The 60,948-nt window shown below is 56.4% G+C and overlaps 19 protein-coding genes across 19 annotated transcripts; 13 read left to right on the top strand and 6 right to left on the bottom strand.

The window, feature by feature from the left end:
- Window positions 1-9,934: 9,934 nt before the first annotated feature.
- IUM83_07334 (putative thioredoxin) lies at window positions 9,935-10,213 on the bottom strand (the record flags this gene model as incomplete). The annotated part of the gene is made up of 2 exons (XM_067931620.1): window positions 9,935-9,972; window positions 10,048-10,213. 2 exons carry the CDS (start codon window positions 10,211-10,213, stop codon window positions 9,935-9,937), a joined length of 204 nt encoding a protein of 67 aa, XP_067799214.1.
- A 1,029-nt stretch (window positions 10,214-11,242) lies between these two features.
- Window positions 11,243-11,857, bottom strand: IUM83_07333 (uncharacterized protein; the record flags this gene model as incomplete). Its single annotated transcript, XM_067931619.1, has 3 exons — window positions 11,243-11,275; window positions 11,355-11,501; window positions 11,579-11,857. The coding sequence occupies 3 exons, from the start codon at window positions 11,855-11,857 to the stop codon at window positions 11,243-11,245; spliced, it is 459 nt and encodes a 152-aa protein (XP_067799212.1).
- A 591-nt stretch (window positions 11,858-12,448) lies between these two features.
- IUM83_07332 (Tetratricopeptide repeat) lies at window positions 12,449-15,841 on the top strand (the record flags this gene model as incomplete). Its single annotated transcript, XM_067931618.1, has 7 exons — window positions 12,449-12,616; window positions 12,725-13,885; window positions 15,062-15,080; window positions 15,152-15,264; window positions 15,341-15,487; window positions 15,568-15,626; window positions 15,703-15,841. 7 exons carry the CDS (start codon window positions 12,449-12,451, stop codon window positions 15,839-15,841), a joined length of 1,806 nt encoding a protein of 601 aa, XP_067799128.1.
- Window positions 15,842-16,079: 238 nt separating this feature from the next.
- IUM83_07331 (RIB72 protein) lies at window positions 16,080-17,675 on the top strand (the record flags this gene model as incomplete). Its single annotated transcript, XM_067931617.1, has 1 exon — window positions 16,080-17,675. The coding sequence occupies one exon, from the start codon at window positions 16,080-16,082 to the stop codon at window positions 17,673-17,675; it is 1,596 nt and encodes a 531-aa protein (XP_067799140.1).
- A 275-nt stretch (window positions 17,676-17,950) lies between these two features.
- On the top strand, window positions 17,951-19,183 carry IUM83_07330 (inositol-tetrakisphosphate 1-kinase-like; the record flags this gene model as incomplete). Its single annotated transcript, XM_067931616.1, has 3 exons — window positions 17,951-18,515; window positions 18,613-18,692; window positions 18,764-19,183. The coding sequence occupies 3 exons, from the start codon at window positions 17,951-17,953 to the stop codon at window positions 19,181-19,183; spliced, it is 1,065 nt and encodes a 354-aa protein (XP_067799127.1).
- Window positions 19,184-19,321: 138 nt separating this feature from the next.
- On the bottom strand, window positions 19,322-20,317 carry IUM83_07329 (NADP-dependent oxidoreductase domain-containing protein 1; the record flags this gene model as incomplete). Its single annotated transcript, XM_067931615.1, has 1 exon — window positions 19,322-20,317. One exon carries the CDS (start codon window positions 20,315-20,317, stop codon window positions 19,322-19,324), a length of 996 nt encoding a protein of 331 aa, XP_067798986.1.
- A 5,869-nt stretch (window positions 20,318-26,186) lies between these two features.
- IUM83_07328 (uncharacterized protein) lies at window positions 26,187-29,126 on the bottom strand (the record flags this gene model as incomplete). Its single annotated transcript, XM_067931614.1, has 1 exon — window positions 26,187-29,126. One exon carries the CDS (start codon window positions 29,124-29,126, stop codon window positions 26,187-26,189), a length of 2,940 nt encoding a protein of 979 aa, XP_067798985.1.
- Window positions 29,127-31,017: 1,891 nt separating this feature from the next.
- IUM83_07327 (Retrovirus Polyprotein) lies at window positions 31,018-31,760 on the top strand (the record flags this gene model as incomplete). The annotated part of the gene is made up of 2 exons (XM_067931613.1): window positions 31,018-31,159; window positions 31,315-31,760. The coding sequence occupies 2 exons, from the start codon at window positions 31,018-31,020 to the stop codon at window positions 31,758-31,760; spliced, it is 588 nt and encodes a 195-aa protein (XP_067798950.1).
- A 1,584-nt stretch (window positions 31,761-33,344) lies between these two features.
- Window positions 33,345-35,732, top strand: IUM83_07326 (Eukaryotic/viral aspartic protease, active site; the record flags this gene model as incomplete). Its single annotated transcript, XM_067931612.1, has 1 exon — window positions 33,345-35,732. The coding sequence occupies one exon, from the start codon at window positions 33,345-33,347 to the stop codon at window positions 35,730-35,732; it is 2,388 nt and encodes a 795-aa protein (XP_067798949.1).
- A 676-nt stretch (window positions 35,733-36,408) lies between these two features.
- Window positions 36,409-38,824, top strand: IUM83_07325 (reverse transcriptase; the record flags this gene model as incomplete). Its single annotated transcript, XM_067931611.1, has 2 exons — window positions 36,409-38,650; window positions 38,712-38,824. The coding sequence occupies 2 exons, from the start codon at window positions 36,409-36,411 to the stop codon at window positions 38,822-38,824; spliced, it is 2,355 nt and encodes a 784-aa protein (XP_067798988.1).
- A 2,036-nt stretch (window positions 38,825-40,860) lies between these two features.
- IUM83_07324 (reverse transcriptase) lies at window positions 40,861-41,379 on the top strand (the record flags this gene model as incomplete). The annotated part of the gene is made up of 1 exon (XM_067931610.1): window positions 40,861-41,379. The coding sequence occupies one exon, from the start codon at window positions 40,861-40,863 to the stop codon at window positions 41,377-41,379; it is 519 nt and encodes a 172-aa protein (XP_067798987.1).
- A 197-nt stretch (window positions 41,380-41,576) lies between these two features.
- IUM83_07323 (reverse transcriptase) lies at window positions 41,577-42,293 on the top strand (the record flags this gene model as incomplete). The annotated part of the gene is made up of 1 exon (XM_067931609.1): window positions 41,577-42,293. The coding sequence occupies one exon, from the start codon at window positions 41,577-41,579 to the stop codon at window positions 42,291-42,293; it is 717 nt and encodes a 238-aa protein (XP_067799075.1).
- An 807-nt stretch (window positions 42,294-43,100) lies between these two features.
- On the bottom strand, window positions 43,101-43,394 carry IUM83_07322 (uncharacterized protein; the record flags this gene model as incomplete). Its single annotated transcript, XM_067931608.1, has 1 exon — window positions 43,101-43,394. The coding sequence occupies one exon, from the start codon at window positions 43,392-43,394 to the stop codon at window positions 43,101-43,103; it is 294 nt and encodes a 97-aa protein (XP_067799220.1).
- A 1,430-nt stretch (window positions 43,395-44,824) lies between these two features.
- Window positions 44,825-45,286, top strand: IUM83_07321 (uncharacterized protein; the record flags this gene model as incomplete). Its single annotated transcript, XM_067931607.1, has 1 exon — window positions 44,825-45,286. The coding sequence occupies one exon, from the start codon at window positions 44,825-44,827 to the stop codon at window positions 45,284-45,286; it is 462 nt and encodes a 153-aa protein (XP_067798972.1).
- Window positions 45,287-45,406: 120 nt separating this feature from the next.
- IUM83_07320 (uncharacterized protein) lies at window positions 45,407-45,847 on the top strand (the record flags this gene model as incomplete). Its single annotated transcript, XM_067931606.1, has 1 exon — window positions 45,407-45,847. One exon carries the CDS (start codon window positions 45,407-45,409, stop codon window positions 45,845-45,847), a length of 441 nt encoding a protein of 146 aa, XP_067799076.1.
- Window positions 45,848-50,060: 4,213 nt separating this feature from the next.
- On the top strand, window positions 50,061-50,729 carry IUM83_07319 (uncharacterized protein; the record flags this gene model as incomplete). Its single annotated transcript, XM_067931605.1, has 1 exon — window positions 50,061-50,729. One exon carries the CDS (start codon window positions 50,061-50,063, stop codon window positions 50,727-50,729), a length of 669 nt encoding a protein of 222 aa, XP_067799215.1.
- Window positions 50,730-51,458: 729 nt separating this feature from the next.
- On the top strand, window positions 51,459-52,493 carry IUM83_07318 (polyprotein; the record flags this gene model as incomplete). Its single annotated transcript, XM_067931604.1, has 1 exon — window positions 51,459-52,493. One exon carries the CDS (start codon window positions 51,459-51,461, stop codon window positions 52,491-52,493), a length of 1,035 nt encoding a protein of 344 aa, XP_067799116.1.
- Window positions 52,494-53,104: 611 nt separating this feature from the next.
- On the top strand, window positions 53,105-56,319 carry IUM83_07317 (reverse transcriptase; the record flags this gene model as incomplete). The annotated part of the gene is made up of 2 exons (XM_067931603.1): window positions 53,105-54,606; window positions 54,669-56,319. The coding sequence occupies 2 exons, from the start codon at window positions 53,105-53,107 to the stop codon at window positions 56,317-56,319; spliced, it is 3,153 nt and encodes a 1,050-aa protein (XP_067799201.1).
- A 333-nt stretch (window positions 56,320-56,652) lies between these two features.
- IUM83_07316 (uncharacterized protein) lies at window positions 56,653-57,081 on the bottom strand (the record flags this gene model as incomplete). The annotated part of the gene is made up of 1 exon (XM_067931602.1): window positions 56,653-57,081. The coding sequence occupies one exon, from the start codon at window positions 57,079-57,081 to the stop codon at window positions 56,653-56,655; it is 429 nt and encodes a 142-aa protein (XP_067799141.1).
- Between the last annotated feature and the right edge of the window lie 3,867 nt (window positions 57,082-60,948).

Below are 60,948 nucleotides of genomic sequence, written 5' to 3'. Positions count from 1 at the left end.
ATTCCTTTACGGGTTTCATCATTGCGAAAGCCATGGCGGATACGAGCGCACTCAAGGTGGCACAAGCATTCGAAGAATGCATATACCGACGATTCGGTGCGCCATCACTCATCCGCCATGACCGCGACCCACGGTTCATGAGCGAAGTGTTCCAAGCGTTTGCAGAAATGATGCAGTCAAGGTCCCGAGCAACGCTGAGTTACCGGCCGCAAGCCAACGGACAGCAAGAACGGTCAGTCAAAACTGTAATGCAATCCGTCAATGTATACGCCGAAGACCCGCTCCAACAAGACTGGGACGAGATCGTGGAGCGCTTAGTCTTCGCCATCAACAACTCACAAGACACGACTCGGAAAGAAACACCATTCTACTTGGTGCACGGGTGGGATGCCCAGTCAACACTGAAAGCCATGTCATCCTCGCTCCGACACGGCACGCCGAAGCAGTCAGACGCACTGGCGTGGCGCCGCGAAGTCAACAGACAACAGCAGATTGCTATGGAAATGGCCAGGGAATACCAAGCCACCGAGAAGACTCGCAGGGCACGGGAACACAACGCCAAACTAAGCATGAAAGAGCAGACGATACTGGCGAAGACTCGGGATTCCGAGTCGGCGGCGGCGGCACAAGACCAACCGTCTACGGGACAAGACACCCCCGTCCCAAGTGACCTGTCGCTCGAACCAAGTACGCATGAGCCACCGACGACTCGCGAGTCGTCGACGAGAGCCCCAAACCAACCGTTTGCGGGACAGAGGGCACATGTCTCTTGGGACAGGGTGGATCCACCGAAGACTGGCGGAATTGAGCCGATTGCAGCTCGGAAATCAATGCTGCCGGTCCCGTTTGATGTCGGCAGCAGGGTTTGGTTGTACGTGGAGAGAGTCAAGCCCGGCCTTACCAAGAAACTGGCACACCGGTGGCATGGACCCTTCCGGATCAAACAGAGGATCGAAGACTATGCCTTCGAACTCGAGTTACCGGACCGCAGTGGATACCGATTTTATCCAGTCGTCCATATCTCCCGACTGAAGCTTGTTGATGAGTTTGGAGATCGTTCGAAGACTCGCCTCGAGCCCGGAATTGTCGACGACACGCGGCTAGACTTTGACGAAGAGCTGCTCCCTGAAGATAGTTGGGAGCCGGATTACGTGGCAGGAGAATATGAAGTTGAAGCCATCCTCGACGACCGTGTGCCGTTGTCCACGGGAACTGAGAGAGCAGTGCGCGAGTTTAGTGTCAAATGGGTCGGCTACGGTGAACCAACGTGGGAGCCAGCCGCTAACCTTTCTTGCGACGGGCTCCTCTATGATTACCTGTGGCGAAAAAGAAGTGAACAGCGCCTGCAGATGGTTCAAGCCGCTGACGAAGACTAGGTGGCTATGAGTCACCGCAATGATGACCTGTACTTGGGGCAACGCAGCCCAAGACCACAGACGAAAACAGCTACTGCGGCATTATCTTTTGCATTTGAAAATTAAAACGCTATCAAGACGGACAGCTAAATCAGCGACAACTCAGAAGCGGAATTGGAAATGAAAGCCAAATGGATAGAAGACGCTGCCGACGACTCGCTTGAACCCGACTTCAACTCAATCAGGATCGGAGGCAACAGCTGCCCGAGCCAAGACACCAAGCAGACTCGAGTCGTCTGAGCCACCCGCAACATCCGAAGTTTGTCCTTCCGGAGCAGACGCAGCATCCAGCGAAGACTCGGACGTAGCGGGAACGCGAGCATCACCAAACTCGGCCACCAACTCTGGGCTCAGCTCACCTGGTTGCAGCGACGAACTTGGAACGACTCGACGACCAACGTCGGCGCGCGAAGAACCAGCCGGGACAAAGAGCGGAGCCGACGGGTTGCACGGGACGAACGTGGTGTTGTAAGGGTGCTGTCGGCACATCAACCCAGCCGTTCCGCCAAGGCTCCGCAGCGTCCAGGGCCGCGATCTCGCTCAACCAGTCGACAGTCTTGGGCTCCCAAGGCAAGTACTCCAGAGAATACCCGGGCATGGTCGGCTCGAGCATGAACTCGGGTTTCACCTCCGAGAAGCCAGGATCCTGGCTGCTGCCCCACTTCCAGATGTACGGGACCACCTTGGCGCGGAGACGGTCGCTGCGTTTGTTGCGCTCGACCACGTACCTCGACCAGGCAGCCTTCAAAGTATCCAAGTCCTTCCTCGTCCGAGTCTTCCGCGCGGCAGTCCAATCCATCATATCCAAGTCAGCAGCAACTGCGGAGAACGTAGTCTCCACGACCTTCTGAAGGATCCAGTGATCGCGCTCCCAAAGCGAGAAACCAAGGTCGGCGTTGTCCGAGTCGCCGCTCCCACGGAAATTGCTCCAGTGCCCCATCACTCGATTCATCGGCGAAGCCCGCTGGGACACCTTGGCGTCGGGATCGAACTCTGAAGTGTCAAAAAGACACGCTTGAGACGGGAGTCGCCGGCGAAGCTTCTGCCACGGATGATCGGGGTTCTTGTAATCCGCGAATGCCGCGATGCCTTCAGGACTGGCAATGATTCGGAGATCCCGGGGCACCGGTGCAGGCAACCGAGCAGTCAGCATCTGGGTCCAGCGCTTGAGAGCCCCAGAACGCGTAAAAGGCGGCTCGATGTAAGGCACAGCCCACTGGACCACTTGCTTGGAAAATCGGACGAGGGGTAACTGGCCCCGCGCCGGCGACGGCACCACAGGACGACGCTGGGATCTCGAATCTGACCCAAGGGTGGACGACAACGTGGCGACGACTCGACTGCTTCCGGATGACGCAGGCTGGCGTGGAACGGAAGAACGACGGCGTTGTCGACGGTGACTCGTGTGAGTCTTCGGTGGAGCAGGAGGTGTCTTCTTAGGCTCCACACCAACACCCGGGACACCTCCCGACGACTCGGAACCTGGAAGCACCAAGAGAGAAGAGGATTGGGGAACGCCCTCCGGCAATTCAATCACTGATCCAACGACCAAATTCTCCGCCTCCGAACCAGTGTCTGGAAACCACTCGAGAGAAGCGCCAGAGTCGACGTGGACCTGCTCGGAAGGAGGAGAGAGAGTGCTTGACGAGACAGCATCCTCATCCGATGACTCCATCACACGAGAAGGCATGCGGGAAGGAACGACAGGTGAGCTGTCCGACGAAGACTTGGCAGCGGCCCCAGAGAAGACGGCGCGAACTGGCGGACCGATAGACGGCTGAGAACGAGCCCATCACCCCTTGGGTTTCCGCCTCGACTTGCCCTTGGACGGCGAAGCCCAGAAGCACTCGGGGCTTTCACTGCCAAAGCGGACGGAGACTCTGAGGGCGCAGGAACACTTCCGGAAGACTCGACAACCTCCACCTCCATTTCCAAGTGCTCACCATCTTGAGAAGAAGTCCGAGAATCACCAGGAGCTGCCACCGAAGACGCACGGCTACCACCTCGACGAGAAGAAGACATACGAGATCCACGAACAGCAGAAGCTGAGTCTTCGGCGGGGCGGCGAGGTCTCTTACCCGGGCGACTGGCGGACGGACTGCGACGGAGTGACGAAGAACGAACCCGCTTTTGCGACGCCGAACGAGAAACAGAGCTTGACCGACCACGAACATGACGAGAACCGGCTTCCCCTTGCGAGGAGCGCTTGCGTGAGCAATCAACCTGCGCGGCGCGTAAAGCCCGGTTCGCTTCGACCTCGGCAGCACGAGTTCCAGGCGTTGTCTTGTTCGCCTCAGCCGACCGCTCCTCCGACGACAACTCAACATGAGAGTCCGATTCCAGGAAGGCAGCGTGGGCCAAGTCAACGGCAATGGCATCCTCGGTGCGAGACGGATCCGCATTAGCCAGCATGTCCTTGAGGACCCGCCGAGTCTCGTGGCTAATGTCCAGCAGGTTCCAGTTCAACTCGCCAGTCGACAAACCTGTAAGACATGAGTAATCGCCCAGAATCAAAACACAAGCCAGCACATGCAGCAACTCAACAACCAGTACGAACCTTCGGAGATCAGCACAAGGACATCTGGGTCCATGTCTTCAAACTTGACGTGCGCCCGAAGGGTCCTGTTGGCGCGCGTTAGCCGCTTCACCTGCTCTTGAAGGTCTTCATTTCGGTGCTAGAGGCGAGTCGACGACGAGTCATCGCCGACATCCAAGCGATCCAGAAGATCGTGAAGACACTTGCTCTGTGCAGTCGACGACGCCACGGCGGCCTTGAACGTCGTCTGCTCGCGAGTGAGCTGGAGAGCTAGACGCTTGCACTCGTCGTCAGCAGCTCTCACGCGGTTCTCCAAGCGGGCGGCCGTCTCGGTGTGCGCATCCACGGCTCCACGAAGACCCTCCATCTCCTGGAGGTAGTGAGCCTCTAAGACCCGCAAACACTTGACCTCTTTCTTGGAGTGCTCGAGCTCCGTGCTTGCTTGCTTGAGGAACACCATGGTGTTTTCGCGCCTGAACGATTACTTCATCGCCGAGTTTTCGGCGGCCGCACGCGCAGCTTCAGCGGAACGCAACTGGTCTCGCATCACAGCCAAGTCCAAGTTGATGTCGTCATGGACTCCCATGCTGGGCTGAGCCGCCGCCACCACGTCTTCCAGCGAGCGAGCAGCAGCCAAGCGAGAGCCCACGTGGCGGTCTCCACGAACGTTGGGACCCTGGTGCAGGGTGACATTAAGACGGCCGATGAGATCCAGCCAAGGACCCAACACCGCGATCACGCGCTCCGACGCCTCAGCACTGGCTTCCATGACAATCTGTTCGAGAGCTTCACGCGACACCGTGATCAGCGAGTCGTCGGTGGTGGAACGGCCAGCTTCAGCACTTGACGTAGAACGCCGAACAACTAGCTGCGACGACTGGATCGCAACCGAGTCGCCGGCAGCATTACCAACGGGCACATCAACCAGAGAAGTGTCCTGCAAGACAAGAGACGAAAATAATAACCTCGAAGGTAAGCGAGAGCAGCTCAAGTTCGAGGCGCAAGTCAACGAGACGTACCGAAGGAGCTGCAGGAGAGGTGGCCAGTGACGCGGACGACTCAGCGGAAGCTTCCAGCGAAGCTTGGCTCGGCGTATCGCCGCCAGCGAGCGAACTCAACCCCGGAGATGACAGTACAACCTGGGAAGCAGACGCACAAAACCGCCAAGCATCAGCACCTCGCGTGAAGCTGACAGAAGGCGAGAAGACGGCAGGAAACTCACCGCGGCCGAACTGGCCGTCGACTCAGCAACGCTCTCAACCTCGGACACCGCCGACTGTGAGGTAGCAGGTGCACCAGGCGGACTGCCAGCACCAAGCGCGCTTCCTCGACCAGGCGAAGACTGACCAAAATACCAAGATCCTGGTTAGCAGTGAAGTCGGCGAGCGAACAAGAGAAGACGGCTTACCTGGAGCGAAGACCGGGACACACCGAGAGCCCTGAGCGCCGAGTTCACGGCGGATTGGGCAGCGCGCGAGGTACCGACCATGGCACAGGAGCACCCCGACGCTCACCAGCACGCGGCTCGAGTCGCGGTGGGGGCAGTTGTGGTATCGGGAAATGAAGCCGAAGCCAAAACCCAAAGGCGGGACGAGGAGCGAAGAAGACTCGAGGCGCCGACGCTAACTGGCAAGTCACAACCCATCGCCAGTCATTGGACTAAACTCCCCGATCGCTGATTGGTCTAAATAGGTCGATGACTCGTCGACGGTCCCAAGTCAAGAGCGGGCGGTTGCAGCTCGCTAAGTACGGTGCGAACCTACTGGCAAGATCCGAACTTATGAGTCGTCGGCGCCTGTCCCCAGTCGTCGGTGGCGTTTCAGCGGCCGTTTGAGTCGTCGGTAACGCCGCCACGTCGCAGAGAAAGCACCGAAGAGTCGTGAGTTACAACTGGCGGTCCAAAAACGGACGCGTTTATACTTGATAATTGTATTAATCGATGGGAAACTTAAGAGAAGACAGATAAGCCTTCGGGCAACAATAACAGAACAGCTTTTCCTCCCAACCACGCAAGGGCGACACCGGTGCCTGCAGTGAACGACCTGCAGCTCAAGGTAAACCTGGTAGGTAGGATTATGGCTGTCGGTGGGCACATCTACTAGTGTAGCGTGTGTTCATCCCTGACAGGGCCAAGAGTTAGTGGCCGGTGTATTGGTAGCGACGAGTCGTCGCCAGGAACTGGAGGAGCGAGAGCGCACTCCATTTATTTCTTCCCGCCGGAGTATAGCTCCGGCACCCTCGTATCACGCCGTAACAGGCCGGGACCCTTCCTTCTGAGGGCCTGCGAGGTATATTTTGAGTGTGAGAGCGTGCTAGCCTTTGCTCGTGGCTAGTGACGCTGAGTCTTCCGTCGGTCGACTAGCGGAAGCTCGGTACGCAGGGGAAACATCAACCCGATGCAAGGCAAAGTCCCTGGGCCTTCAGGTTCTAACCCTAACAAGCCCATTGAGTCTTCGGTGACTTGGTGGGTGTTGTTGGTGGGGAAAGTGTGCCTTATATAAATTAGCGCGTGTTCCTACACGACATATGCTGCCCAACAAGCGCGAGGTGAGGAAGAGGAAAGAGTTGATGTACTGCTGCGGGAGACTAAGAGGCACAAGAAGATTCAATCTGAAGATATCGTGCACTGCATTGGCTTATTAGTGGCTAGAAAGTTATGCCCTCACAAGCGGCGTCTCGCTGATCATTGGGCAACTGCTACTACTGGTGCTGTACCAAAAGGCTCGTTCGGGAGCTTTGTCGCTAAGTCACTCTTCGACCAAATCATGCAGAACCTTCATTTTACGAACACCGCTGACGCCCAGGCGGAGACGGATCGCGCGTGGAAAGTGAGTTCAGTAGTGGAAAAGCTGCAAAAGATGTTCGCGAGTGGCTTCAAGGTGCCACCCGTTTTTGCTTTGACGAAGCAATGATTCCTTCCAGAAGTCGGTACAACATCACGCGCCAGTTCATGAAAGACAAGCCCCATAAGTGGGGGACGAAGGTCTTCATTACCTGCTGCGCCAACACCGCTTATTGCCTTCGGTACACACACTATACAGTGGACTCCAACGGGGTCCGCTGTTTTTTTTTGGCCAAGTTGAACATGTTGTATATTAACCCTTGTGATATCTGTCTATGTCGCATGTACACCATGCTAGAATCGAAATCTTTTGCGGGAATGACCAGCATGCTGACGAACTTGGAGGGGATTCCCCGATGCAGTTTTCTGCGGACCCCAACTCTGGACCTGCCGCCGTCATGCGGAATCTGCCCAAACGGTTGCTGCCCCAAAAAGACGGCGTCTTCTACGCTGTAGTGACCGATCGTTTTTACACGTCGGTGCAGCTCTCACTGCAGCTCTTGGCCCGCAACGAGTACTCGATAGGAACGGTACAGACCAACAAGAAGGGTTTTCCCCCTTCCTTGGTCACTAAGGAAGACACACGACCAGCAGGCGTCGCGCGCGGATCGGCGGCATTTGCGGTGCTCAAATGCTGCCCACAGCTGCAGGCTATGCGCTGGTGGGACCGACTTCCGGTCTATTTGCTCTCTACAGGTAGTGGTACAACGATCGAGACGTGTGGTAAATTATGCTGTTCGTTGCTGTTACGCTACATCTAGTCTAACATATATTGCTCGCTCTAGTAGAGCGCCACATTCCTGGTGGACAACGCATCACTATCCCCTGCCCGTCCGCGATGCGTGATTACCATCGCTGGATGGGCGGGGTCGATATCCACGATCAGCTCAGGCTGCAGCGCTACTCGCTGCAACTTGCTGTGCGTTGTCGCAAGTTCTACAAGACCTTCTTCTTGGGCCTGGTCGATATGGCCATAACCAACGCTTTCATCGTCTATCGAGAAGCACAAAAGCTGCGCCAAGAAACCCTTGCGGATCACGCGGAATTTTTACGGAGCTTCAAGCGCAGCTTCAGCTGAAGACTGCGGATGCTGACTTCGTCGACGAGGTATATCCAACATGTTTACAGATCGACATGTCGTACCTCAAATTGAGGATGTATATTCACTAACGCATTGTTTGATTCACAGGGCCCATATCCCGGTCCAGGAACGCCAACAAGAGAGTCCACAAGGATTAGTGACGACCACAAGTTGATTGAATTCCCTGAGTGGAAGCAGATCCGCGAGGGCTTTCGGAAGAGACCCCAACACCAGTGCAAGGCTGCTCTATCCGGAAGACAAAAATTGGTCAGCGCAGTGCTACCCGGTTCTACTGTTAGGCCTGCAGCATCGGCAGCAAGCGGTGCGTTCAAGTGCCATCAACCCCCCCCCCGAGAGAATGATCTAGCTTACATTGTGTGTACTTGTATAGCGTCTACCTGTGTAACCGCATTCGACCCAACAACTACCCGAACAACAGCATGACGTGCCATCAAATCTGGCACATCAAGTGGAAGAATGATGAGGAACGCCCGCGCCCACGCGTAGGCCGGGACATCCAGATGCGCGGGCTCGGCAAGAAGCGCCGCCGCCGCTCCGCCTCCCAGGACGAAGAGGAAGACGAGGAAGCCGAGGAAGATGAGAATTCGGGGAATGAAGATAGCGAGTGAGGTAAGCAAGCGAGGGTAGCGAGAGAACATGCGATGCGTAGCAGAGGATTGCTTGCTGGATAAAGTCTATCTTACTTCAATGCATTTTGCTAGCAATCCGTGATGATGTCATGCATAGTTGGGCGAGTGCGTTTGCCCTTTGTTCGCTCCAAATAAAAGGGTCAAATCGATATGTACACCGTGTTGTTTCAAAATGGCCCAGACCCGGTGTACTTAACCCTTTGACTACCAGCCAGCTGGAGTGATTTATAGGTCCATAGGGACCCATGAGAGGTCTAATCGCAAGATGCGATTGGACAAAACTAAAAGCTACGAGACGACGGCAAAGCACTGTACAACCTAACAGGTCTCCATGGACCTGTAAAATGCATTACCGCAGGAGCCACAAACAGTTCGTGTGATCTGCCATAGTTGTTTTCTCGTCTAGCTAGCAGCCCCGCCTCCCCTTCGTGGACAAAAGGACTTAGATGCGTTGTTCAATGTAGCCGACGACGACACGTGAGACTGGGAGACCGACACGGACCCTGGCCTGGAAGGGTGCGGAGCAGGTTCGAATGTATACGAACTAATATTCAAATTCATACATCAGGCAACGCTACAGAATCCTAACCAAACTAGATGAGCTTACAGTGATAGCGTCATAGCAAGCCAATGTGAATCTTACACAGGATTGCATGTGCAGGAGTGCGAGCGGTTGGCGGGTGTAGATTGGAAACTGATACTACATGGGGTGCTCGGCTAAGCACGCATACTTGAGATACTGCTATAACGAAATGACGCTGAGTCGAGAGCGCGCGGGCTGCGACACCGCCGCACGGAGGTCAGCATCCTCAGTGGGCTTGCCGTGATGTCCACCCCAAACGGCTCCTACTTCCGTAGACCATTGCCGTTGTAGCGACACTGACCAGAGCGCGACGGCATGGAGCTCGACCTCTCAAACTTTTGATTGGAAGTACCGTGAAGTAAACCAGCGTCGCCACTTGTAAAAATTGGTGTTTTTGATTGGTCGTTTTTTTTCCTGTGCGTTGAATTGATTTGCTAGAGCCATAGGTCCAAGGAGACCCGTAAGAAATCTCTGGTAGTGAAAGGGTTAACTACTAGCACATGGCTCGTACAGAGCATTGCGCGAAGTGTGCAAGGAGCGGTCACCGATCAGGTCGACTTCCCGCAGTGTATAGAAAGACATCGTACTTATTACAGTCTATACAAAAACTAAGATTAGCCTGACCATAACATGGTGTATTTAACAACATGTTAAAGTCAGTCGGGGGGGGGAGGGCAGGGATGGCAAAAAAAATATTTAAATATTTTTATCCGTGATAAAAATATAATAAAAATATTTTTTCATTTTTATTCGTGTAAGTACGAAAATAAAACACTTCGGTTTTGTATCGGACACAATCTGACAACCGCGCTCTATTAGGTGGGGCCCTATATTTGCTGACGTGCGACGCGGTCATCTCGCCGTCCTTGCACATGCGCAAGGTGGGGAAGCAGTCCACGTCAATCTCCTTGCAGACGCTCTCCAGCTCCTCGGTGCTCACCTTTAGGAACTTGACGGCCAGGAACTCGTTCTCCGTCAGTTGCGTCACCTTGGGGGGTCACCATCTTGCAGCCACCGCACCGCGGCGCCGAGAACTGCACGGTGGTCGGCTGCTTCTCGCCGATGGCGCCGCTGAAGTCCTCAGGTGTCTTGACCTCGATCGGCATGGTCGGCTCCGCCACCTATGAAGCTGAAGTAGCCCTGCGGTTGCAGCCCACTCGTCAGTATGCGTTGAGGCCAGTATTCAGGTAGTTACTGTGTTATACGGTGCTCCAGGCGATCCGTTTCAGCGGGGTTTGATGTATAAAAATGGTAAAAATATCATAAAAATGGAAATAAAAATATGTTTTCGATATTTTTATTTTGAAAAAATCCTTCCATATTTTTTTTTGCCATCCCTTGGGGGGGGGAAAGAAAAATGTGTGCTGTATTGTGTTCTTAAAAGCAAGTGGAGTAAATGATATTCAAATTTGCAGAAAGCTGAAAGGAAAGCGAATACTGCTGCATTCTAGTTGTACTTTGCCACCCATGCTCGTTCAACGCACTCGGCCAGTTCTTCAGCCTCCAGGTATTCAGTGACTCCGTGCTCAAACTCACAGCGCCATACGTACACTTGATCGTGTAGCGCATACGTTTTCACTTTCCCTGGCACGGTCTCTAGGTACCCATTGGCTTCGTCAAGTACAAACTCGTTCAGAATGTTCCATTTCAACGGGCCCTAGGCTAATCTCCCAGAGGCCACCAGTGCAGAAGCAACGCGTGTGTGCCCTAAATCCATGTCTGATTCGTCGTTGTCCTCGCCACAGGAAGCCATGGCCCTGCTAGAAACTCGGCTGAAGCTAAGTGGTTGCGGAAGTGCTATTCCCGCCTGCTTCACTGCGAGTTATTCTTAAGCTAGCGCTCAAAATCTATTGGAGTGTCATCTGCTTGAAAAACGTCCCCGTCGAATTAACTTGCTTGACTTCCATCTAAAAACTGCTTGAAAGAAATCTGCACCCAACGCATTCCCCAAAGTGCTTCTGGCCACGGGGGAGACGATGGAACTGTAAACGTGCTCCTCACGTTGCAGTGACCAAACTCCTCACGAAACACCCTCAGTGCGGGCATGATTTTCTCGCGCCAGTCGCGATCAGACAATGTTGAGTCGTGGCAAAACTTCAGTCGTTCCAGCTCGTCCTTATCCGCTTCCACCTGCTTCACGAAGTCGTGTCCGGTGCGGATATTCCCGACTTTGCAGCCCAAATAGTAACCTCGCAAGTGCTCAGGCCATTCGAGACTCCCCTGCGGAATGCGGAACTTATCACCTACGTCTGTATGTCCATTCAGGTCGTAGAACCTGCGCAGTGCTGGCAGAAGGAAGTGGTCCCACTTGTATTGAGTCCGATCCCAGGCGAACGGCATCCCGTCCAGCTCCTTCTTCTGCGTCGGGTCGATCCTGTGTCCTCCCTCCCTCCACTGCTTCCGCAGCCACGCGGCGTGTTTGCCCAGCGGATACCCCCACGCTGCTCTGGGCCAGGCCTCGTGACCGGCACCATCAGGTGCTTCTTCAGCTGGAGGAACGTCAAGAGCGAGGGCTTCACCGCCGCCTGCCACGCCGCGGCGTCCTCTACAGCCAGAGTCTTCCGCTGTCCGTCGCGCGCTCTCGCGTCCGAGGAGAAGGGGCGGGGCGGCTCGCAGCGGCGCTGGAGCAAGGGCCACCGACTCTCCTCCAGGCAGCAGACACCAGGCGCCACGGCACCCGCAGCGCGGACGGCCCCGGGCGGCTCCGCGCCGCCGTCACCAGCCGCAGCATCTGCTCGAGTGACTAGCATGCCGAAACCTGATTTTCGGCCAATCAGAGGCCACATGAGGGTCCACTAATTGTTCACTCAATACTTACAGTAACGGAAATTACGGAATAATACCCGGGGCACTATTTAATAGTACCCCTCACAAAATCTCGAAAGGTTACTCTGTATTACCAAAAGGTTTCATCGCTACCTTAGCTTACTCGTCGATCAGTGCAGCATCATCAAGAGCGTCGTGCAGCTCGTCCAGGCTAAAGTCGTCCATATCCTGGTGGTCCTCGTCAGCGGCTTCCCAGCTTCTACAGAATTGCTCACCATACACGTCGTGCTTCGCAACGTGCCAGTCCAGGTAGCTGTCTGCAAACCCAGCAGCAGAGACTGAGTTAATGACAGTGTTGCTGTCAGTGGCGGTGTTGGGGTGCTGCGAACGTGTGCAAGCAGGCTAGTGAATGGCTGGGGCTACGTTCTATAGTGAAGTGAGGTGTAACAAGATGACTGCAGGGTAGTAGGGTACGTGAGTTACTGTAGGGTTACTACCGGGTTACTCTGAGAGGGTACTATTTGGGTAGAGGGTATTAATCGGGAATTTCCGTTAGGTAAAACAGACCCAGCGCAATGCCGCTCATGCCCGGGTCGCCGCGTCCCGGCACGCCGGCGCCGCAGGAGGAGGACGACGGCGTGTACCGCTCGTTGTTCCAGCAGCCCGTGGTGGACATCCCGCCGGCCGCGCCGTCCTACGCCTGGTTCGAGTTCCTGCTGCACCCGGAGGCGCTGCAGAAGCACGTACGTGGCTATGGCTGTGTGTGTCCCTCGCCCCCTCCCTGGGAGTTGCCGCTCACTCACTCGCTCGCTGTTTGTTTGTCTGTGTGCTTGTGCTCCCTGTCGCTCCAGCTGGCGACGCTCCGCCGGCAGCGCAAGCGCGACGTGCACAGCGCCACGTCGGCCATCGAGCTGGTGCGCGAGTTCCTGGACCAGGCGCAACTCGTGGCGGACGAGGGCAACGTGCGCAACAAGCGCTACAGCGCGCTGCTGCTGGTGGCGGCCCAGGTGGCGCTGCAGATGCAGCTGCCGCTCGCAGCCATCGAGGCTGCGCTGCCCCTGCACTTCCAGCGGCTGCTGCTGGACGGCATCGTGGACTTCGCTGAGCAGCCGCGGGGTGAGTTCACGCGGGACGTGGAGATCCAGCCCTACGTGGCCCACGTGCTGCACAACCGCTGGACGCTGCGCGCGCTCGTGAACCAGTCGCAGAGCGGCTACCTGACGTGCAGCTCGCGCGGCGAGGGCGAGGAGGTCTCGTCCACGTATCAGATGGCGCTGGGCGATCTCATGGCCAGCCACCTGCAGATCGCGCAGAACATCCAAGCCATCCTCATGAACGACGAGAAGCAGAAGCTGTCGCCGCAGACCCAAGTGGAGACGTACTTCGACCTGGGAGTGTACTTCTTCAGCTTCAACGGCTTTGAAAAGGCCTACAGCTGCTTTAGTCGAGCCTCCGAGCTGGTGGAGGACGGGGAGAATGGAGACGAAAGTATGGAGGAAGGAGGCAACGTAAAGCTACCTGCGGATGATCGAGCGAATCTGGAGGGGTACCTCGCGGCGTGCGAAGCTGTGCTTGAGGTGCAATCCGTGAATGAGAGCCCAGCCGTGCTCAAGACCCCGAAAATGCAGATTGAGATGGCGTGGGAGGGTCGAGACTGGGACAAGGTGATTCAACTTTTAGAGAATGATATCGTCGCGTCCGATCTGATGCGGCTACCACAGGGGTATCGAGCAGCGCTGGAGCAGCAGGCCCTTCGCCTGTTGCGGTCCAGTAGCAACAACTTGATGGAGGACGACCCACACGTTGCAGCTCCTACCGTTCGGTTTTTCTACAAGCGTATTGTGGTGGAAAACGCTGTCAATGTGCTTCTTCTTGAAGGTGATCAAGAGGAGGCCACCTCTTTGGAGACCTGCGTCTCCGTGTGCATCCGGCAACTTCAAGACGAGATTTTCCATTCGGTTGCTCGCGAAGCAAGTGACGATGGCGAAGCCAAGAAACGCTTTGTCGTGCTGGTACGCTTCATCTTGGCACTAAGTGGGTTTGCATATGGAAATGCCCCGAACGACTCGAAGTCAAGGATAAAACACTTTGTGGTACAGATACTGCGTCACTTCCCCTGCATTTCAGACTTTGCGGGTGTGTCAGAGCTTCTTCGGCGGTGTGGTGACCTCCAGACCAAAGATGTGCTTGTAATTCCTTTTGCAGAGAGCTTGGAGAGTTTGGTGGCTGTCGAAGGGCATCTTCGTAATGCGGTGGCAAAGCAAAGAGAGCGCTTTCGTTTGGCAGCGAACGTGGGCAGCCTATTCGAGTCCGCGAGCTCAAAAGAGAAGGACGGTTTTGTTGGTGCGCTTCAAAAGGAGTTGGTGAATATGCCTGCTCTGAAAGTCGAGGATGCGGAGGAGGTTGCCAATGACAACGCCATTGTGGATGTTCTTTCGAGAAATCTGATCATGTTTTGTTCTTCTAACAATTGCTGGGACATGCTGTCGCAATGTAAAACGGTAGCAGCAATTTCACCGCTGTTGCGTTGCGAGCTTGAGCTTGTGCTAGCTTGTGGAGTGCTGACGCAATATTTGTCGTCTCTATCAGCATCTCCAGTCTCAACAGTGAGTGCCAAGAACTCAAGTGGTGGGGGAGATACCTCGCTAACACCAAGTGCTGAGAAGTCTGAGTTCTCAATTACGAAAAACAATAAACTGGTGGCGACCATATTGTTAAAGTGGCGGGAATTGATGAGCGCGATTCGTGCAGACCCAGGTGATAATGGTGGCGACGAGCGACAAATTGAAGATAAGTCAAAGAAGGTGTTTATGGATCTTCCTTTGTGGATCGTGGAAACGCTAGTGTGTGTTTCGGCAGGACTGCTGCACCGCGCCTATATGCGCAATGCCTGTGACTATCGAGTGTCGTTCGATCTTACACCGTACGGAGATCTTGCGTTTTTAGAGGCATTTGCGTCTGATTTACCAAAGACAGTATCAGCGGCATTTGAATCTGGATCCGGCGAGACCGGAAATACTGAAGGTGCAGACGCGCAATTTGCCACAGTGCCATTCCTAAAAAACTTCCAGACCGATTTGGTGGGATTACACGCTAGAGCTCTTGAAAGCTTGGCTTGCCGCTGTGGGCGTGAACCTAGATGGCATTGCGCTAAGGCTGATTTGCTGCTGAATCCGCTTTCAAAACAGCGATTGGCTTCAGCTTCTGGTAGGACTCACTACTTGAACTTGCAGCTTCGTGCACATGGACTGGACTAACGATCACTTCCAATTTTGCAGATCCGCGATCAGCACTTAAAGGTTACCTGGTGGCAGCGTCATTAGCGACCAATTTTTTCTCTGACATGGTATCTGTGGTGGATATCATCGACCAAAGCTCGCTTGTCCGATTGGTACGTTGTTCACTTCCGGGTTCATGACTCTGCTATTCTGTTTTTGCTTACGTTTTCCCATGCACGACTACTACAGAGCCAATGCCTCGTAAAAGTGGGTGCACATGTAGCAGCTGCTGTACTTTACCAGTGCTTCATGCCTGAAGAGTTCAAGTATGGCCTCCGAATTTTACGCTTGGGCCCTGAGTCTCACGATGACGCCTTCTTCCAATATTTTTGGGAGGTGAGTACTTATTCCGATACTTGCTCTTCAATGCTGAGCTTGAACGCTTGTACTGATCCTCATTGCTGTGTGCACTGCAGTTACCATTCCTGGAGTTGCTGGTGGATCTACATTCGAGTCCAAAGTACCTCAATGAAAGGTTGGCGCGCAACGGGTCGTGTTTCTTGCGCTTATGTATGACCCCAAATTAATTTGCTTTATGCTCTTTCCACCAGACACGTAACGCTGCTCACCAGTCTGATTCAGTCTCCGGAGCTGAACAGCTCCAATCCTGCGCCAGTTGTGAAAGACGCCGAGCAGCGCATCCTTCGCTGCTACTTCCGAGACTTGTGCCGAATTTATCTCGGCAACTAAGATAAATGCATACTTTCTGAAGCGGGCATGAATTTTTTGTTTGTCTTGTTTTACAGACTCGCCGGTTATTTTTGCTGCTTGCAGGACGCGCAGCACTTCAAATACTGCTATTTATGCTCACGCAATGCGGTTTATTTATCGCTGCGTGCTCTCGACTATGAATAGTGTCGAGGGCGGGAAGTTGTATGCCCGAGCTCACAGCGCCAGGTTCTCCAGCGGAAGAAAGCAAGCCACGAGGATGGCTTCTACCACGACGCCCAAGAACACGCTGCTCGGAGCGACCAACTATGAGCCGCGGCTACGATCGCACCTCAAGCCGCAGCGCTTTAAGCTGGTCCAGAAAACTTTGCGTTTGGACAGCACGTTGAATCAGATGAACCCGTTGACGACGCGCCTGGACCTGCGCAACCCAGAACGCTTTGAGACTACGGCCAGCGATATCGGCAAGATGGCGAGCGAGCACCCAGAGGAGAGCAAGTTTGCGCCCCAAAACGTCCAGAAGGTGCTGCGATTCCACACTTTCTACGTGGAAAGCGTCGACGAAAGTAACCTCGAAGTTGTGCGATTGCGCAAGAACATGATCTTGCTCTACCTGCACGACGAAACCTTCGAGATCATCGAGCCTCGAGTACCGAACAGCGGTATCCCACAAGGCACTTTCCTCAAGAGGTGCAAGCTACGGCGTCCTGACGGCGAGTTCTACTCTCCTGCTGATCTCCATCTGGGTTTCGACTTGCATGTCTTCGGGAGAAACTTCAAGCTATACGACTGCGACGAGTTCACAAGAGAGTACTACGCGCAGAGGGGCGAGGACGTTGGCCCACCACTCCCATTGCCCAAGGACGAGTACACGCTCACACGCGACCAGATCACGCGCATGTGCGGCGGCGACCACGAACACTTCTACGGCAAGCAGCGGTATCCGCTCAAGACGTACATGGAGGCGTCGCTGGGCAACCCGATCCGCTCTCGCTTGCAGTCGGAGAAGAAGCGCAAGTTCCTGGCTAACAACCGCAAGGTGCTGTGCTTCCACTGCGAGTACGATGTGCGTGACCAGCTCTACGGAGACCTCATGTCCTACACGCTCGACTACTTCCTGGAGGATGACACGATGGAATTCAAGGAGGTCTCGCGCCCCAACAACGGGCGCGACCCGTTCCCGCTGCTGCTACGCCGCGCACGGCTTCTCAAGGACTGGTATCGGAACTTGACGGACGAGCAAGACCGCGGCGTCGAAGAGCCCACGAGCGCCGACAGCTACTATTGCGAAACCGACTTGTATGTGGGCGCAGTGCTGAATGTGTTTGGACGTGACATGCGGCTGGTGGACGCCGACAAGTACACGCGCGACTACTTCCAAATGGCCTGGGGTCGCGTGCTGGAGCCCGCGATGCCCACGAAGGTGGAGAAGCCCGTGTTTCCCAAGCCCGAGCCGGCTCCGTACAACGGGTACGGCACAGAGGAGGACTCGCTGGGCTCGTGCCACTCGCTGTGCCCCAAGCCGCCGCGCAAGGACTTCAAGAAAATGGCCGAGTTCGACCGCATGCTGCTGCGCTTCCGGGCGCGCCTCATCTCGAGCCGCAAGGAGCAGCAGCAGCGGCGCTTCATCGTCACGTACTTCCTCACGGACGACACCATGGCCATCTACGAGCCGGAGCTGCGCAACTCGGGCATTGTGAACGGCAAGTTCCTCGAGCGCGGCGCGTACAAGAGCCCCGAGGGCGTGCGCTACATCCTCGAGCACTTTGTGGTGGGCGCCGAGCTCGTCTTCAGCTCGCACCGCTTCCAGCTGCTCGACGCCGACGAGTACACGAAGAAGTTCCTGGCCTCCTAAGGCCGCGCAGCTACAGTAGTAGTATAGCCTATTCTGCACGATCGCCGCAACAATAGCATGTTGAAGTTGCCCTGCCCTGCTCTGCTCTGTCTCATGCTCGATTCAATAAGATGCAGGTGCAATTCATTAGTATTGCGTTTTATTCGCCAGAACTAGTGATTTACCGGAGACCAGTACCAGAAAGCGACTCGTTTGTGTTTTATGCACGAATACCAGTATTAATACTCAACAGAAGCAGAAATCCCTCAGAAACAAACGATCTGCATCAGAGCTTCATGGCGTCGTCTTCAGCGGCGTCCTCGAGGCCCCTCGTGGTGGGCGTCATCTTCCCGGCCAAGAAGATCGCGCGGCTGCAGGAGGTGCTGGACGAGGAGGCGGACGGCGTGCGCTTCGTGCTGATCGACCTCGAGGCCGCCACGCCCGCGGGCGGCTCCGCGACGGACGCCGAGCTGCAGGCGGCGGCCGAGCGCCTCGCCGCGCGCTACGGGCCGCTGGACGCGCTGCTGCACAAGCTGGCGCACGACATGGTGTTCGCGCAGCTGGGGGACGGCGCCGCCGCCGACCGCGTGCGGCTCGTGCAGCTGGTCGCGCGCCGCCACCCGTCGCTGCGCGTGGTGGACCCCATCGACAGCGTGCGGCTGCTCACGGACCGCCACGCGGCCTGCAGGATGCTGCGCGCGCTGCAGCAGGAGGCGGAGCGAGGGCGCGGCGGCGTGCAGCGCTTCAAGGTGCCCAGCTTCCGCGTGGTGGAGAGCCCGCAGCAGTTCCAGGCGCTGCTGGCGGAGCTGGACGCCGGGCGCACGAGGCTGCCGCTCATCTGCAAGTCCGTCGAGGCCTGCGGTGCGTTGCGGCGGTGGACGCAGAAGAGGAGAGGGTGCGCGTAGACTGGGTGGGGGGCTGACGCTGCTGCTGTTGTTGTTGCTGCTGTCTCTTGCAGCCACGGACCGCTCGCACATAATGAGCGTCGTCACCAAGCGCGAAGACCTACACTACGTCGAGTACCCCGCGCTGTACCAGGTGGGACGTGGCTGAAGTGAAGAGGTTGCTACGTAGACGGTGGTGCTTACGCTTTGTGTTCGTGCCTGCAGGAGTTCGTCAACCACTCGAGCCGCCTCTTCAAAGGCTACGTGCTGGGCGACATCATCAACGTGGCCGAGCGGCGCTCGCTGCCGAATCTCGTGGCGGGGACTGCGCAGCGCGTGCTCTTCAACACGCAGGAGAACTACCCCACCAGCAAGGATTTCCACCCTCACGCCGACGCCACTTCGCAGGACGAGGCTGCCAACGGGTGGACTCAGGAAGAGATTTTTACAGCCGTGCGCGCGATCGGCGAGCGGCTTCGCGACGAACTCAAGCTGACGCTGTTTGGCTTCGACGTCATTGTGGCGGACGACGGCTCGCAGGACCTCTATGTTATTGACGTCAACTACTTCCCGTCCTACAGAGAGCTGGATGACTTGAGCGCCATCCTCAGGAAGCACGTAAAGAAGCTGTGCGGCCGCCAGTAAGGTGATCTGTACTCCGCTAGCGCACCATATCCATGTTTGCTATGTACTTCGAAGTAGACCGAACAACCCGTTTTTGAGCAGCAAGCACTAAATAAAACGTTGAGCACGCCGGGGACCCTGAAGTTGCTTTCGTTCAAGCTATAACTCATACCATGCCTTCTCCTGCTTAGCCCTTTCAATGCGGTCCTTGCGTTTTGCAACAGCAGCAGCGGTAGCTGGTCTTTCTACTGTTTTTGTTTTTTCCTCTTCACGGCGACTACGAGAAGCAGTGTCACTCCCCTCTGCTAGTTTCCAGTATACGGCGTTCACGCGCTCCTCAAGCGAGAAATGCCACCGAGCCTTCTCCCCGACGAAGAAAGTGTCAAGCATTTGTCGAACTTGGTCATTCCAGACATTCAGTTGATCATGTTGATCCAGCGCCATAGTCATTGCGTCGATGGAAGCTATGTTTTTCACAGGGGTTTTCTTGAGTGAATACATCGTCGAATTCAGTTCATCTAGACATTTCTCCATCAACGACCGCAGTTCACGTCGGGAGCTCTGGTCAAAGCTGCTGAGATATTCTTCAATCGGTCCGAACAACTTCTTCAGTACAAGAGGGAGTTGGCCGTCAATCCGTCTAGCTATCAAATCCCGAATAGCTTGCAGCTGCGGCAACAACTGCGAGTGTAGCAACGCGTCCAAGCGTTGCTTAAGCATTATTGCTTCTTCTGCAGTCTTGCCCCTAGTCTGTGCGATTCCCATGCGTTTCTGGAGGCGATACATTGGTTCTAGTACTTCAGTCGCCATGGTTAGCAGAAGTTCCATCACGTGCTCCATCTGCTGGTGAAGTAGCTCAACTTCTCGCGCCGCTTCATCCGGTAGCTCAGGTCGATCTTTGCTCTTCTTGACAATGAGCGCTCTGCCTCCACCACTTCCGATGGCCCAGAGCTTCGTTTCGTTAACCTTATCGTCCTCGTCAGCACAATGCGTCCACTGCAGTGTGACCGTCAAGGAGCCTCGCGTTCGCGGGGAGTTGTTATCTTCCTTTTCGTCCAGCAGAGGTAAGTCTGCAGTCATACGCTTGCCGTGCACGAACGGCTGGATAGGGATCGTAACCATGCCCAGGAAGTCATCGGAATCAGTTTGCTTCATGAAATGGAAGTTTCTGCCTGGGCTATCAATGTCTTGAGCACTGTTTTCGTCACCAATATCCCCACTATTGTGCATTAACGCAACATCGTAATCAAATACCTGAAGTGTTAGTACAGCTTCACGTGAATAACCTGGACCTCCATCCAGCGAAAAAGCCGTTATCCGCTTCGCTTCTTGCTCTGTGAAGCTGTAACGAAAGTGAAATTCTTCGTTCCACTTCGGATTGAGTGAGTTGTATTTCACGCTGGTTTTGCCGGAGTCCACCACGTTTCCAGTAGAGTTTGTCAAAGTAAGCACCACAAATGGGTCGCTTGTCAGCAAGTCAGCGACTCGCAAGCATTCAGCTTTTTCAACTATAACACGAATGCAATTTAAACTCCGACGAACGATACGCTTTCGAGCTGCTACCAGCTCACAAGCAGCCAAGCATACAGACATTAAAACACCGCGAAGCCGGCGTTGACGCTGCCGTTTCCAGTGATACTTTCGATAGACATCTTGGACGAGAAGAACATGATAAAGCAAGAACTCATCCGCGAGCATAGTATAGGTGGGTGGTTGAACAGGATATTCGCTCGCGTGAGGAGACGAATATGCTTCAGACAAATGCGGACTGAAGAACTGAAATTCCTTCTTGTGGTCGTTATACACCGCTAGCCATTCGAATGGATCGTCTGCGTGCAGCCGAAGCATCTCTTGCCGGTGAAAAACTACTCGAGCTTTCATATCACTGTTCATGACAATAATGCGGCGAGGCAGTTGCTTCTGCTTGTCAATCATCACCGCTTCTCCGTCTTCGTACTCTAAGGGCTCAACTCGCCATTTTGACTGGAAAGTTTCGCCCGTGTCTTGGTTAAAGTAGCGAGTTGAAATGCTACCGCTGGGTCTTCGATCTGTAATTTTAATCCATTCTGATGTAGCTGGGGTCTTTTTGGATAAGGCTTCCTCAAGTGACCCAACTCGTCGTTCTGTGCTACGAGCATCGGCAAGCAATTCGCGAACAATAACTTGCTGTTTTTCAAGTGTAGCACGGTCTGACAGCGAGCAATATTCATGCTTATAATGAGCCGATTTCCGTACCAAAATGGATTCTGCTTGCGCGAGAAGGGGGGCAGCTTGCTCTCCCCATCGCACATCATTTTGGTTTGCTCGATAGCACCAGCTCAGCCCTACCAGATCTCTGGCAATTGCCAATGAATCTGTTGTATTAAGTCGAATACCAATCTTGCTTGTGCGTCGCTGCAGCTCAGGCGTCAAACGCGCAGCCTTAATGAAAAACCACTTCGCGATAAAAAGATCACCATCTTGCATGAACATATTTGCAAATCGGCTCCAAATCCAGCGGCTTGAAACGAAGATCTTCAAGTCTCCGTGCAAATGCTCTCGGACATCCTGTATATCCCAGTTCCCACTTCGAGTGGCCCATGTCGCGGTTCTCTTGGCTGATGGTGGTAGCAGGGGTTGAGGCTTTATTATCACTTGAAAACTCAAGAATATTCGGGCTACTTTGTCATGATTCTCTTCTCTTCCATCACTTGGCAGTTGACTCCGCGTTTTCAATAACGTGAGCTCGTAATATTTTCCTTCTGTGATACCTTCATGAGCTGCAAGCAGATCGTGCATTGCTATCGAAATATATCCTATTGTATCTGCGTCTTGCCATCGAGAGTTTTTTCGCGTGCGGTTCATCACACTGATGGTAACGATTGCCCTCGCCGAAGAGACCGGGACCTCAATGTCTTCTGCCCAGCTAGGAGATAAATTCGTCCACGTTGGTGGTGTTCGAGTTGGTGTCGTTCTACCCTCGAGTCGAATCGCTACAAATGGTTGACTGATGAGCATATTCGAGATAACCACGTCTTGAGTAGCCCCGACAAAGATTCGGAGTCCCCTTACGTTCTCGGTACGATACCGCACACTATTGAGCATTCGGCCGCCCCTACCAGAGACTTCACCAGGCGGTACAGACCTCATTACGAGTTCCATCAGCTCCTCGTGCAATGGGTGGTAATCTTGCCAACTACCCCTGCGTTCAACGGGAATCCGCATCATATCCTCTTGAAGTTGTACGAAAAATCCACGCATGAAATCCACTTCTGCATCGCTGAAATAGAATGGAAGTCGAATGAAGCACGGCCATTTGATTCTCTTCGCTTGCTTCACGTTAGCTTCGGATGTGTGTATCCGCATACGAACCCGCCGCTGCTCTAGTATTTCGTTCATAGTGGAAACTGCAGTATCGAGATGGCGCCACGAGTGCTCGGAATGGGATACTTTAGCCGCGTGCAAAAACGATAGACGCAGCAAAATGAGTTCGTCATATGCCGCGTATACTAATGATTGAGATTGTGATCCGCGTAAACGACCTTGCAGACTTTCGTACGCGTCGATTAGAGTCGACAAGCTATGACTTTTGTAGCGATACAACACTTCTGCCATCTCAAAGCATACCAAGAACGGCATATGGTGCCATGAGAGTAGCAACAGTTTCACGTTAAATGTACGCTTGTTGGTGCCAGTTCTTTGCGATCGCACTTTTTCTCCTAGATGGGTAGTTAGCTTGTGCAGAAGCGTTGGCCAGGAATCAGGATGCTTGTGGAAGCGGTGATAAAGGTTTGTAACGCAGGCCCAGGCACACTTCAGGTGAAGGCTATCATGCCACGAATCATTGGTAACGTAAGCGCAGATATGAGCTTTCAATAGGCTCCGTAGGAAAAAAGTATCACCGCAATCAGCGTACGATTCGTCAGCGATGCGTTGAAGGAGCAGGGCTTCTCGAAAAGGATCCCCACGAAGCTTTGCAGATAGACTATCGTACCGCCACGCCTTCAGACACAAACGCTCAAGTTTCTGGGCACGTTCGAGGCGACTTGAAAACGGCTCCTGCTTCGATATGGATACGTTAGCCGACAATCCTTTTTGCACCGCTGCTAGATTGTCGGTAAAGTGAGGGCGCCCCCGTGGCTTTTCAAGACGGGATTGCTGCATGAATAACGCACTTTCGTTTCGCTTTTGCATGTTCATCGTGACTCGACCGCCAAGAAAATTTATATTCGCTCGATGAGAACGGTCTTTGGAGTGCAACAACGCTTCGCGGGCAGCAAATTCGGCAAACACCCACGCTTCGCTGTGTTCTAACTCCTTGGCAACCTCGAAGCACACGGTGCTCCATGCTTCATTTCGTCGTTTCCACCATCTATCTGAATCGGGAAAACGTATTGCCGCTATTTCCTGAAGCTTTCGTTCCCATTCACTCCAGTCTAGTAGCATTGACCGGCTAGCAGTTTTATCTTCTAATAACTCGGATTGGACACGTTCCAGCTTCCTCATAAGAGATACACAATATAACGGTTTTCGCATTCCCAACTCCATCTGCACACCTGCCTCGGGAGGAAGATTTGCTACTAGTCCATGCAAGCTGAAGTGACCAAGGTGAAGAGGCATGTTGCGCGGCTTGTAGACCCCAGTGTCAGTGAATTCGATGCGCATGGATTCGATTCGAAGTGGACGATCCGACAGCTTCACTTGCAATAATGCCTTCTCAGTAAATAGTGATTTACTGTGTGTTCGTGCCTTATCAATCGCACCAGCGTCAAGCGACTGATGGAGAAGAAAGGAGCCAACCTGCCCATTTGATAGCAAACGCTTTGCATCGCTCTTCTTTAGAAATCCATGGTAAAAGCCAACCGATGGCCACAGTTCTATCTGCCGGTAGCATTGCTTTAGTAACTGTGTTGTCGTTCTCAGAAATGTATTGGTTTCAGGATCATCCTTCTTGCTGATTTCATGCTCTTCAAAACTCTCCTCGTAGCGCTTCAATAAAATCAAGGCAAGAGTAAAGCGAACTTCCACGTCAGTAAATGTGAGTTGCATTGGTGTGTCCAAAATTTTCTCCAGTTGGCTGCAGCTTTCAGCAAGAAGTCCCTGTTCGAAGTATATCATACTACTCAACATGAGCAACTGGACTTTGAGCTCGACGAGATCGGATGGCGAGATATTCGTTAGTTGACGTAAATCTTGCGGGCGGGCGCTTATCTCTTGCAGTAGATTGAGCGACAAATTCAACGCCTTTTCCTTTTCATTGCGTTTGCCAGCCCAAAACAAGCACCGAACAAGTTCAAATTGGGATCGAAGCCGTAACTTGTTCAAAGAAGTAGCAGCAACTTCAAATGCCGCCCATGACCTCGCCACTGTGTCCGCTTGTAGATAGCTTTCCCAGCCAATACATGCTTGAGTAAGATTGAATACATTTCCCGCCGCTTCAAAAACCCTAAAATGGCTAATAGCGTATGCCTGCCAGAACTGAAGCTGACCAGCAAGTTGCTTGACATCCCTGCTTGCATCGTCATCGTCACAAGCGTCATCTCGGTTAAGAATCCAATCAGACCCGAGCTTTGTAGGTGCTGTGCTAAAACTGAAGGACATTCTTGACCCACTAACGAGCTTTCGATGGGCCATGATTTTTAGTGCACATTGCTCTATCAGCAAAGTTTCGGCCGTTGGTAGTGTTATTTCCGCAAAAACTCCTTGTCTGAAGCAGTTTTCCAGGTATAACGCCGCTTGATCGTAGCGTTTCTGGTCGAAAAAGTCAAAGCCTTTGCTGGGGTTCTGTCGCCATTTTCGCTCTTCATGCCGACTCACTAATTCCCGGAACTGCGCGCGGGCGCGACACCCACGATAATGTTTCTGGATTGTTTGTGCAGAGCGCATGCGTAGCTTGACGGTTGCTTGCTTTGCTGCTTGTAGAATCAGCGGAGCACAGACGCAGGTTGCAGCCCACATCATTCGCCGCTGCAGTAAACATTCACGAGCTCGATGGCATCGCCATAGACATTGTATGCGAATTGCAGCGCACCATCGACGAAGTCTTCTAGCTATGTGCTGGGCGTGGTATACCCGGACGAAGCCTTGCAACCGTAAAGCAGATTCGAGTTGAACTCGATCCAGCCTCCGCTTCCCGACTATTCGTCTCGCAAGGAATACTCGGATACAACGCTGAATCATCAACACTGCAAGCGGTACCACACAGCGCCAAAGTGCGATCAACTTTCTACGAGTCAATTTCACGGACATCTCCACCGCTTTCACGGCTGTCGGAGGGTGCCGCAATACTCGCCTTGCAAGCAGTTGGGCACACGTAAATTCCAGCCACCACGAAAGTAATTGGGCAGGTGCGTGTAAATAAAATCCACATATCGGCATCACGGAAGCTAGAGTCTGGAAGGGGGGCTGGTGGGAGCTCGTCATCGCTTCCAGCGCTCTTGTCAGCCTGGACGAGTGCCGTGTAATTTTTGCCGCAATTTCAAGTTGACGCCGCCATACAGTCGTGGTCAAGTGTTCCCTCCATGCGATTGCTGCATGTCTTCTCCATGCGCACTGGAGCACCACCGCCGCGGAATGCTTGACGGTATTGACGGTCCGGTCTCTCGCTGAATTTGGTGCGTCCACCCCTTCGAAGTTTTGCCACCGCTTCTCACTTCGGGCGACGAAGTCCCCGGTATGCAAACCACGAACGTACTGGTGAGTGAGCTGTGTTAGCGTCTGCAGTCGGGGATAAACCTTCGGTAAATCACGGGGGCCAACGAAGTCCACGGGCAACCGCGACGGTCGCGGGGGCTTTCGGTCATCATCGATCGAGAGCGGTGGCAGCTCAGATGAAGGCCACGCTCGCTTCGTCGCGCGCATAGCGGGCGACGCTTCACTTTAATCACTGCCAGGTATGTTTGCTCGCCACGACAGTGATCCAGCCTTTCAACACACACCGTTCGCCACACTGGTGGTGGCCCACCACCTTCCACTCGAACTCGTTTTATTTGTTTTCATCCAGGGCCGATGGTCATAGTTCACACTATAGGATGGCTGCCCGATTCTATACAATCTGCGTATCCAGCTCCGCTTCTAACGCAGGCGCCGTCGATTCCTCGCCGGGGCCAACAAGCAGGTCATCCATGCTAGATTGGGCCTCGGCTAGCAGCGCCTCAAACTCCTTTCCGATACTGCCTTGCTTCCGGGGCGAAGCTGCGTCAACCTGGGAGCCGTCGTCGGAGAAGAGCGTCTCACTGGAGAGCGCACGCTCTCGCAGCATAGCCGACGAGGGAGACAACGCTCCAGTGGCACGCTTCGGCTCCAAGTAATAACCCTCCGGCTTGAGAGGCAGAGTCTTAACACGCTCGCGTGCAAAGAGATGGGAGCAGAGCTCCTTCAGTATTTCGTCCAGCACCACGTAGCCGCACAACAGCCGTGTCTCCGCCTCGTGGTCGTTTAATGCTGCATCGTTGTCTTCGTCCACAAGTTTCTTTCGCAGCTCTTGCAGCTGTGTGGCGCCGTTAGGCAAGCGGTTTAGGCGACGAAGAGCGTCAGCGTATACCTCCTCAAGAATACTGCGCAGGCTCTGACCTGCCGGTAGAGCTTCGTCTAGGTCAAACACCACTGACGAACACCGCGACTTTTGTGCGAGAGCATAAATCATGCCCGACAGCGCTAGATTTTCTTGGAACGAGTTCTCCAGCAGCCTCTCCACGCGGCTCAGAACAATCCGTAGGAAGAGCGGCAAACTCCCCTCTTCGCTTCCAACGGTCAGTCGTTGTAAGAACTGCGACTGAGTTCTCTGTCGAAGGCCTGCGGGCTCGGCTGGGGAAAAAGAAGGCAAGCTGATGCTAAGATACACCTCACGCAGGGGCTTCATGGCGTTACGCGTAGCAGCGGTTCGGCTGGAAGATCCCCTTGAGGGAGAAGTTGGTCCTGCAGTAGTGGTAGCAGCAGGAGCAGATGGGCTTCCGGTCTCTTCCGACGCCGTCGCTACTGTCGTAGATACCGCGGCTTCTTCTTGGTAGTCAGCATCATCGTCATCGGAGTCATCCAGTTCGTCGGGGCCACGCTGACATGCAGCATATTCAGCGTCCGCGATGTACGAAAGGAGCGACAAAACTTGATCTTCTTGGTCATCGGCTGCCGGGATCTCCTCTGTAACATCCTCGGGTCCAGCAAAAGCACGAATTTTCCACAGATGAACGTTAGAGGCCACCGAGGAGTCGGGGAATCGAGAGGCGAACCAGATCGCGCCATTGCCTTGGGCGCTCGGGCTTAGAATCGACGACGTCGTGGGTCTTCTCCTCGGACTCGCCTCACTTCCGCTTTCAGCGGCACTTTCGGGTTTATTAACTGAACCAAGAAGAACACTGTCCGCGTAATCGTCTTGAAGCTCCAGTACACTAGTAAATAGGTCAATGGTAGCGATGCACAAGGAGCTTGAGAGAGAATCCATGTGACGCAGCAACTCCGATGGTAGCTGGTGAGCTACAGACGGATCGTTCGCTTGTGTTTCAGATTCAGCCGATGCGGACAGGTCCTCTTCTTCAGCCGGTTTCACTAATTTTGCAGACGCCGGAGCGCGCTCGAGGAGAAATTGTAAATAAACGAAAAGCAGCGGATTCGCACGAGTGTCGCGACCGCAAGCCGTAAGTTCCTCCAGAATGATTCGCGCGTAGAGTGTGGCAGCACAAGCCGCAGCTTCGGACGTGTGCAGGAGGCCTTCGAGAAGCGGTCCTTCCAGGAAACGAGTGCGGAACTGGTCCAGCAGTTCGTCGGCAATTGAGTGATGTTGTAGTTCGCCCGTGACTTCGTCCACCTCTTCCAGCTCGTACCGCGCCACCATAGCCAGCGTGCAGCAGAAGCGCAACCGCACAGCGAGGAAACTCAACTCCAGCTCCATATTTCCGTCTGGATCCGCTGAACTAACAGCTGCAACCTGTGTCTTGGCTGTCGACGCCAACGTCTTAGGCAGAGCGTCAAAGGCTGAGATCACTCCGTTGACCGCGTAGTGGCAGAACGGCGTGAGCTGCAGCACGAAGCGACACAGCGCCTTGTCGTGCACCGCCGCAGCGATTACGAGCGCCTCGCGACACTTTTCGCCGATCTTGCCCACCGCGTACATGTGCGGCAGGAGTCCCGTGAAGAGGATGAGCTCTGGCACCTCGCTCTGCGTGTGGTGGTTGTGGAGATGCAGGAACGGGTCGTCGCTCGCCGAGCGCAGTCGGCTGCCGCCCTTGGCGCCGTCCGTCTTCGGGGCCATGTCAGTCGTGCGGATCATGAGTCGGTCGGCGTGCAGGAAGAAGAACTCGGTCTGCACGGGGTCTCCGCGCAGTTTCTTCCAGAGGATGTTGAGCAGGTTGATGAGGTACTTGCGCACCGTGGGGTCCTCCACCTCCTTGCGGGCCGCGGCCTGGATGAGCGCCACCACGGACACGTGCACCTCCCTCGTGGGCAGGATGGGGTAGCTCACGCGGCTGAGCAGCGCGCCCACGAACTGCATGGCGAGCGACATGATGCCGCACGGCTGGTCGCGGCGTCCGACCTCGCACAGGTGCGGGATGATCTGCTTCTCCAGCAGGTACTCGAGGCACTCGTGCGACGCGTGCTCCTCCTGCTGCTGCTGGGGCGGGGACGGCGGCGCCTGCGACTGCGCGCGGGAGCGGGCGCGCGCGCGCGGCTCGGCGTCCTCGGCCGCCGCCTTGGGGCGCGCCATGACCATCTCCCAGCGGTCCGAGTTGTTCTCCTCCTCGTAGATGAGCAGCACCAGCTTGAGCAGCGAGTCGCGCGTGTGGCTCTCGAGCAGCAGCCGCCGCTGCTCCGCCGGCTCCAGGTCGCGCGACAAAACCGACTCGAGGAAGCGAGCCACCGTCGTCCAGCGGTGGTGGAACTCGTCCACGCGCGACTCGTACAGCGTGGGCGCCACCATGTCCGCCGCCTGCGCCAGCGCGTCCGACGCCCGCGCCGCCACCTGCCGCAGCTTGGAGCGCAGCCAGCTCATGATGCTCCCTCCCCCGCCGCCGCTGCTGAGAATGGCCGAGGCAGCGAATTGGGCGGGGCCCCGCCAAATCTGATCGTCACTAAGGTGAGGTGGGAGTCACTCAAGTGAAACCGATCCAGTTGGCTTTATCGAGCATCACAATTCGCTCATGTCTGGCAAACGCGGAGCGAACTACAAGCCAACTGAGGACAAGGCTTTATGCCAAAGCTGGCTCCTTGTCTCGGGGGATGCCAGCGTTGGCACCAATCAGACTGGTGACACATTCTGGGAGGAGGTTCGCCGAATCTTTGACGAAGCCAGGTCAGACAACAAGAAAGACTATGTGAATGACCGAATCGCGAGTGGGCTGGCATCACGTTTCCAGACCATTTCAGCGCGACGTTCAAACGTTTATGGGCTGCATCGAAAAAATTAAAGCGCTCAACCAAAGGGGCGTATCTCTGACCGATCAGAAACAGCAAGACTTGGAGCCATAGGAGGCAACGACTGGCTCCAAGTTTCGGTTTTTGGGGTGCTGGTGCCGACATCACGTGCTTTTTAAGCGCCAAGAGCACGCGACGTCACTAGGCAGTCGCGTGCCAGTGACAATTGACTTGACGGACGATGGTGTTGATCACAGCACCAAGGTTGCTGACGAGTGAAGGCAAGGTCGTGGTGGGAGAAGCTGCGGTCACCGGAAGTATTGAAGCTACGAAGAGTCGGTTGACGTTGACAAGATCGAAGATCGCAAGGAGAGCAGACGTGGAGGGCGAAGGACAGTGGTGAGTACAATTGCCAGGCGAGGCGACGCAGACTGTACGTAGACAGTAGGTATAGGCGGCGGGGACTAGCTAGGAGAGCGCTGTGTGTGCGGCTGGCCTCACATCTCTCAGTTGCAATTTGGACGGGAGTAGTCCAGATAAAGCAGCTAAATACTACGCGTAGTGTTCTACGGCAGGGGGTGGCACTACCCAACAACAGAAGAGGTTCTTATCGTTTCGCACTGCGACCAAGGGGGTCGGCGAGGAGTGCGGGTTATTGCAAGGCAGTGCTGAGTAGTTTAGAGGACGAGCGATGACGTACTTAGTGTGTCACAGGGTGGCTGGGAGCGTGGTTAGCGACCACGAGGGCGCGAGGGGACTATTGATGTCCTCTTGGTCGTGGAGGGCTGGGCCTGGAGTGGACCCGATGGGTGTGTCTACACAGGAAGGGTCCTCATTCAACCTTTCATTTACATTCTGGCTTACAGAAGGCGCGAGGGCAGGCCCACAGATTGCCGGCTGCCTAGCAATGTTCTCTCCCTAAGCTGGTCCCTGGTGCGGTTGACATCAGTTGCCGCCCCCCCCCCCCCGACGTCTGCGTTGGCGATGCAACGGTTCTGGCTCCTGCTCATGTACTTACCTTCCCCTCCGAGTTGGATCTATGCACTTGTTCACCATAGTGGTAAGCCATACCGGCATGGTTGTCATAGCAGTGGCTTTCTGGGCGAGCCTGTGTACTGAGTCAGGTCGCGAGCTAAGCTACAGCGGGCAAGAACAGAAGTTTGTGTGACCGTCCAGCAGTGGGGGCGGCGCGCAGGGTGCAGTTCATGTGACCGCCCAGCTGTGGGGGCGGCGCACATGGTGAAGTTTGTGCGATCGTCCAGCAGAGGGGACGGCGTACATGGGCAACAGAGGGCCTAACGGATAAGTATGGGTTACAGAACGGTACAGACACTGACAGAGTTAAAATGGGTTTGGTTTGTATTACAGAAGATTATAACCAACTAAGCTAAGGGAAGATGACGCAGCAGAGGGCGTCAAGTGTTTCGAGGGACGAACGAACTGGTCGACGTGCTGCGCAGGCCGAGGCGGTGGCATCGGAAGCGGCTCGCGAGGCAGCGAAGTGAGTGCAGCTTGCGCCTGCCGCGACGCTGATTAGTGGAACGGACGGGGACCTTGTGGCAACGTCGGCGAACGTCCGGGTCTCGACTGGACGCACGCCGAGGACTGGAGACGGCGGCGGCGATGATGACGACGACGGCGGTGTCGTCATGGTGAGCGTGGCGGACTCCGGTACGGGAACTGGGGACAACGCTGGTAGTACGGATGGACGTAATGGAGGTGGCGGTGGCAAGGCGCGTCGAAGGCGACGGGTCTGGCGGCAGCAGCGACTGGAGGTAGCACGGCAGCGCGAGCGGGAACGGGAACAGCTCTGCCGGCTCCTCCAGGTCCGCCAGCACCTGCGGCAACAGCGGCACCACCAACACTGACGGAGATTTACCGCGATCGGGAGCGGGAGAAGAAGTCGAGACTGCCGAAGTTCAAGGGGCTTGACGAGCTCAAGCTCACGGTGAAGGCGTGGTTGAAGGCGGTGAAGAACGAGCTTCGCCGCCAGGCCGCGATCCTGCACACCGAGTGGTGCGAGCATGAGGTGTTCTTCGAAATGGTGGCGAGCTTCGAGGGTGAGGCGCTGCAATGGTTCGACACGGTGGAGGACTCCTTCGTGAGTCGTGAAGACCAGACGTTCGGGAACTTGAGGCGGTTGTTGAAGGACCGGTACATGGTGAAGAGGTCGAATCCAGAGGTGGTGGTGAGGCTTCGTCTTCGTAGGCAGCAGCGAGGCGAACCTACGCACAGAAGTTATGTGGAGAAGCGAATTCCGGGAAAGGGGTGATTGGGAGCAATCGGCAAAAAGATGGACCCTGACGGAGTCACTATACCGCGGAAGTGACACCCGAGAAGCCAGATCGAGGGGATCTGGTGATGCGGGTGGATCGAGGCTATCAGATGAGATGTGTGTGGCGTCAAAGGGAGACTACTGGAAATACTACAAGATGACACAGAAGACGTCTACATACGGCAGAGGGCCAGATCCGCACTATCGGAAGTGGTTGGATCCAGATCACATGTACCCATGTGGATCCAAACCCGGGTCACCTGTACCCAGGCGGATCTGAGCTTCTGAGGGATGACTAGGATACGCTAAGCGGTGGATGGAGCTTACGCCAGCCGAAGGACCCCAGATCAAGACAAGTTAACCCAGATCAGGGACGGTGGGATCCGGATCACATGTACCCATGTGGATCCAGATCCAGACCACATGCACCCATGCGGATCTGGGCGTCTGAGAGGTGGCAATGGCGAGTGAAGTGGAGAAAGGAGTATGCGACGACCGAAGGACTCAAGATCAGCGAGGATCAGCGTGGATCAAGCGGATTTGGGAGAGGTGGATCCAGATCACATGTACCCATGTGGATCTGGATCCGGATCCCGTACGCCAGGGCGGATCCAAGCCTCTGGTAGACGGCTAAGACAAGGAAAGTGAGGAAAGGAGGTCGCAACAGCACAGGGACCCCAGATCAACGCAGACCGACCCAGATCAAGGCACTTCGGAGATCAGCGGATCTGGATCTGAGAATCAGGCGGATCCGGATCTGGCGGATCTGGGGATCTGGTGGATCTGGGACTCAGTGGGTGATCTGGCGACTACAGCTCAACGGAGGGAACAAGTGACGATGCAGTGAAGGTAGAGGTGGTCCGTAGAGCCGGCAGGTACAGATGGGAAGATACTTCGGATTGGGTGATAGGATTTTGGGATAGGATTGGACATAACCATAAATCAGACTCAAATTTGCCTTGGACAACGCAAGTGCCTTCGCCTTCGCCTGGAATCGGGATCGACATTGGCCCACCAAGAAACAGCAAGGTACTGGGTAGCAGATCTAGTGTCGGTTGAATAATCTGGATAATATATTGGCCAGATCAACCTTCCTAGTGAACTCCCTACAAATGCAGATCCCAGATCACCCGGAGTTAACTACTTGGCCGGGTGATCCGTGATTCTCAACTACCCTGATCCTGCTATAGGAAGCGGCAAGTACGACAAAGGGCGACCTACCAAGTCGCAACAAGGGCCTACAACACACCACAAGGCAACCACTCGGCCGGATCCAGATCCAGGCCGCCAGATCCAAGTCGGGAATCACTTGATCTGGACCAAGAACCGCGAGCAGAGTGAAGATTTCCGCGCTGCTCCACCGGATCCCCGCGTCTCGCCAAGACGTTCCTACTTCAACACTTGGACTCTTCAGAAGTTACCAGAGGAGCAAGATCCAGCCCTACCGACGGGTACACAAGGTGAGGAGTTCAGCACTGATCACGGATCATCGGAGTACCCCCTCCGTTAGTCGGTGTCCGGGCACTGTTGGGAAGTTGGATCTAGCAATCTCGCAGATTTTGCTGATCCCGCTACACCACAATGGTGCGCGTGCCCGGATCTTCTGGTGACTCGGGATTTCACCGTGAGTCCCAAGAAGAAGTTCAAGTGAAGATGGAACAAGGGGACCAGGCGTCATCGGAGTTGGGATCGACGACGACGCCGCTGAATGAAGCAAGACCCACGGATCGACAGAGTGCTGGGAGGACCTCTGTCGACGGAAGAGAGGCAGATCCGGATCCGGATCTGGAAGACAAACCTCAACCTCCTCCCCAGGTCCCTTCGGGGACCCCGGTGGATCTAGACGTGAGTCTAGATCCACCAACAAAACAAACCAAGGCTGGCACAAATCGGTATACATTTGCTGATTCACCGGTTAAGCTCAAACGTGAGCAACTTCCCTACACTCCTCCACTGCCCAAGCCGCTGGATCAAGACCAGCCGAAGACATCGGCGGCGCGGAGGAGGATGAAGGCCCCGGATCTGGACGAAGAAGACCCCAAGGATCCCGGATCGGGATGGTCGGAAGCCGCTCTGGAGTTCGCGTTCCGCCGTGCAGAGCTGCGTGACTCCATCGTCCAAGATCCAGTGATGCGGATCCTGGATCTGAAGCAGATCGGACACCTTCAAGGCCCCATCGCAGCTCCCGCGACGGCGGACAGCAAGCTGGTCGCGGCGAAGAACCTGATGCATCTGCTGAAGGAGACCGGACTTGTGGCGGGACAGTTTGATCCGAACGATCTCTCCGATCTGGATCTGGACCAGATTCAAGCCTCGACTCACGGTCTCTTCGACAAGCTGAGGGTCTTGGTGGGTGAGATCCCGGCGACATCGTTGCCGATGGTCCCAGATCCCGGATCAGCATCCACCAAGGCCGACTCGACAAGCTGCCGGACGTCATCGCCCTTCGTGTCTGCCGCGGAAGCTGGATCCAACACTTCATCGGAACCACGACGTATGTCGCTCGGACCGTCTGGCGCATCAATGCTCCAAGCTCGAGCCAAGGCCCAGCGCCCAGATCACCCCCGATCTGGATCCAGGAAGCAGACGACTAAGCAGACAGATCGAGCCACCACGGCGACCGGATCCGGCTCCGACGAATCGACTGGCAGGCTGGAGTCCTACTTCCAAGCCGCGATGAGCCGCTTCCTGAGGGAGCAACAGACGCCGACACCCCAAGCGATCCAGAACCCTGGATCACAGGACGTCGACATGGAGTCCACCGAGTCGCCGGATCCAGATCACTCTCATTGGGAGTACGATCCCGACGAGCTCGACTTCCCGACACCGAGCCGCGCCGCTGTCGCCACAACCACAGCCGGATCCACCGGATCCACCATGATCCAACGCGTCCGGATCTCGGCGATATCTGATCTCAAGGAGTTCTCTGGTAAAGACCAGGACGAAGATCGCGCGAGAGCGTGGGTTGGCAAGGTGAAGTCGGCGTTCCTACGCGATCAAGCATCCGACGGAGAAAAGTGCTTGACCTTCGCGGATCTGTTGTCTGGATCAGCGAGGAACTGGTACCGGCAACTACCCCGATCCACACGCAACAAGTGGTCGGAGCTGCTCCGCAGCTTCCAGATCCAGTACTGTGGGTTCGGGATCTCGGTAGCCCGCCAGTATTACCATGCTCGCAAGCGATCTGATGAGTCTGCGCTGGAGTACCTGCACCGGCTGAATGTCGCTGGACTACGTGCAAGACTCAAGATCAAGGACGGTGGACCCAAAGAGAAGCGCGAACATGTGGATCACTTCATTGAAACCTTGGGAGATCAGGATCTGGCCGATCGGCTGACGCTGCTACGACTTCCAGATGCGGACGAGCTCGAAGAAGTCCTGCGCGCGCTGGATCGAGCGAAGAACCGGATGAAGAAGTCTGCATTTGGATCCAGCAAGTACCGGCAGAAGGCCTCAGTGACGCCCGCACCGGCAGTCCCAGCGAAACATGTGCGAGCGGTCCAGATCCAGGCCCCCGACTCCGGATCCGACTCAAGTTCAGACGGATCTGATTCGGACGGGGACGATTACCGCCGGATCTACATGGCTGCGGGCGGTGAACAACCCCCACAAGCCGAGAATGTGTCGAACACCCTAGATCGGGGCCAACTGGAACGCCGCTCAGCAGATCAAGTGCCTCGTGACCACAGATCCAGAGTCCATGCCGACGGATCCGATCACAGTCGCTGCTCGCACTGCGGATCCCGGAGGCACACGGAGCTTGGATGCTGGAGGCGCTTGACTTGCCAGAAGTGCGGCAAGAGAGGCCACCCGGCAGATCACTGCCTCTTCGTGTGCCGCGGGTGCGGGGAGCTCCACGACATGGGCAAGTGCCCAATGGAGGAGTTCTACAACTGGATCCGCCAGTGGTACAACCCGACCAAGCACGCGGGGATGCTACCAGAGAAAGCCGATAAGATGTTAAACTAGGACGCTCGCCGGGTTGGAATCCGGTACGAGCCGAGCGTTCTAGGTATTGCATCTATGCATTTGTGAACAAGACATCGGTAGATCAAGTTAGCAAGCGACCAGATCTACAAGGTAATACACGTGATCTACATGAGAAACGTACTGCTGTGGTCTCAAGTCTCTATCAAGTCGACGACTTTGCCAGATCCGACGCGACCGTGACCGTGGATCTGGATCCGGAGGTGCCGCAGGGATACTGGAAGCAACAGGATCCAGATCTGTGGTTCCGGCCCGCGGATGGAGAGGATACCACATCCCAGACGCCCAGATCCGGACGCGTCGATGCCTATCGACGATCCGGTGATCCGGAGTCGCCAGATCTCCTTCCAGGAGATACTGGAAGCAACATTCACCGGGTAAGTGGTTCCGACAAGCCAAGATCACCGGCAAGATCAACAATGAGAAAGCGATCTTACTCCTCGATACAGGTGCCGAGGTGTCCATCTTGGACACCGCCTTTGCTCGTAAGGTTGGGTGCTACATCGACAGGAGCCAGAGTCAAGAATGCGTTGGAATCGGTGATAATGTCTACACAACGGAAGGAAGAACTCGGATCAAGATTACCTTAGCAGGATCATTGGTGTATATCTTCGACATCTGGGTAGGTGATCTATCTGGCCAAGAAGCTATCCTGGACATGGACTTCATGGTCCCGGCCGGGATCCGGCTGGATCTGGCCGATGGATCACTCTGCCTGCCCGACGAGGTCCGGATCCAGCTCAGCGGAAGGCGACAGCTCTACAATGACAAGGCTAGGCTCGTGAGGCTGGATCAGCACCTGCAGCTGGGTGCCGGAGAGTCCGTCGAGCTTCCGCTGCGCCTGCAGACATCGGATCAAGACAAGCTGTGGGTGACACGCGGAGATCTGTGGGTGCCGACCGTGGCCAAAGGACCAGGCAAGACACAATACCTTCAGATCACCAACGTCGGTGAGAAGAAGTTGGTGCTGTGTCGCGACGAGCGGATTGGCATGTGGCTCGCGGGCGACCGGATCCCGCGGCTGCAGGGCTTCGTGACCGTCGGATCCCGCCGCTACTTGGAGTGGCAGAATCTCGCCCTGCAGGCCACCACTGAAGCCGGGTCCGCGAAGGCAGATCCCCCACGGACCCCGCCGCCGCCGATGGTTGAGCGCCCCGAGTACCCTGTGCCGCGCGCGATACTGCGGAGGCCGGATCTGCCACGGGCGCAGCCCGTTGAAACTAGATCGCAGGGCCGGGAGAGCTGTCGGAACAAACCACAACCAGATCCACATGCGCAGGCGGTCCAGGGTGATGTGCCCCAGGTGACTGCTGAGACACTGTACCTCCAAGCCTTACAATCCGTGGAACCTTCAGATCCACAGTCGGCGAGGCTGCCCAAGACCTGCAAGAGCGCGGATCTCGACACCGAGGACGCGACGGGACCAGGCCAGGGTGATCCAGGTCTCGCCGTGGGCGACAGAGCACAAGGAGTCCCAACCGCAGCGGCGCCCGGGTGCTCGACGCTCGCCATGCAGTGGGAGGTGGTCCCCGAGCCGTCGCAAGCCCAGATCACCCCAGTTGAAGCCAAATCACCCGGTGGTGGGTGTGGCCGGGGCGGTCTGGCGACAAGACGGCCAGATCCGAAGGTGGTGCCAGACAGTGTGTGCGAACCCCCCAGGATTTGGGCGCTGAAGGCGACAACGACGTCAGATGACCAAGATCATGCGCTAGCGGACATGCCCAGGCCAGATCAGGACCCGCAGCAAGCCGCCGAGGACCTGCCATCCCCAGATCCATCGACGGGACCAGGCGAGGTGCCCACCGATCAAGATCCGACGCTGGACGCGCAAGGTGCTGAAGATCCAGCTGGCGTGGGACAGGCGGATCAGCCCGTTGTCCTATCGGAGAGTTATCAGGGTAGTAATCACCCAGAGACAGGGGGCGGATCTGCAAATCTGACATATGGTGATAAGGGACAGGACGCGGATCCAGCTGGCACACACGCATCAAGTGATGACCAAGCGGGAAAGGGCAGGGAACTACACGGCGGAATGAGACAGGAGGCCAACCAAGCATCGGGCTCGACGGCCGCTACAAACCCGCTTAATGCAGATCAGGCTGGCTCGGATCCGGTCGAGGACGAGCAAGTCTGCATCCATGAGAGTGGCGATTTGCATGCAGAAGACGTCGAAGCCGAGATGGCGGTGCTGCCTGAAGTCACGGTGGGGACGGCAGACGTGAAGATCGAGGACATACAAGTGGGCGATCCGGAGATCAACTCACCGGAGGAGATCGAGCGCCTACGCAGGTTGATCTGGAAGCGCCGACACCTGCTGATCGGCAAAGGCATTGCGTTGCCCCCCGCCGCCCGTGGCGTAGTTTGTGATATTGATGTGGGCGACGCGAGGCCCATTGCCCAGCGTGTGCGTAAGGTTGCGCCTCAGTTTCGCGAGAAGCTGTCAGATCTGATCAAGGGGTTGCTCGGAGCTCAGATCATCAAGGCCTCGATCTCGCCATGGGCCTCCTCAATTGTGGTGATCATCAAGAAAAACGGCGTAGATATACGTTTGTGCATTGATTATCGACTGGTTAACAGTCTAACTAGGCTGATGATCTACTCAATGCCCCTGATCAACGACCTGCTCGAAGATCTGGACAAGGTACTTTGGTACTGCTCTCTCGACATGGCAAGCGGATTTTGGGTGGTGACCATGACAGATCGGGCTCGTGCGATCTCTGCCTTCATCACCCCGTTCGGTCTGTTCGAGTGGAATCGTATGCCATTTGGCTTGAAGAACGCCCCCCAGATCTACCAGCGGATGCTCGATAATGCGCTATATGGGTTCACCTGGATCCCGCGATCTGACAAAAGCGGATCCGGATCCGACGACGATCGAACAGATTTTGCCCCGGAGCATGGTGATCTGGACAATTCAAGTGGTCTTTCGCCTAGACCAACGGGAGCTGGCTTGGACGGAAGCGAAGTCGACAAGCCCGGATCGGGCGGATCTGGATCTGCCCGATCTGGATCTGGAGCTGTTCGGCCTGGTCGACCCGGATCTGACGAAGTTCGAGCTTGTCGATGCCGGATGAGTGGTGATCTGGAGAGTACGACCCAGCATTCCCCCAGATCAAGTGGACCTAGGTCCGACGGACTTGGATCTGGTAAGCCCGGATCCGGCCGATTCGGATCGGGCGATCCCAGATCGGGCCGGTCCGGATCAGATATGAGTAGATCCAGATCTAGCGCATATCGAGCTGATCTGCACCCGGCAAGTAGTGATCGGGAGAGTTCGATCAAGCCTTCGGTGTTGGGACGTAGATCTTATATTGACGACATCTTGGTGACCGCCAGATCGTGGGATCACTTGTGTGAACGGGTGGACGATCTGCTGGAGGCGTGTGACGGATGGAATATCTCGAATAGCGTGGTGAAGAGCTTCTGGGGCAAAGCCAAGGTGGAATATCTAGGCCATAAGGTATCCAACTCAGGCCTGGAGGCGAATCCCAAGGATCTATCTGCCTTGGTGGACTTGCCGTTCCCGGGATCACTCAGATCAATGCAGTCGTTCCTCGGAAGCTTAAATTATTACAGTCGGTTTATCGAGGATTATGCCATTTACGCTGCGATCTTGTATGAGCTGCGAGAGGTGGACTTCGTCGCGATGTCAAAGGCGGAAGCTCGGGCCCAGATCAGGGCACACTTGGATCAGCCCACCCCAGATCACATCGGATCACCGGGTCAGGATCTGGGAACTGGTGATCTTGGATCCACGATTGGTGAGACCTCACAACCAAGTGATCTGCACCCCAGCGGCGTTGCGTCGACTCTACACGGAGGCGAAGCCCCCAGATCAGCGCTGGAACTCCAAGCATCGGGATATCCTGATCTGGTGATACCGGATCTGGAAGCACGTAATCCGGAGATACCCGATCCGAGCTCTCATAGTCTGAAGACAGGCGATCTGGGCCTGGGTGGTCTGGGCGAGATCGATTCCCGCTGGATCCGAGCTCACCGGGCGTTTGCTAAGCTGAAGAGCAAGGTTGCCTCGACTCCGATCCTGCGTCACTTCAACTCTGGTCTACAACCAGTAGTGGTGGTGTATGCAAATGATTGGGCGATCTCGGTAGCCCTGATGCAGGAACATGATGGGATCCACTATCCGGTTACCTTCGTAAGCCGCACGCTGAAGTCCAATGAACTCAATTATGGGATTGCCGAGAAGGAGGTGTTTGCGTTGCTGCGGATCCTGGATCTGGGTTATAATATGTTGGTGGGCCGCCCGATCAAAGTCCTGACCAGGTACTCCACACTGGCGTGGCTCTTCAGATCAAGGATGCCTAGGGCAGTGGGCCGCCCTGCTCTCTCCGTGGACGCTAGAGATCGTCAAGTGTACCAAGGGCGAAGACGAGATCCTGGGGGCGATCGCCGCCAGCATCTCACCCAGATCACAAGTGGATCAGGCCCTGATAGCGATTGCGCCGAAGAAGGAACCCAGGCGCCAGATCCAAGTACCGATCCCGACTGTACGGCTAGATGAAGAGCTTTTTGTGGTCAGCTTCGACGGATCCGCCCGCGTCAAACGTGGTGGAGGCGCTTACAGCGCGATCCTATGGAAGCTGCCCGAGTGGAGTGTGGTAAAAGCTAGATCCGGCTATGCTGAAGGGTTGACTGTCAACGAAGCCGAGTACCACGGCCTCCTGCTGTGTATGGACCTACTCGAGGGAGAAGATCGGCGCAGGCTAGTGATCTGTGGCGACTCAAACCTGGTGATCCGCCAAGTGAGAGGTGAGATCGACTGCAAAGCACCAGGGCTCACACTGCTAAGGCAAAAGCCCTAGATCGGCTGCGGATCTGGCCCGATCACGAGCTGATACACGTCAAGCGCGGCTGGAACGGTAGCGCTGATAGTCTAGCGAGCGCCGCGCTCCAACGACAAGGCGGGATCCTGGTCGACGATGAGTCGGATCCGCAGGATCTGGTCACACGGAATCGACTGCACGAGATCCTGGTGGTTAGGAAGAATGAGGCCGACTCGGTCGCTCGAGTTTCGGCAGCAATCACCAGCTCGAAGGCTAGATCCAGATCTACACCTACCGTCCTACAAGAAGCGGTAGTGAGAGAACTGATGATCGATCGGATCCGGCAAGCTCAGGACGAGGAGGCGTGGATCTCCGGGCTGAAGAAGTATTTGGTCGGGGCGGCGCTAGATCTGACGCAGGATGAGGCCAGATCCTATGGCAACATTAGCATGTATTACGAAGTGGATCTGAGTGTTCTGCTGTTCTGCTGCCATCCTACGAGTAAATCGGAGGCGGATCGAGATGGACTGATGCGATTGGTGATTCCGGAGACACTCCAACAGGATGTTCTGCATCACTATCACGCGAGTCTGGAAGGTGGCCACCAAGGGATTGGACGCACGTATCAGAAGATCCGAGATCACTTCCACTGGAGAGGTCTCTATCGGAGCGTGCAGCAATATGTCGGAGAGTGCGTGGACTGCGAGACGGGCAAGGGGCGACCCCGGATCCAGGGTGAGTCACCCGGTAACATCCAGGCAATCTACCCGTTCCAGATCATAGCCATGGATCACATCCCGTCGTTGCCCAAGTCCTACAAAGGTAACACGGAGCTGCTGATCTGAGTGGATCTGTTCACAGGGTATGTGATCGCCAAAGCTAGCACCTCGAGAACGGCACAAACGATCGCGGAGTCATACGAGGAGTGCGTGCTCAGGCGATTCGGCGCCAGCGAAGTGATCCGGCACGACCGTGAGCCAGGGTTATGTCCGACTTCTTCAGATCGTTCAACCGGATCTTAGGACAACGACAGCGCACCACTATGGCTTACCGCCCCCAGGCCAACGGCACGGCCGAACGCATGGTGCAAACAGCGATCAGGGCACTCAAGATGTACGTGCAGGATCTGGATCAGCGTGATTGGGATGATTACGCGGAACGGCTTACCTTCGCGATCAACACTGCTCAGGATCGGATCCGGAGGGAAACCCCGTTCTACCTGGTACATGGGTGGGATCCTAGATCCACCTTGGAGGCGACGATCCCGTTAGGCAGCACTCGACGTCACGATCGAGATCCTCGGAGGCGGAGATACCAGATCCAGCGCTATTACCAACAGGCACGGGAGCAAGTCAATGAGAAGTTGCGAGAGGCGATCTCGGATCGGGCAGACCATCATAACGAAGGAGTGCACCCGCACCAGATCGAGGTCGGATCCCGTGTCTGGTTATTCCTGGATCGCGTCAAAGAAGGATATACTCGGAAGTTGGCGCACCTGTGGCACGGCCCATTCCGTGTGGCGGAGAAGATCGGCGAATATGCAGCTCGGATCGAGTTGGCGGGTACAGAGTACCGCCTCTTGCTCAGGCTCAAGCTGGTGAAGACATTCCCAGATCGCCCCCAGATCCGGCTGACAGTCGAGGATACAGATCGTCTTGATTTCGATGAAGCCCTGCTGCCTGAAGATAGCTGGATCCAAGGTCTGGACGAGGACGAATACGAGGTGGAGAAGATTACAGACATGAGAACAGGAAAATGAACTCGTTATGGCCGGATCTACAGGGAATTCTTGGTGCATTGGAGAGGGTACGACGAACCGACATGGACCGATGAGACAGACCTCAATTGCGGTGCGATACTCCACGATTTCTTGCGGGATCGGGCAAATCGGAACCGGTTTGGCGTGATGCAGTCTCACGAGGAATAGTGAGACAGGGATCAGCTGGAGTGAGTTGGTCACTCCAGCGGTGTGTTGGAAGAAGGATCTGCAGGGTGGCTGCAGATTAATGGGATGGGTGATGTATATTGCATGTGGAGATCTGGCGTTGTGTGCGTCAGATATTGGCAAACTGAAGACTGGTACGGTGATAATGCTCGCCTAAGGTCCCAGATCACTCAAGACAACTCAAAGCCGAGACGCCGAAGATCAGGTGGATCTGGCGCATATGGATCTCGGTCAAACGGATCTGGGATGAGTGGATCCGGATCAAGCTGATTCAGGTCTTTCGCTACCCGTACTACGTGGATCCGATGCAAGGAGGGACAGATCACGTGACCCCGGATCTGAAGTGGAGCTGGATCAGGTGGATCCGGATCCGAAGCGAATTGGAATATGTCTGAATGAGGTGGATCCGGATCTGACGTGAGGACAATGTGAAGCAGTGCAAGCTAACCAAGACGACGAATGACCGACCTAAGATCGAGGGTGGAACATGTCGATATGGCAAAAGCGGTATTGGTGAAAGAAATAAGACATGCAAGCTGGATCTGGCCTAGACAGGGGAGACTTCAACGATTGGGTAGTGGATCCGGCCAAGATCCAAGGCGACTCGGAAGGGTCCGGCCCCTACTCAGCGTCAGCAGTGTGGACACCGAAGAACTTGTCGGTGAGGCGCGCGATCTGGCGCGCTGGGTGATCTTGAGGGCTGTCGCGGTAGTGGTTGCGCCACGAGTCAGCACCGTTACACTCGTCAAGAGCCTCCAACAGATCTGTGGGCTCGGGGCGGTTGAGACGACGGTTCTTGATATTGGTCTGACGAGATTCATATCCCGGATACCAGATCACGGACTCGTGGCGGCGGGGGAAGTGGAGGAAGAAGGAATCCAACAGGATGTCCAGATCACACCACCCCTCCTGCATGGCCACTATCAAGACCTGCAGAAACCCCTTCCAGCGGTTCCCGGCGTGCGATCTGCGATTGTTGCGCTCCTTGTGATACACTGTCAGCCAGGGATAAGCCTTCGCCGATGCCGGTAAGATCGGGAAAGAGTGCGTGGATTCCCAGTAGGCTTGACGATTTGCCTTTCGTAACTCTGGTATTGCCGGATCGCGAGTCCAAGCCGGCCACCAACATCCGTCTCAAACGAGATCGCGCCATCTGAGTTCTCGAGAACTTCCCAGGGACGCGTGGCTAGTAGAACTCGTACGTTGTTCTCCGTGATCAGCTCCCAGCAGAAGTCGGTGTCAGCGACTTGAGGCCGATCTTCTGCCAACTCGAAATAAGGGAAGATCCTGCCCAGCTGAATCGGCAGGACAGGGAACGGCGCCTAGATCCGCGTTGCAGCGAGGGTCTTGTTGTCGAGCTCGTCTGAGATCCAGGGATCTACGTCCGCCTGGATCAAGATCCGAGGTTGTGCTCGTCCAGGGACACATTGCGCCTCAGATCCGAATGGAACGACGGGTGCTAGTGGATTACGGGCGGGACGACGCCGATTAGCCGGGGCTGGGTTTGGCCCTCGCGGATCCGGATCCAGGTTGGCACCAGGAACCTCGTCATCGTCAGGATCATCATCCGGGGGTCCACCGGATCCACCGATCACAGGTCCACGCCGGGGAGACGCGTGCTGACGACGACGCTCGGCGGATCGGGATTGAGCCATCGCCTGCAGAGTCTGGACTTCAAGCAACTCGTTTGTGATCTGGGTGGTTTCTTCGTCCTCCTCTTCATCATCGTTGTTGCCGCCAGTCCCGCTGGTATCCTCGCCTTCCTCCTCCTCTTTCTCGTCGTCCGCATCTTCGGCCGCCTGGTTGCCGTGATTTTCTCAGGGTTCGTCCTCGTCGTCATCTACGAAGCCACCGTCATCGTCGATTTGGCCTTCTTCAGCCAGATCGTCCTGATCCAGATGATGCGCTGGTTCCGATCCTGCTTGATCTTTAGCCATCTCGACGTCGGAACTCTTGGCCCCCTGGTTAGGCACGGATCGGAGTGGGCGCTCGCTTGGACGTGCTGAATCGCGATTCCCCGCAGTGGAGTCACGGCGAGCACGTTTCGAGGGCTCCGGATCCGAGATCTCGCCACTTCTCTTGGGACGCTTCTCTTCCTGATCTGGGCGCTTGGCTGCTTCATCGGGCAAATGCTCTGAGGCGGGCTGATCTGGGACCTCGCCGGCGCTCTGGCGATCTCCTTGAGGCTGAGGCAGCTCGCGAAGTGTGCGGAGCAAAGCCGCCAGATCTCCCAACTCGTCGGAGGGGAGAGGCCGTGCACCTACTGCAGTAACCACGATCGCCAGACGTTGGAGAGCGACGTCATGCTCCAAGCGGAGAGCATTGCGATTCCGTTGTAGAGTGTCATGATCCAGCTGAAGGCGTTCATGTTGCTCCCGGATCTGATGGATCTGGCTCTCAAGCAGACCCACAGTCCGCTCAGCAGTGTCCAAACTCGCCCCTGTGCGGCAGATATGCGTCAGTTCACGGCCAAGGAGTTTCAAGCCAAGACGGAGGAACGTACGGAGATCCTCGAGCTCAGATCGTGCGTGATCTGCGTCCAGTATAGCGTTGTCCCGATCCTCCACGGTGCTTACCAGATCCGCAGTGGCTGCAGCTTGGGTGGATCGAGAGGTGTTGAGATCGGCCTGTGTCTGCCGGAGAAGCACCCGGATGCCATGCAGCTCGTCGATGGTGATCCCCAAGCGACAGTCAGCCTCGGTGGATGCAGCGTGGGCCCTATCCCGCTCTTGGATGAGGCGATCTCGCTCCTGCACCAGTTGATCTGGGGCGGAAGCAACGCGGGCCGCCTGATCTCGCTCATGTAAGGCGTCCTCAGCGTGGTAGAGGGCCTCTTGCGCTCGGATCGTGACACTCTCGGCTAATTCACGCGCGTCTTGGGCGTGGTCGATCTGCCTGTCCAGAGACCTCTGCTCCTCGTGGAGATTATGGATCTCGGCGCCAGCCAACTCTACCTCACTCGCGAGATGGTCATTGTTGTCGCGAAGTCGATCTCGCTCCTGCGTGAGCCGAGCGACCCGACGTCCCAGATCTTGGATCTCTGCAGTTTGCCGCGTGATCTGGCTTTGCAGACCCGCGATCTGCAGGGCATGGTCCCCACTCACGTCGCTGCTGGCGGAACGGAGGCCGGAGACCTCAGAGCGGAGACGTTGGAGTTCATCGCCTTGATTCTTATAAAGGCGCTCCAACTCACGCAGTTCGTGAGTCTGCTGAAGCAGCGTTCGGGAGATCTGGGTCCGCTGACGCTCGGCCGTGTCGCGGGCCGCCGTAGCTGCTCGAAGATCCGCGACGAGCTGGACCGAGCGAGTAGAGAGGGCCCGGTTCAAGCGACGGAGTTCTTCAGGCGTGGCGCCGGTCGGAGCAGTTAGATCGGGTGGATCCAGATCCGGGCGGTTACGCGGAGCGCTTGGATCCGGGCGTTGGCCAGACGACTTGCGCTAGGGGCCGGACATGGGGAACACTAGCGCGCCAGTGGGCAGAAATCAAAGGTGCCCGCAGTGATGCCGTTGTGCGGCAACAACTACGCGCAGGAGGCGATTGTGGAGAAGCGAATTCCGGGAAAGGGGTGATTGGGAGCAATCGGCAAAAAGATGGACCCTGATGGAGTCACTATACCGCGGAAGTGACACCCGAGAAGCCAGATCGAGGGGATCTGGTGATGCGGGTGGATCGAGGCTATCAGATGAGATGTGTGTGGCGTCAAAGGGAGACTACTGGAAATACTACAAGATGACACAGAAGACGTCTACATACGGCAGAGGGCCAGATCCGCACTATCGGAAGTGGTTGGATCCAGATCACATGTACCCATGTGGATCCAAACCCGGGTCACCTGTACCCAGGCGGATCTGAGCTTCTGAGGGATGACTAGGATACGCTAAGCGGTGGATGGAGCTTACGCCAGCCGAAGGACCCCAGATCAAGACAAGTTAACCCAGATCAGGGACGGTGGGATCTGGATCACATGTACCCATGTGGATCCAGATCCAGACCACATGCACCCATGCGGATCTGGGCGTCTGAGAGGTGGCAATGGCGAGTGAAGTGGAGAAAGGAGTATGCGACGACCGAAGGACTCAAGATCAGCGAGGATCAGCGTGGATCAAGCGGATTTGGGAGAGGTGGATCCAGATCACATGTACCCATGTGGATCTGGATCCGGATCCCGTACGCCAGGGCGGATCCAAGCCTCTGGTAGACGGCTAAGACAAGGAAAGTGAGGAAAGGAGGTCGCAACAGCACAGGGACCCCAGATCAACGCAGACCGACCCAGATCAAGGCACTTCGGAGATCAGCGGATCTGGATCTGGGAATCAGGTGGATCTGGATCTGGGAATCAGGTGGATCTGGATCTGGGGATCTGGGGATCTGAGGATCTGGTGATCTGGGGATCTGGGGATCTGGCGGATCTGGCGGATCTGGGACTCAGTGGGTGATCTGGCGGCTACAGCTCAACGGAGGGAACAAGCGACGATGCAGTGAAGGTAGAGGTGGTCCGTAGAGCCAGCAGGTACAGATGGGAAGATACTTCGGATTGGGTGATAGGATTTTGGGATAGGATTGGACATAACCATAAATCAGACTCAAATTTGCCTTGGACAACGCAAGTGCCTTCGCCTTCGCCTGGAATCGGGATCGACATTGGCCCACCAAGAAACAGCAAGGTACTGGGTAGCAGATCTAGTGTCGGTTGAATAATCTGGATAATATATTGGCCAGATCAACCTTCCTAGTGAACTCCCTACAAATGCAGATCCCAGATCACCCGGAGTTAACTACTTGGCCGGGTGATCCGTGATTCTCAACTACCCTGATCCTGCTATAGGAAGCGGCAAGTACGACAAAGGGCGACCTACCAAGTCGCAACAAGGGCCTACAACACACCACAAGGCAACCACTCGGCCGGATCCAGATCCAGGCCGCCAGATCCAAGTCGGGAATCACTTGATCTGGACCAAGAACCGCGAGCAGAGTGAAGATTTCCGCGCTGCTCCACCGGATCCCCGCGTCTCGCCAAGACGTTCCTACTTCAACACTTGGGCTCTTCAGAAGTTACCAGAGGAGCAAGATCCAGCCCTACCGACGGGTACACAAGGTGAGGAGTTCAGCACTGATCACGGATCATCGGAGTACCCCCTCCGTTAGTCGGTGTCCGGGCGCTGTTGGGAAGTTGGATCTAGCAATCTCGCAGATTTTGAGGATCCCCCCTGGAGGCCACGGAGGCCAAGGGCAGCAAGGTGGCGGCTACAACGCAAAAGGGCCGTTGAGGACGCGGGAGGAGCGTCTACGCATCCACCAACTCTACGAGGCATCGAGGGCGCAGCAGCAAGCAGCGGTGTCACGGTCGAAGGAAGACGTCTTGTGCTACTACTGCCATGAGATGGGGCGTTATGCGGTGGAGTGCGAGCTGAAGCGCGCCGACCTGTAGGACAACAGCCCGGTAGGGGATCAGAAAGGCGGTGCGGGCAACCAAAGCACCGACGCTTCGGGAAACGCGCGGCGGGCATAGGGTACCCCACCCTACCGCTCGCTGAAGAGATACGGGGATGGATCAGAACAGCTCGCTCTCACTCGGGACGAAGACGGCGAGGATGACGGCGTGCACGCCAAGAAGAGGAATGGCGTGTGCAACAAGGCGGAGAACGCACCACCTCCCCGGTGCGTTCTGAGGAACGTAATGGACAAGTACAAGCGGTGGTGCTGGTGCGGGACGAGCACGCCGGCTTGGCGGATGAAGACAGAGCAGTGGTCGACGGAGATGGAGCCGTTGGCCAGAGATCACGATGCTCGCAGGTGGTCGTGGGGCACACGGTGCATGTCGGCGGCGTGGTGGCCACGATCGGGGAAGACGTGGAAGAGAACGTCGGCGCGAGGAACAGCGCTGACGGGGGACTACAGACTGGGGATGGCGGAGCGGCGACGCTGGACCCAAGCACGGTGCGCCGTGGCGGCGGGCGTCGCGTGAACTTCGCGGATGAGAGCGAGGGGGAGACTGAAGACGGCGCTCCGGAGGTGACGACGGAGACGACGACCATCGTCGTCGACAGTGACGAGACGATGGTGGGCGACAGTGAGGACGGTGAGTTGGCCGACAGCATGGGTGGTACGGACGAGCTCGAGGCTACGGACCCGGTCGCGATGACAACGGGTGCGGTCGTGGACAGTTTGAGTGCGAACGAGGACGTGGCGCACAGCGACGGCGAGCATGTGGTCGTGAACATGGAGTCGGTGATCACGCTGATGCTCGGCGAGAAAGAGCAGCGAACAGTAATGGCGGTGCACGGCAGTGCTGCTGCCAGGAAGAGTGTGGATGAAGTGTTAAGTGCTGGGGGTGGCGGGAACGAGACGCCGTCTCCTGGCTTGAAGTAAGTGATGACGATAGAGCTGCAGCTCCGTGACACGAAGCAGGCCAAGGTCATGCAGGCGAAGGCGAAGCCGAGATGACCAGGCGACGTGGCTGAAGAAGCGGCGCGGTGGGCAAGGAAGGCGGCAAAGCGGCGTGAACGTCGCTGCGACGCAAAGTCCGGTAGTCTGTGGAATTACAGCGGCGTACGATGACACCGGAGTCTAGCGCAAGCGGCACGGTGGTGAACAGTGAGTCGGGCGAGACGGAGCTAGTGGCCGTCGATGGCCTCGAGGGTGTGCAGAGGCAAGACGCTTAGAGAAGACGGTCGGCGAAGTGAGCAAGGAGCTGGGCGGCGAGACGACCGAGGACACCAGCGGGTACTTGTTGGCGTTCCGGACAAGACGACGCTTCGAGAAGCGCGTGAGGAAGGCGCAGGCGAAAGAGTGTCGGGAGCGGACGGCTCGGGGCCAGGCAAGTGTCTACCCGGCCCAGACGTTCTTCCAGTGCGACGACCACCGACGTAGCGGTGGCAGGGCAAAGTTGCTGACGGTGGGTGAGGCGAGCGTGAGCGGATACGTGCCGCCAGAAGCCGAGTCGACGAAGAAGCCAGGACAGCGGCGGAGAGCAACGAAGGCGTACATGTATCGTAGCGGCAGCAGCTACGAGGCTCCGCATGGTGTGGTGTCCAAATCAAATTCGAGTCTGATTTACCGTTAAGTCCGGTCCCATCCCAAAGTCCTATCATTCCTATGGATCCTATCTTCCCATCACTGTCTACTGACTCTGCGTGGCCTGTTTATCTTCCTTGTGTGTCTCTTGATTACCTCCAACAGACCACAGTCTCAGATCCAAGGCATATCTCCAGATCCAGGAATCAGGTTGGATCCAGGAATCAGATCCCTCCAACCTTTGGATCTAGCATCTTCGTGCCCTGCATCGTCTTCGGGGCCCCTTGGATATTATTTTCACACACTCCATGCATCTGGCAAAGCTTTCCATAGCCCAGATCCACCGCTAGTAATAATCCACCACCAGTAATAACCTGCCTCCGTTTCCAGGGTCGGGATCCAGGTCCGTCAGTCTTGCGGATTTGTGACACAGTCTGGATCTATCACTTCCTTCTCTCCAAAACTTGAAATTCATTTCACCACAGCCGCCTCCTGCTCGTAGTCGTTGCCGCCCAACGGCATCACTGCGTGCACATCTCCTTCCGCGTCTTCCGCCCGTCGGGTGACATGTCGGATTCCCCGCACAGCCCGCCTCAGCGTCCTCCCACTCACAGCCCCAGGCTGGATCTGGGTCACACTCGCTCGGCATCGGTGCCAGGCGCAGCCCCGAGCCGAGATCAGCTGACGACGGATCTGCGAGCTGCCGTGAGTGCGCGCGATGCAGCAATCCAAGAGCAACAGGAGGTTGCCGCGTTATTCCAGACGCAGGATCTCCGCCGAGCCGAGGAGCACCTCCAAGAGCAGGCCGCCGAGCTACACCGCCTCCATGCCGAGATTGTCCACATTCGGCGCTCAGTGGATCCCGCCACCGGGGAGGACGACCGGATCCAGGGACTCCAGATCCAAGTTTCCCACCAAGCACGCGACATCCAAGACCTCAAGCGACACCTTGATCGGGCTGCACGCACCCGGGCCCGCCTGGAAGAAGATAACGAGCGTCTCACTTCCGAGGTGGATCTGGCCGAAACCGAGATCCAAGATCTCCAGGAACAGCGCAAGGCCGTGGAGCAGGACCGGGACGACTCTCCTACAACCTGGACCTCGTCGAGGGCAGCTTGGATCGCGCCCAAGGGGCTCTGCGCCAGGCGGATGCAGAGTTGGGATACATGGAGCAGAATCCACCAGCCCACCATCAGCACCTCGACAAACCCGAGAAGGAGAAGGATCGCGCCCTAGCGACCGCTGACGAGGCGGTTCGGCGAACGGATCGGCTGCAAGACGACCTCCAAGCGTATCAACGGACGCACCGCGAAGCCAGATCCGAGCTGAATATTTTGCGGTTCACGAAGCTGCCACCGGGTGGATATGGATCCAGCCCGGCGCCCAGCGTTGCGGCAGGTCGTAACCCACCCAGATCTATCGTAACGCAGCGTAACTTCATGTAATGTATCTTCGTCATCATCATCTTGTCGCCCTTATCTCCATTTCAGTAGTTCCACTTGTCACGAGGTGTAATTCCATCAGTAAAACCCAGATCCACGCACTCATCCCAGATCCCATTCCTTCATATCCAAACTTGCATAACCTCGGTTGGGAACGATGGATCTGGGTTCTGGTGTAATGGGTCCTCCATTTACATAAGTAGCTAGATATCTTTCCGATATTGCATAAGTAGGCATGGTCGGCACACGACTAGCGTGTGCTGACTCGTCATCCTCTGATTGGCTGAAAGGTGGGGAAGCCAGTCCCCATTTTCAGCCAATCAGCTGTCGACCTTTGTTTGAGTGGTTCACATTAGTCCTAAGGGCTCGCCCCGGTCTAATAATAAATCAGAGTTGAATTTACATCGGACTTAATACTTAGCTCTCAGTCTTACTGAGAACAAGACGCTTCCCCAACACCTAGGTGTCAGTGACGGGCATACACCAGGCCCGTTACACCTGGTAGCACTTTGTAGTCCTTCCCATGACCAAGTTCGAGATGAGTGAGAACCAGCCCGCCGGACCTCCAGCCATGACGCTGGAGCATGCAACCTTCCCCCACCGCACGTCCATCGAGCGGCAGGTGCTCCACCGCCTTGCGGCGATGTCAGGAGAAGTGGTCGCCACGTCGCTGCTGAGCTCAGCGAACCCCGACCAGCATCGCCAAGCCATCCGAGAGTTCATGGTCCGCGAGCTCGCCGAAGCAAAGCAACGAGTATCAACTCCCTCGCAACCCTCACGGAACGACGCCGTGAAGATGGAGACCTCTTCATATTCTGGGACGGGCCCAGATCGTCTTCCTCTGAACCGCTGGTTCAGAGAGATTGACATCGCAATCGCCTCGAGGTTAATCCAGGCACCGTCGGGCAAAGTGAATTTCCTACTATCCCGCCTCTCCGGCAAGGCCAAGGAATGGGCCCTCGGCAAGCTCGTCGTCGACCAACACGCGTTCCCGACTCTGGAGACACTCCAGAGTGACCTTCGCCTCGCATTTGAACCACCACAAGACGAGTCACGTGTTCGGACGACGTTCTTCTCCCTCAAGAAAGGCAAGATGTCCATGCGCGACTATGTCCAGAAGACGCGCCATCTCGCTTCTTGCATCGTCACGAAGCCGATCGACATGGCGTCCCAAGTCCATGTCTTCGTATCCGGGATGCGCGAAGGGATGACGCGATACTGTCTTACGCGGGCCGAACCCGCGACCCTGGAAGAAGCTTTGGCCCTCGCGTTACGCGAGGACTATGTGGTGACATTGTCGTATGCAAGGACAACCCCCACCGAGACTAGTCAGCCGGGTCCTGAACCCATGGAGATCGACGCCGTTGAGGCGTCGCAGCGTCAGCAGTGGCCGTCTTCGAGGCGAGGACGAAGCAGCCGAGACGACCGTCCGATGGTTTGCTTCCGGTGCCGGAAGCCTGGACATCGCGCGGTGGTGTGCCGTGCGCCGGCTCCCGTCATTACCTACGTGGAACATTCCACTTCAATGCCACCACTGCCAGCGGCGACTCGAGACTGATCATCGTCAGTCTGCTTGTCGCCGGAGCCCGGCGACCTCTCCGCACGCTCCTGGATTCAGGCGCGACGAACAACTTCTTCCGCGCGTCGTGCCTGTCGGTGCTCCCCGATTGTGTTCGCCTCCGGAATGGTCCCGGCGAAGTGGTAATCAAGCTTGCTGTCGGAAAGGCTCGCCGCGTTGCGCGGCGCGAGGTCTCGTTGCCGTACACGTTCGACGGCTTTCACAGCAACGACGATTTTCTCGTGATCGAGATAAATTACGCGTTTGACTGTATCCTGGGCATCCCATGGTTGACCCGGTACCAGACCCAGATCGGCTGGCTGGCTCGTTCAGTCAAGCGTCCCCAAGACTTCGACGTGAGCGAGGTATTCACACATCTCGTGGTTGCACCAAGAGACTGGCCCCACGTCACGGTCGTGGACGGGGAGTCCACGACGCACAATGTGCACAGAGCGAGCGATGGCCCTCTCTGCACGACCTGCGCAGTGCTGTTGATTGGCGAAGACGAAGAAGCACACGCGCGGGAGAGCGCGCGTGAGAGATAAGCAAGCGAGCATCCTGCTTCTCGCGGATGAAGAACGACGCGGTCGAGCAGTGGCTCCCGCACGACGATGCCGCGGTTGGTCCGCAGTTACCACCGCGCACGACCGGCGGCGGTCGAGGACGAGCTCTTGCGCCTAGAGGAGGGTGCATCATCGTCCACCGGGAGCGACACCTCAGTCTCAAGCAGGGGCTCGAGACGCACAAAGACCTCCCGCAGGTCGCGGCGACGATTGAAGCCTCACCGGAGTTTCGCTGACCCTCCTCCAGGACCGACTGAATCGTTCTGCGCAATCGAGTATGCGGACGGCGCTCCCAGCCAGACGCGTGTCATCGAAGTCGCGAGCCCACCTCGCGACGCCAAGTCCATCACCAGCCTCCCAGGCCTCTCCTGGAAGAAGTTCCTCCGAGACCTTAAGGCCGGGGACATCGAGCAAGTCTGTCTGATCACCGACGCTGACTCGGTGCCTCACGAGATTAACTCTGTTGAGCTCGACGACGCGTCGTCAAGACCAAAGAGCGCTGAACCAAAGTCAGCGCGCGAGGAGCGCTTCGCCCCGCAGTCTTGGGAAACCCTGAAGGCGTCTGGTAACCCGGTCTACGAGACAGCCCGCGAGTTTGCCGACGTCTTCCCAGACAAGATCCCTGCGGCTCTGCCATCGGATCGTGGCGTTCGCCACGAGATAGACCTCGCACCCGGCGCGAAGTATTGCGTGACACGGCAGTGGCCACTGCCGCGCGATCAAGTCAAGGCCATCGACGACTTCTTCGAAGGTCGCCGGCAAGCCGGTCACGTCCGCGAGAGTACCTCCCCACATTCGATTCCGACCTTCTGTGTGAAGAAGGCCACGAGTGGTTGGCGCATCGTCCACGCTTTCAACAAGCTCAACGACGCCACCATCCCGGCACAGACCCCGATCCCCCGCAAGGACATGGTACTGGATTCCATGTCGGGCAGTGTCATCTTCAGTGCCATCGACCTCACCGATGGCTTTTATCAGATACTGATGCGCGAGAGTGACATCCCTCTCACGGCCGTCAGTACTCCCAGCGGGATGCTCTGGGAGTGGCTCGTCATGCCCCAAGGTCTGAAGAACGCACCCGCCACGTTCAATCGCATGGTTTCCCACGTGCTTCGCCCACTCCGCGACTTCGCGCCGAGTTACTTCGACGATATCTTCGTCCACAGTAGCGCTGAGGATGGTCTCAGCGCGCTCGAAGTCCATATCCGGCACTTGAGGCAAGTCTTTCAAGTGATGAGAGAGAACAAACTGTACGCCAACCTCAAGAAGTGTGTATTTTGTGCACCGGAGATTCCGGTGCTCGGCTGTTACGTGAGCAAGAAGGGAGTACGAGCTGACCCGGAGAAGGTTTCGTCCATTTGCTCATGGCCTACGCCCACAAGTCCCACTGAGCTCCGTCAGTGGCTGGGTCTCGCGAACTATCTGCACAAATACACGAAAGACTATGCCGGACTGATCCAGCCTCTATCATCCCTGTTGAAGAAAGACGCCACGTGGTCTTGGCGTCCCGAGCACCAAGCCGCATTCGACTCGGTGAAGAAGGGCTTGGCGTCTGCGCCAATACTAATGCTCCCGGACGATTCAAACCTTTCCACGTTGTGTGCGACGCTAGCGATTTCGCTATCGGGTGCGCGCTCATGCAGTTCGACAATGAAGGTCATGAGAGAGTCGTGAGTTACCAGTCACGACAGATGAAGCCGGCTGAGCGCAACTACCCCGTACACGACAAGGAGCTCCTTGCGATGCGGTATGCCCTGATAAAATTCAGAGTGTACCTGCTGGGCGAACAGGCATTCGCCGTGTACACAGATCATGCATCGCTGCGGACAGCGATGAAGTCGCCGCATCTATCCCAGCGTATGGCGCGCTGGTTGTCGTTCTTCGCCGAGTACAACTTCGTCGTGCACTACAAGCCGGGCAAGAACAATATCTTCGCCGACGCGCTGTCTCGGCGACCCGATTACGATCCTCGTGTCGTGTTAGGTCGTCAAGTGATTGACGGCGAGGATGAAGGCGATGATCACTGCGCATTGTGCGCAGCGTCAGGTATCAACCTGGCGTCTGTGTCCCCCGAGATGGATTTACGCGATGAGATCGTCGCGGCGTACGCAGACGATGCGGTCTACGCCAACATCTTGGCGTACCTCCGCTCTCCCAGTGACGAGACACTGGGAGCCCTCTCGCGCAATACGCGCAACCAGATCGACCGCTACCATCTTGACAATGATCTGCTGTACTACAACATCGATCGTTTCGATGCTCCGCGAGTCGTCGTACCCAACGACGACGATCTGCGAGCTCGCATCATTCACGAGTTCCATGATAGCCCCATGGGCGCACACTTGGGCCGCGAGAAGACCTTCGCGGCAGTATCCCGCGACTTTTACAGGCCCCGCATGTACAAATGGGTGCGTAAGTGGGTCCGCCCTTGTGAGACCTGCCAACGAGTGAAGCCGTCCAAGTCGTCACAAGGGCCCCTGCACCCACTGCCGATCGCAACTGAGGCCTGGCGCTCAGTTTCCATGGACTTTGTCTTAGGGCTCCCTCCCGATGCCGACGGTCGGAACGGCGTCTTGGTTTTCGTGGATCGATTCACGAAGATGGTGCATCTCACCCCCGTGAGTGATACGGTCACCGCGGCTGGGACCGCGGCGCATTTCGTCGATCGCGTATTTCGCCACCACGTTTTACCGGAGTCGATCATCTCCAATCGTGACCCGCGGATCACGTCCGCATTCTGGACCGCTCCCTTCCAGCTTCTGGGGACGAAGCTGTCGATGTCTACGGCGGCCCATCCGGAGACGGATGGCCAGGCAGAGCGGGTCAACAGGGTCCTCGAAGATGTTCTTCGGAGTTACGCAACTACTTTCGCGAGTTGGAGCAAGTTCTTACCCCTTGCCGAGTTTGCACTCAACAACGCTGAGCACGCCTCGACGGGGCTGGCCCCGTTCCTCGCGAACAACGCGCGGCACCCGCGCGTCCCAGCACTCCTCACCGTGGGCCATCCCACGGTATCTGGTGCCTCCACTCTGGGTGGGGATGATGACGGTGGCAATGATGAATATGTTGTGACGAGTGGGGCTCACGCCCCCGAGTCACTGAACGCAGTCACCCGCTCCAAGGCGAAACAGGCTCTCGCGACGCCGAGCTCCGCGGCGTCTCCTCTCGCAGCATGGACTGCGCGAACCCTGATTGACCCCGGTAATACCGGTACTCAAGTCGCGGCCAACTACGCGCCGAAGTCCCCGGCGCGTAGTCGATAACGCCGCCGGCGTTGGTCCAGCGACGCGCGTCAATCGCCTGTTTTGTGCGCGATGCACTTCAAGATACAGTGGATAAACAAAAAGAGAACGCGGGCAGGCGCGGACGCAAGAATATGGCTACCTTCTGGATAGGAGGGCAAGTCCTCCTGTCGACCGACGGCATTCGCTCTCCCGCAGTTACCAACCTTGGCGCGAGCAAACCCGCGCCTCGTTTTAATGGACCCTTCAGAGTCGTGAAGTTTAACGGTGAAGCCTACACGTTGGACATTCCAACGTCATTACGATTACACCCGACGTTCTACGTCGGGCGGCTCAAGAAGTGCCACCCCGCTGCTATCCCGTCGACGCTGGATCCTCCGGCGCCGGCGCCGGAGCGTAAAGCGAACGCCCCTCTCGGCGCGCCGTCCGCGCCGCCGACTGCCGCGGCTGTGCCCCCGTCCGCGGCGCTCCAAAGACGCGCATCTCCAATTCCCGAGTCCGCGCCAGTAACTCCCGGTTCGACTGGCGCTCCGCTTCAAGATCCCTCCGTGTCTGCGCGATCTGCGCAGTCACCTCCTCAGCCTCCACCTGAGCGTCCAGAGCACGATTCGCTGCAGCCTCCACATCTCCCTGGAACACCCAGGCGTACGCCCTATCGCGGCGAACCCCCTCCGCCGATTGTTGACTCGGCTGGCCAAAAGTGCTGGATCGTGGATCACCTCGTGGCGCACGAGGACCCCCCTCGTGCGACGCCTCGTACCCGTGCTCGTACGAGTAGAACATCCACCCGCGGGAATCCCCCCGCGCGGCGCTATCGAGTCCGCTGGTTTGGTATATCCGCCGGACGAGGATACGTGGGAACACGTTCATCTCACCTCCGGAATGTCCCGGACGTGGTCCTCGAGTACGAGAGCGAGATCGCGAACGACCACGAGCGCGGTGGCCTCCGCCGCGAATAGAAGCAACCGAGACCTCATTGAGCGCGCGCCGATACTTGGCGATCCACGACTCCTCCGCTTCACCGAGCGGCCGCTCGGCGACCTCGTGCGTCCAGTCCACCTCGGAGTAATGCTCCGAGCTGCCGCAGACGACACAACCCTCGCACTCTTGCACATAACAGATCCGATCCTCATTCTACGTGTTGGTACACACGCGCGTACGAAGCTCCCGCAGCGAATGCTCACCAATGACTTCCTCGCGACCCGCGAGTCACGCCACGAAGTTGTCGCCCTCGCGAGCATCCGATTCCATCGGACGATCATGACACACTACGAGCGCTGGAGCGAATCATGCGCGATGCCATCAATACCTTTCCCCCGCAGCGCTCGAAATCGACGGAAGTAATCTTGCATCGTCGCCAGCGGCTCTCCTCTGATAACCGCCGTCGAGGCTTGTGTCGTCGCTGTCGTTCTCGCGGAGCTCGTCCGCGTGTCTGCCGTCGTCCCCGTTGTCGTCGCCGTCTCCGCAGGCGTCATCCCCGATCTTTCCGCCGTCTCACTCGCACTTCGCTGCGTCCTGCCCCTCGTCGCGCGAGTCTCGTTGTGCTCCTGCGGTGCGCAGCAGCTGTGGTTCGCACGCATCGTGATCAGTTAACACCACACCAACTGACGTCTCAATTTCCAAGAATTTCCCCGCTTGCACTCACGTCTCGTGAGTGCTGCCTTGAGAGGAGGGTGATGTAATGGGCCCTCCATTTACATAAGTAGCTAGACATCTTTCCGATATTGCTGAAGTAGGCATGGTCGGCACACGACTAGCATGTGCTGACTCGTCATCCTCTGATTGGCTGAAAGGTGGGGAAGCCAGTCCCCATTTTCAGCCAATCAGCTGTCGACCTTTGTTTGAGTGGTTCACATTAGTCCTAAGGGCTCGCCCCGGTCTAATAATACATCAGAGTTGAATTTACATCGGACTTAATACTTAGCTCTCAGTCTTACTGAGAACAAGACGCTTCCTCAACACCTAGGTGTCAGTGACGGGCATACATCAGGCCCGTTACGTCTGGGGTTCATACCATTCCATAGTTCATCTTCCTTTGCTCCATTCTGATGCCCGAAGCACCAGATCCATCATCAAAAACAAAATACAAAATACACAGTTCCCTGTCCACCGATCTACGGCCTCCCCGTAGATCCATCACCACACCCTCCACTCAAAGTGACCAACTCACTTTGGTGGATCTGAGCCCTGCTACTCCTCGTGGGATTGCATCACACCGAACCGGTTCCGGCTCGTGCGATCTCGCAAGAACTCATACAGTATAGCCCCACAGTTGAGATCCGCTTCATCCATCCAGTCTGGATCCTCATAACCACGCTAATGCACCAGGAATTCACGGTGGATCCGGCCATAACGAGTCCTCTTGCCTGTTCTCATATCGGTAACTTTTTCCACTTCGTACTCGTTTTCATATCCTGGATCCAGCTGTCCTCCGGCAATACCCCCTCATCGAAATCAAAACGGTCAGCCACATCCTCGGCTAAGTGGATCTGGGGTCGGTCAGGGAAGATCCCCACGGGCTTTAGCTTGGACACATGTACCACCGGAAATAGCCGACAGTCTATGCCTGTAGTCTGGATCCTCATTGCATACTCACCCACCTTCTCAACGACACGGAACGGTCCGTTCCACAGATGCGCTAGTTTACGTGCGTACCCTTCTTTGACCCGATCCAAATATAGACAGACGCGGGATCCAACCTCGATTTGATGCGGTTGGATCTCTTCATTGTGCCGATCCGCCCGATCCGCGATCGCCTCCTGCAACCGAGTGTTCACTTGCGCTCGCGCTTGCAGGTAATAACGTTGGATCTGGTATCTCCACCGCCTTGGATCCCGATCCTGACGTCGAGTACAGCCAACCGGGATCGTAGCCTCTAGGGTGGATCTGGGGTCCCACCCATGTACTATGTAGAATGGGGTTTCTCCTCGGATCCGATCCTGGGCCGTGTTGATCGCAAAGGTGAGCGGCTCAGCGTAGTCATTCCAATCCCTTTGGTCCAGATACTGCACATACATTTTAGTGCGCGAATGGCTGTTTGTACCATGCGTTCCGCCGTTCCGTTTGCTTGTGGCCGGTACGCCATTGTCTCCCGCTGTCGTTGACCCAGGATCCGATTGAAGGATCTGAAGAAATCGGCCATGAATCCTGGCTCTCGGTCATGGCGGATCACCTCGCTGGCGTCAAATCGTCTAAAAACACATTCCTCATACGATTCAGCGATAGTCTGCGCGGTCCTGGATCCACTGGTCTTCGCAATTACATATCCTGAGAACAGATCCACCCATACTAATAACTCCGTATTCCCTTTGTAGGATCTGGGCAGCGAGGGAATGTGATTCATAGCGAGGATCTGGAAAGGGTACGTCGCCTGGATATTACCTGGTGACTCACCTTGGATCCGGGGTTTACCCTTGCCCGTCTCACAATCCACACACTCCCCAATATAGCGTTGTACACTGCAGTAAAGACCTCTCCAGTGGAAGTGATCTCGGATCCGCTGGTAGGTACGCCCGATCCCTTGGTGACCTCCTTCCAGACTTGCACGATAATGGTGCAATATGTCCTGTTGGAGAGTCTCCAGTGTGGTGTAGCAGAACGCACAAATTAGTCCTTGCACATAGACACAACAATCGCCGAGCTAGTCGGCGCTTATTGGCCTGCGCTAGGTTGTCCCCAGCGGTCCGGCCCTTCCGGGACAGCGGTGGCGGTCCTCGCCGAGACCAGGCAACCAAGCCAGTCGTTCCTCCGGAAGTCAGCTGAGCTCACTGACTCCCGTTCCTCAAACCCGTGCCGTCCACCAAAGGATGGACGACGGCGCGCGAGCGCTTTTACGGGCCACCGAGAGCAAAGGCTTCTCAGCTAGAAGTGCCACGGCACCCAGGCTATCCGGCGTACCGGCCCGCAGACTCGGCGGGACTTGTCCTTGGCGCGCTCGACGAGTTCCTTGCCCTACCCAGGCCGACTTCTCTCTTGGCGCTGCCTGTCAACACCCTACAAGCTATTCCTCTCGGGTGCTGACGGCAGACATAATCCAGCCCGCGCAGGGACTTGCCGGACAGTGTACTGTCGTGTAGGAACACGCGCTAGTTTATATAAGGCACACTTTCCCCACCAACAACACCCACCAAGTCACCGAAGACTCAATGGGCTTGTTAGGGTTAGAACCTGAAGGCCCAGGAACTTTCCCTTGCACCGGGTTGATGTTTCCCCTGTGTACCGAGCTTCCGCTAGTCGACCGACGGAAGCCTCAGCGTCACTAGCCACGAGCAAAGGCTAGCACGCTCTCACACACAAAATACACCTCGCAGTCCCTCAGAAGGAAGGGTCCCGGCCTTTTACGGCGTGATACGAGGGTGCCGGAGCTGTACTCCGGCGGGAAGAAATAAATGGAGTGCGCTCTCACTCCTCCAGTTCCTGACGACGACTCGTCGCTACCAATACACCGGCCACTAACTCTTGGCCCTGCCAGGGATGAACACACGCTACACTAGTAGATGTGCCCACCGACAGTCATAATCCTTTTCCTTGAGCTGCAGGTCGTTCACTGCAGGCACCGGTGTCGCTCTTGCGTGGTTGGGAGGAAAAGCTGTTCTGTTATTGTTGCCCGAAGGCTTATCTTGTCTTCTCTTAAGTTTCCTATCGATCAAT

This window comes from Phytophthora cinnamomi, assembly GCF_018691715.1.
Source record: "Phytophthora cinnamomi strain GKB4 chromosome Unknown Contig6, whole genome shotgun sequence".
NCBI classification, from domain to species: Eukaryota; Oomycota; class Peronosporomycetes; order Peronosporales; family Peronosporaceae; genus Phytophthora; species Phytophthora cinnamomi.
Note: the sequence above shows the minus strand (reverse complement) of the source record. Positions and strands in the feature narration are given on the sequence as shown.